This window comes from Zingiber officinale, chromosome 1B, assembly GCF_018446385.1.
Source record: "Zingiber officinale cultivar Zhangliang chromosome 1B, Zo_v1.1, whole genome shotgun sequence".
Taxonomy (NCBI): domain Eukaryota; kingdom Viridiplantae; phylum Streptophyta; class Magnoliopsida; order Zingiberales; family Zingiberaceae; genus Zingiber; species Zingiber officinale.
In genome coordinates, this window is record NC_055986.1 from 152,859,309 (window position 1) to 152,931,397 (window position 72,089).

The following is a 72,089-nucleotide window of genomic DNA, read 5'->3' on the forward strand; positions in this document are numbered from 1 at the left end:
CAAAACAAATTTTTTTACTATTTTTCCTATAATTTTTTACTTTTATCTCAATATTCTATTATTATCATACTAATATAATATTAATATACATAAAAACATCTTAATTTTTAAAATAAAATTTAATTTAATCCTAAAAAAATTACTAAACCTTATATTTGGATTAACCTGAACCTAATCCGACCAATCCAAAAATTTTCAATCTGAATATGTTCCAATCCAAATATGTTCCAATCCGAATCTGACCTAAATCTAAAAATATCGAATCCAAATATAATTTTTTTTATCAACTCTAATTAAATCGTCGGATAGAATTTAGTTTTGAGACCCCTAACCCCTTCCACCTATGACTGTGAAGCTTTTTTCCATTACGCGCGACTAGGAAGCGTCTTCTACCACGATGATCCAAACAAATTCCATCTCTTTCAATCTATTTTATTTTTAAAAGCCACTTTTGAAAATGTGAAAGTAGCTTCAATTATTATTTCTCAAAATATTGATCCAACTTTAGTAGTTTTAAACAAACCAAAAGCAGTTTCATGTAAACTATTCTTCCAAAATAAATATTTTCCAAAATATTTTGTGAACGATGCAATTTAAAATAATGGCATCCTTTTAAAGAGATCAAATCCTCTGTCCCCAAATTTTTCTGTCCCCGTATCCTCTTGCTGATCGGATGGACCAGATTACATTTCAAGGATGTCTTGCACATCATGAGGATACTGCACATATTTTAAAGATGTCATGATGCCTTAAGATGTAATTTAGTTCGTCCGATCGGTAGGGGATATGGAGACAGAGAAATTTGAGGATAGAAGATTTGATCTGCCTTTTAAAAAGTGTATGGTTCTCTTTTTTTCAATCCAACTATGAGCCCTCTACCCTCATCGAAATACTCCTTTCTACCATACACCTTTTGCCCTTTTCTCTCGTCACCCAAACCTTGACATCATTTGCTAACTCATCTACATTACTCTAAATTGATTGGATTTCCTTTCACTCTACAGGTAGAATAGCCCCAATGGATTGTCTTTCACTCAAATACATTGATAGGAAAAAATTTCTGTATTTTGCAGAAGATAGAACTTGACTGGAAACAGTTTGTACCTTAGTTAAAAGAATAGTAGTTGCCATGAATGCTGACATCTATGCCACAATACTGCACCATCTGTTATTTAGAGGCATTCCATTATTTTGTGGGTATTTATCAACCCAAAATAGAATCCAGCATCCTATTCTTAACCAGAAATACTCGAATCATAGGACCAGGAAGCAAACACTTGGACACTGCAAATTAATACCCTATCCCGATCCGGTGATCCCAACGTATCCTTCGTTTACACTCAAATCAAAACATAAGCCCCTCCATTGTCAATCCTCTCTTCCTTCCATCCATGATCTACTATGATTTCTGCTGCCAATCTAGTACTTTTCTCTTGATTTGTGGATGCCTAGACTTCTCTTTTATACGACTCCGCTGAAATGTATCTTCGTGTGATCAGCTTTCTGCTTATGCAATTGCACAGTGCAACAAACTATAACAAAAGAGTAACTTAGCCATAGAATACTCAAAAGATAGCTCAGGCATTGCATCTACATTCTACTTGACTATTTATGATGCAATTGCAAACAAAGACAATCATTCATTTAGTCGAGCAACTTGCAAGTATTCTTAGCTACTAAGGGAGCGGGAGCAGCCGCTGAGAGCGAAAACTTGCATCAGTCAATAACTGAAAGTATATTGACTACTTTTTTCTATTGGAGTGAATGTTTGAGACACAGATTTGTTTAACAATGCTTCCTTGGTAGTAACATATATCCACGATCCACCTACTCAAACATCATTTCGTTGTCCAAGTCAACCAAGGATTTCAAGAATGAGACAATTTGAATAACAAAATCTGACTCATCTAGTATCATTCTAAGGAATGATATAGACACTTAGCAGTAGACTCACTAGATAAATGCTTCGAACAAAAGAACACACAAACTTCTATGAACTGGAATCAAACAACATTTGCAAGGGGTGAAATTGCCAGGAAAAGAAAAGGTGAATTTTTCTACACACTTAGCAGCTAAACTGTTGCAGGAACTCCCCCGCAGAGAGAGTAATAATGAATTATGCATTGTGACAACCATGAACATGGCAACCATACACCCTGTCAAAGTTCATGATCAAGCTGGTTTAAACTTGCCATTGCCTCATGCTACAGCTGAAGCCACATACACTACATTCACTCCAAATTGCACTAACAAATTATAGTAAAGAATCATAGTAAAGAATCAAAGAAGGCAGAAACTCCACTGTTCTACCATTATATATATTTTTTGAAGAAAACATTATTATAATGAGAGTGAACAATACTCACGCAAAAATAGAATTTATAGATCCAATTATAATGGATTGGTGAACACATAGTCAAGATTACAACCTAGAAACCTCACGATCAAGTACCAATTTTGCCCATCCACATTACCTAAGATATAAGAAGCTATAGAGTTACTGAAACTAATTTTCTTGGGAGGGAAAATGAGCAAAAAGAATACAGATTCAATATGCAAGATTATTGCCAGCAACATCATATAGAAAATCTAGAAAGAAAGGCAAGAATTCTTATAGACTCGATAGTATTACCGTCAACCAAAGCATGGTGATCGCCGCCGATAAGATGGCAGATCTAAGCATCGGTCGTAGGTTTCACCTTTCCGTCCTTTTCCTTCTCCTCCGCCTGCTTCTCTGCGTTGAGCTCCTCCAGCTCCTTATTCCATAGGTCGGCGAATTCGCAGTCCTTGTAGCGCTCGAACCAGGGCCCGCCGCAGGTATAATGAATGGCCTTGGGCGAGGTGCGCTCGGGGTCGGCCGGATCTACCTTGTTGTGCCCGACCAGGAAGTTCCAGACGAAGGGGATCTCGCCGATCTCGGCGTCATCGAGCCACATGAAGCGGTGGAGGAAGGCACCGGTCTGGGTGCTGACGGCTTCCGGAGTGAGTGCGGCGATGTTCTTGGGGTGGCCGCAGTTGTAGAGGACGAGGGAGGACCAGTTCTTGCGCGGGTACACAGTCTGAATGGCGCCGTCCATTTTGGTGGATTCGGCGGGCGCGTACTCGTGGTGGACGCACATGACAGCGAAGCGGTCGTCGCGGAGGGCGAAGAGGTCGGCGGCGTCAGCGAGGAAGAGGAAATCGCAGTCGACGAAGAGCCCCCAACCGCGGAAGTCGGCTAGGTAGGGGGTGAGGAAGCGGGTGAAGGAGAACTCGGTGCTCTCGGTGGGGCCGCGATCGCGCCAGTAGAGGCAGGCGGCGCGGAGGTCGGACTGGCGGATGGGGTGGATTTCGAGGGGAATGGAGGAGCGGCGGAGGAGGGAGCGGCGGCATACCTGGTAGGCAGCGTCCTCGCGGGGGTCGTAGCCTATGAAAATCCGGAAGCAATCGGCGGTGGCGTCGCGGGGGTGTCCGGTCAGGGAGCCCATTGGATGGTCGATGAAATGCGCGAGAGGGAAAGGGGCCGGGAACGACGATAAGATGCGCTTTTGGACAAACAAGAAAAGAAACACAAAAAAAAGAGTGATTAAATAAAGTACAGCGAGGAAGGAAGGAAGGTGAGGAAGACACCGCCTAGATTTGCGGATGAGCCCTCGACCGACGGGAATTTATTTCGTGGCCTCGACCACTTACTCAAAACAGTCCCGAAATATTTTGATGATTTTAAACTCCCACCCATGTTCTATCCTTATTAAATCACGAACATTTAAAATCATCCTAGTTTTCTTAAATATTTTTTAAAAAAAAATTATCAATTAGAAAATTAGGGCTTTGTTAATATGATTTAGTTTTTAATATACTTTTTACAGCAAAAAATAGAGGCTTTTTTTTATTAAATTTATATTGGCAGAAAATGTAAAAATGAGCTTTTGAATTATGTGAGGAGTTGTATTGAACAGCTGTGCATGATAGTTGACGCGCTTTCTTATTATGTCAACATATGTGTGTATACTTGCAATTCAGCACCTCTAATAAAAGAAAATTTCCTCTTTTTTTTAGACTTACACACGTCAACGTCGAAAATTTATGTGTAAACAATATGACATTGATATTGCAAGTATAATAATGAAAATCTAAAGAAGTAAACAATTTAATACTTGACATATTAATATTTTAGTAGGGCAAAGAGGATAACATACTCGATAAATAAGAAAATCTAAAAAATAGCATCTCTTAGCACAAGACTTTTTGGCATATGAAGTTTCGGAGAGCCAAGTTCTTAGCAAATAAATTTTGATAAAATGCACTTATATGTAACGGCACAGCCGGTGCTCCAGTCCAGTGCAGCCAAGTAATTTTTAGGCGCCAACGCCTCCTTGTTCCCTTTTTGCCACCCTGTTCCTCCTTTTGCACTAACCACACATCGCAATATCCAAGCAAGCCCAATAATGTTTAGGCGCTAACATCGCTCTACCCCTCCTTTGGCACAAAGTAAGCGTCGAGGCGGTGACCATCGCCACCTTTAGTAGATGCATCATCTCCTTCTTTAGCTGTCAATTTTGCTCGCTCAACCTCTCACAATACATTTTCAAGCACGAGTAATCCATCTCCATCTGTTTCGTTTTCGTCCTGAAATTTAACATGTCCATCAATTTCGCCCCCATAATCTCTCTCTTTTTATTTTTCCTTTTCAAATCAATTGAAAAGGGGAGACAAGAAAATGAATTGGGCACATGCCTCTCCTGTTCTGGAATAACACCTCCACTTGCTGTGGTTCAATTCTTAGTCGGTTGGCCAAGTCTTATTTTTGCGACTGCAATCACAAACCATTTAAACACAATTAGAAACTCAAATTCAATCATAAAAAATAAAAAGAAAACATTTCTAGCACGTTTTAATTCTATGGATGAGTTTAAGATGCTAAGGTTACTTCTAAATTCCCACCGCAACAAGTTTTAAAGCTTGCTATTGTGTTTTTTTTCTTTCAATTTATATTGTTCCCTTAGCCATTAGCCCTATTAAAGAGAGCATTACATTATTCTCTTATTGAAGAATTTACCTTAAAAGAGAACATGTAAATGGGTAGGTATAGGCAGAGAAATTGATATCGACTGTATTTACATTTTCAATGCATATTCCTTTTTTTTTTTTTTTTTATTTCAAGTATTTCAAGTTTTAATCCTACACTGGGTTTTATTTTCAATGCATATTCTTTCAAGTATTTCAATATGTTTGATTCAAACAATTTCCTTGGCTAGAATATTACCTTCAAAGGACAAATCATATTGTTTTCCATGCTTTCTTTTTGAGAATATAAGTAATTCAATTATTCGTTCTGCACTTGTTTATAAAGGGTTCAACAGTTGGAATATAGTTAATGATAAAGAAAAATGTGCATTTTTATTCATGTTGGTTCATTGTGTTCATCACATAATAGATATGTGAAATGTGTTCAGGATTTGATCAAACCAAAGTAAAATGTTGACAAAGTGATGAATGTTCAATCTACAGAAGAAATTGCAAAGAATAGGTTGCGTCTAAAGACAACAATTGAAGGTTTATTATGGTTTGCAACTCAAGGATGTCCTTTTAAAGGCCATGATGAATTAGAGAGTTCCTTAAACCATGGAAATTTTATTGAATTGTTAAAATTTCAAACATATTTAAATGATGAAATTGCAAAAGTTGTATTACATAATGCCCTACAAAATTCTAAATACACTTCTCTGCAAATTCAAAAAGAAAATATTGCATATTCTTGCTAATAAAGTGAAAACAATGATTCGAGATGAATTGGGAGATGCCAAGTTTGTATTCTTGTTGATGAAGCTCAAGATGAATCTAAAAAAAGTAAATTAAATGACCCTTATTTTAAGATTTGTTAATAATTCTAGTTTTTTGGTGGAATGTTTCTTTGAGATTTTTAGTGTTGAGGACACAACACAGCAAGCATTAAGAAATCAATTTCTGACATCTTTGTTCAACATAATATTCAAATCCACAATATGAGGGGACAAGGGTATGATGGTGCAAGTAATGCATGATGAATGGAATGAGCTTTAAGTATTATTTCTTAGAGATTGCCCATATGCCTATTATGTATATTATTTTGTTCATCATTTATAGTTGACATTGGTTGCAGCTGCTAAGGATGTGCCTTCTATTTGGCAATTCTTTTCTTATTTGACTTTCATTGTAAATTTCATCACCTCATCTCCTAAATGTCTTAGTGATTTACAATATGCTTAACAAGAAGAGAATGCATATATGTTGGTTATTGGTGAGTGTGAGTATAGTACAAGAGCTAATTAAAATGGTAAGTGCATATTTGTATGGGGTGCGATTACGGAGTTAAGTTTTTTTTTGGCATAATATTTGCTCAACAGTTTTGAAACATTCACATATAGAGAAGTTAAAGAAAGACATTTCAATCATTTTGTGTAATTTAAAAAGGATATATCCACCCTCTTTTTTTTATTCCATGGAACATCTTTTAGTTCACTTGTCATACAAGACCAAAGTTCGAGGACCTATCCATTTTCGATGGATGTATCAATTTGAAAGATAAAATTTTCATTTTCTCTACTTTCACAATCTAAATGCATAAAAAATGACTATTTTTATTATATATTCATATTTAATATAATTTATTTTATTACCAACAAATGTAGGATCGATGACGTGCTAGAGGGGGGGGGGGGTGAATAGCATGCTTGGTTAATTCGTTCGTTTCAGAAAACTCAGAATAACGCAGCGAAATAACAAAGGAGAACAAGAGCAATGCTAACACAGTTTTCTTTTACTTGGTTTGGAGTCTGTGACGACTCCTACTCCAAGGCCCACAATCGTTGATCGCTTTCGGTGGGCAATCACTAATAGTTTGGAAATCTTTTACAAGTAAGCAATTACAAGTACTGGTGAGAGTTTTCTTTTACTTGGTTTGGAGCCTGTGACGACTCCTACTCCAAGGCCCACGATCGTTGATCGCTTTCGGTGGGCAATCACTAATAGTTTGGAAATCTTTTACAAGTAAGCAATTACAAGTACTGAAAAAATAAAGTGTACCGACAATAAGGAATTAGGAATTTGTTCATCGATTTGTCGGAACAACAGCTGAGCATTGTTGAGTCGTCTCGGCGTAGTGCGCAGCTTCAAAGATCGTTGCAAATTCAATTGTCCGAAGTAGCTGGTCGAGACCCCTTTTTATAGCCTCTTCAAACCTGATCCAGATCCTCTGATCTCAGGATCAGGTTTGACTCGACCCGGATCAGTTGACTGATCCCCAGATTCGGTCGACCGAACTTGCTAAATCCTCCCAGCCTTTTGTCCAGATACAGCCTCTCCGGATAGCGCCTTCGTTCGATCGACCGATCCAGTCGTTCGGTCGACCGATCAGCTGATGATCTTCGCCTCATCTGATCTGATCAACCTGGCTCAACTGAGTCTTTGTCTATCCTCGGTTCGGTTGATCGATCTCGAGGTTCAGTTGATCGATCCCTCGATCGAACCCTGTTTGATCTTTGAAAATCTAATCCTGCTGTACTAGGGTTCGATCGACCGATCCAGATGTTCGGTCGGTCGATCAAGGCTAAGTCCGGCCCTGCAAAACTTGTTAGTTTTCTACAAAATAGAGTTAGACAAATCACAATTAATATGGAAATAAATAACTTGACAGTCTTTAGACTGTCCGATTCTGACTTTAGATTTCTTCCGAAAATCCTAAGTTGAACCGACGCCTACTGTTCCCTTAGCGGGGAATGCATCCTCACCTACTCCTCTCAGGAGAAGTTACCTATTGTCAGACCGGTCCTCCAGATCGACTGGACTTTTGCTCAGCGCTCGAGGCTTCAGGACATTCTGCTGAACGCCCACTCCATGACCCGTTCAGTCTTTCACTTAGTCCGTGACCACCAGGATTTTCACCTAGAGTTCCTAACTCTAGGATTTTTCCTAAAGCGCTCGACTCGTCAAGATTTTTTGCCTAGGGTTACCACCCCCTAGGACCTAGGGTTACCCCGCTAGGGTTTTCCACCTGTCTAACCGTAGCTAGGACTTTTACCTAAGAACACTTAGGATTTTTCTATAAGCTCATTCAAACTTGTTAGACAACAAGTAATCTTAACTTTGAACTCTTTGTCATTATTAAAATATATATTCGATCGTTTGATGCTTCTCACACCAACAACAAATTCTTATATCATTTGAAGAAAAAAGTGAAAAATAAAGTATGAGTTGAAGTGTCTATTGTTAATGTATACATTGTAGAGGAAATAATAACTTTTGCAATATATTATTTTAAACCTCATGTTCATAGCAAAAGGCGGAGAGTGAGAAGAAATGATGAGGGTCCTATTAATCCAAATGTAAACTTATTTTTAATGTTTAACTACTTTGGTCGATCAAGTAGACCATGTAAGTAAAGATACTTACTGGTAAAGAATGGCGGGTGGCCCATACATATATTTTACTGAATTATCTAGAAGTATCGTCATATTATGAGTTAGTATATCTTTTTTATTTTTTATATTTTATTTTTTGTAATGTTGTAGATTGTTTGTGTTATAATATATTTTTTTAGTAGAATTTTCCAAAACTTACATTCTGAATTATTGACACAAGAGTTTGATCGATTTAGCGAAGAAGAATTTGTAGTATGGTTCAAATCATATGTAAGTAGACAATCTATATTTGGTTTACACATATGTAGACTTTTAACAATTGTTGTATTTTACCTTAGGTTCATGGTAATCAAGCTCACCTTAAGCAAGAATGGTTATTCCATCTATCATGAGGTCCAAAATCATTCGTATACACTTAGCCAACATATTTTATAAATTGATATAATTTTAATACTCAATAATATGGAATGAGGAAGAATAACCATGAATAGTGGGGGGTATGTTCAGTCATCTAATAATGGAGGTGCAAGCAATGATTTTTATAGTTTACTGAATGAATTATAGAGATAGAATACCCATGGCCAAAAATGCGAGTTATTTTATTTATGTGTCACTGGTTTGATCTTGTCAGAGGGATGAAGGTACATCCATATTATAATTTGGTTGAAATAAATCATAAGAGCTTTTATAAGAGATATGAACTATTTGTGTTGGCACAACAAGCGATTCAAGTATTTTATTCTTCGTATCCTAGTTTAAAACGTGATAAGATTGATTGGTGGATTATTTGTAAAACCAAAGCACGAAAAAAATTGAGGCACTTTGGAAAAACATTGCATATCAATAAGAGGAAGTTGTTAACACATTTCAGACTGAGGAATATATTATTCCAAATTTATGAGATCCCAGTGGTGTAGTGATAAATATGGATTCAAGTGAAATTCATGAGAATGATAATAATAATGATGAGGAGCAGGAGGAGGAGGGCAACGAGGATGAGAATGATAATGATAATGACAATGAGGACTTTGATTTTTAATGATGAGTAAGTTTTGTTAGCTTAATATAAAAAAATTGCCATATTTTTTTCTATATGTGGTATTGTTTTTTTTACAATGACATTTAATTTTAATATGCAAATTTACCAAACTCATAGCACAATTAGTTTTTTTATATATTGTCTCATTCTTAAATTTATAATTTGAAAATCCCCATTGGAGATTCATAAGTATTATAAAATATTTTATTTTTTGAACTATCTTAATTATTTAAAATTATTTGTTTGTAATTTAACACAGATTTGAAAATCATGTACAAGTTATTCATGATATTAATAGAATCATGAATAATCATTGAGGAGGTGAATCACTAATATATTCAAGCACTCCACTGGCCACAAAAGAGCTATGGTGGAACGAGTTTAAAGTATATCTCCTTTAGTTTATATAAAAAATTAAATTGAATATATAATTAATTATTTTTTTCCCATTTCAGTGGGTGAATAATTAGGACTCGAGTGACGAGATGGAGATCAAAAGAATATTTAAAAAAATATGGCGATCATATCAAGCATGTACTGAATCATGCCAAGACTCAGGGGGGAGACCAACTTCATTACCAATAAAAATTGGACGAGGATCACCAATTTTTGGGCAACGGAGGAGAGTAAACAAAAGAGTAATCAGAATAGAATGAATCAAACTTACAATTATGATGACTCATCTGCGATATATACGGGAGGCTCCGTTAACATAAATGATCATAGACAGAGATTGATAATTTTTTAATTCTCTCAATAATTTTTTATCTATATTAAATTATTTCATTATTTCTAGCAGCGTTTTTTTAGACTAAAAAGATGGGGAAGGAGCCTGCTTTTATAGATACTTTCACTCACATTTTTACAAAAAAAAAAAAAGGATAAGACTTGGAGTGGGGAAAGAGCAAAAGTAGTAAAGGTTGGGATTATTATTTATTTGACCTTAATTTATAATTTAGATTTTATTAGCTAGGTACCTACTCTCTCTTAATAATATACGTGTTTCTCTTATATCTAACCAATATGATATGCATTTTAAAAATATAGGAGAAAAATGATGAGCTCGAGCTAGCCCACAGATGCTCACAAGCTAGTGCCGATACTGAAGGGTCTGAGTCCTCTGTTAGCAATAATATGATGTCAAAAGGTAAATATGTTTGCTCTCAGCGCCCCCGCCAACCCGTTCCTGTTAGTAATAATATGAGTTTATGACTGGAGGTTAGTGGAAAACCAAAAGGAAGAAGGATATTGGGGATGAGTTCTAGAGTAGAACCCAAAGAATAACTGGTACATCTTCTTCCACCCACCAGCAGTAAAGGCACAAATCAATACCTTGACTGAAGAGGTTAGTCATCTAAAGGGAATGTTATTTCAAGGGATGAAGAAAGGGCACAATAGATCAACTAAGGTTGCAAAGGGATCAACAAATGGTGCAAAGGGAAAATTAGCGAGTTGAACCGACAACAAGATTTCATCATGCGACATCTTTAGTTGAGCTCTGCTCCAAGTCAGATTCCTACCCGTTCGGTGATGATGGTGGCTACAACGACAATGATGATGGTGGTGGTGATGATTCTTCATGATTTTAATTAAGTATGAATGTTATTTGTCTCATAATTAGTACTTTTAAACATTAATCCATGGATCATAAACCTTTCAATTTTTTATTTTTTGTTAGTGAGGTGAAACCTATATTGGAGAAAAAAGCAAGTATTAAGTTTTTAACACACATAAGAAACTTATTGCACATATATGATGATGCATCAAACTATAATGTTTTAATGTTCCAAGGATAGTAAATGGTAATGCTTTGTTCAATAGTGCTGGAATAGGAAGTTTGAGATTGTTTGGAAATTTTTTCCAATTTTCCCTTTTCCTTATGAAGAATAGATCTTTTTCATTTTCCAAATTCTTTCTATCTTGTTCTTTCATAGAAAAGGAAAATTGAAACGTTTTCAAAAAGTAACACACCCTTAAATGAATAGGTTATACTTGTAATTTTTCTTTTTCTTTTTTTTTATTAATTGCATTTGAAGTCCAAGTTTTTTTGATGTGAAGGCTTTGCTGGTTCAAAAATGAAGGAAATAAAATGATTAAATATTTAGAAGAACTTTTGTTAGGGATTTGACATATTACTTGTACTTTTCATTTTAGTAAACTGTTTCACTATTAGTAAATCATGTTGAATAATCATTTTTATTCGTATTGTTATATTCTTGTAGTATTTATAAACTTTTGAGCTTCTAGATTCTTTTAGAAGCAAAATCATTCTTATAATTATCTTTCTGGTTGAAAATGATCTATTTTATTTATTTGTTTTGATACAAGAAAATAAGATTGGATGAAGAAGAAAGTTTTTGTGAAAGAAGATGAGTTGATGTTTGTATAGTTTCTTTCGAATTAACTTGTTTAACTTTTTGGTGTAAGAAACTAGAGCGCTAAACACGCAGAAAGCACAGCGGAAAAATAAGTTCCTTTTCAGAAGATCCATGCGAAGGAAAACCACATACTAAGTTTAATGAAGGGAGTTATATCTTTGGTGTGTGAACATGAACTCTTGACAGTTAGGATCTCAGCACAATCAAATGTTCGCGTCTCTTTCAGTATCCACATGAACAAGTCTTCCGCCCATCTCATGAACTCAAGAAGTGGAGAAGAAAATCAACCAAAGGTTATGCTAGCAAGCACAACCTTTGTTGGATTTCGGCTAAGAGTGGAAGAGGGAAGAAAGAGAGCAAGAAAACACAAAATGTTAGTGTGTGCCCTAGAGTCAATCATATGATGATTGTTGTATGGACTCGATATATCATATTCCTATATATTAATAAAGGCATTTCTTTATGGTTATTATACTTACTTGTATTAGTGTCAAATAACTAAGTATAATAGCGTCCTTGAGTACAAGGTTCTTATCTATATCAATCAATTAGTTGAATTGATAGTGAGATGATATAGAGAACACTACTCTTAATCATTCCAAGTCAAGTATTAACATTCAGAGACAATGTTAATGCGATGAGACTAGCATGTAGGTCAACTCGATGACTTGATCTCACAAGTCCTGGATATAGAGATATCAAGTTGATACATGGGTATGCATTGGAGAATGTATACTGAATGACCCGCCATGAGAAAGTATCATGGATCGTTATATGAGTGTCATATACTTTCTCATGTGACTATTAGTATGACTATCAGTCTTTGGACCTGAAATCATCATAGTTCCCTACATAAGGAGTTGCATACTTTGGCTTCGTCAAACGTCACCCGTAACTGGGTGGACTATAAAGGCGATTACTGGGTATGTAACAAGTTATGCGGAGGGATGTAAGTGATGTAAATGGGATCTATCCCTCCTATATGACGGGAGTGACATCATGATTCTTGATAGAGTGAGACCACTAAGTGCATGGTCATGCCTAAATGAGTCAATATGAGAAATTGAGCTCATTTGATTAGAGCGAATCTACTTGGGGTTCAAGACATAGATTGATTAGAGGATGACACGGTCTATGCCTCAATTGATCAATCTAGATGTCAAGGATAAAATGACATTGTCACATATTGTGAGAGTCACAATTAGTAGTCACAATGGTGATGTTGGATCTCAACATTCTTGTAACTTGGGTAGTAATGATGTGTTGCTAGATACCGTTCATTACTTATGCTTCTAAATGGATTTAGGAGCATTGCCAACGTTACAAGAACCTATAGGGTCACACACAAAGGGCAATTAGATGGAGATTATGTTCATATGATGAACCAAGAGGATTAGGTTCATATGATGAACCAAATTGGATTAAGTGTAATCCAAATTAGATTAATTGAGTAAGACTCGATTAAATTAGACTTGAGTTAGACTCAAGTGAGGCTAGACTTGAGTTAGACTCAAGTGAGGCTTAATGATGATATTCATTGAATTTTGAATTCAATGATAAATGGTGACATTCATTGAATTATGAATTCAATTTTAACATTAGATTCAAATTTCGATTCAAATTATGAAGAGAAGAGGAGTTTCAAAATGGTCATTTAATGAAGAATGAATATTCATTAAATACTCATTAAGACTTATTAATGAGGATCATTAATGGAGTTAATGAGCATTAAGTATTTTCATTAGATGAAAATACTTAAGTCATTTTACTCTTATTTTTCATCATGAATGAATCATCATTATTCTTCCTCTCTTCTAACTCTCTCTCCCTCTCCTCCATTGCCGAGCCACCCAAGAGTGCTAGCACACTCTAAGTCGTTCTTCTCCACCTATTGTCCGTGTGGATACGTATAGAGGAGTGTACGCTTGACACTCTCGAGATCCGGCAACCTTTTGGACGAGCGGGATAAGCGAAGGGCTTCTCAATTTCTTATTCATGTAGATCTAGGCTAGAAACATATACATGTTTTATTTTTATATATCTTCGCACGGATCCGTGGCAAGACTTCGAGGTTTCCGCAACGCAAAAAGTAATTTTTGCGGTTCGAAAGTCCCAACAGTGGTATCAGAGCCACGTGCGAAACATGTACAAGTTTGTATTTTATTTTTATGAAAATATTTCAGATCTGTAAGTTTCTGTAAGTTTACTATTTTTATAGATTTTTGAGTATTTTTCTCGTAGAAGCGAAGCAACAAGTGCTTGGACACTTGTAGGCTTCGACTACCGAGAAAAAACCTTCCGAAATGGCAAGGTCTCGCCCAAATCATTTTGGGACAGCGGCTTAAGGCGCTGTTAGATCAAGATGGGACATCCGCGATATTCATTTCGCGAGAAGGGGCGCTGCCCCTAACCCCGCAAGGGGCATTGTCCCACGATCGCGCTCGAAAATCGCTAAACGGGACCGTCAGGAAGTTGTGACTCATAAAATTGATAAAATCAGTAGTAAAATTATAGAAATTTATATAAAATACATAATTTAGAATTATGTGTGTTTTTGTGATGGTCATGGCCCAAAAACCCCAATATGATTGGTTAAAATGTGTTATAATTCATAATATGGTTTGCGCGCCATTTTTGTGTTGTGCGTGTTGTATTGATATGCGACCTGCACGTCGTACCTTCTCTTTGATATTCTTGTTGTAAATAGAATTTAGACTCGAATGTAACTCGAGTTTCACATTTGTAATGTACAAAATGAAGCGGTGGAAGATCCACTCAAGAAGGAGTTATGAGGAGGGTGATTTCAACACATGGCGGTCAAAGGGAGGCGCTTGAAGAAGTCGTTGACCCTAGGTTGACCATCCGATCTTTTCATTGGCTTGAAAAGATCGTAGTAGGGCCATGATCTCATCACAAAATAATTAGTTATCTATCATTGCTTGTGTATGTGATGCATGATAATATAGGATAATTAGTGCCTTGATGCGTATAAGATACGAATCCACGATTAGATTAGATTAGATCTTAATCAAGTCAACTCGATATGCCTACCAAGTTTTGATACCCATCACTACCTCGAGCATATGTTGTTGTTGAATCTGCCAAAACAGAGCAACGCATATTATCTTGGTAGGGTGCGGAGGGACAACTTTGGTCCCGCCTATCAAAGCTTGGGTGAGTACAAACTCAATTAAATTGAGCATAATTAGTTAACTCAATTGGATTGGGTAAAACTATAGGCATTTTCCAACGGTTGGACGATAGGATAAAAATCACATTTATACTAAATCTTGGGCGATTTAGCCAAAGCTAACTCAAGTTTTAATATAAATGAGATTTTTGATCCTATAAACAAGAGTTGCATAGAGATGTAATTGATAATTAGTTATCTACCGATCATACTAAGTCTTGGGCGTTTTAGCCAAAGCTAACTCAAGCCATAGTATGATGTGGATCTTGTTCCATGAAAATTATAGCTAATTGGTAAGAATCTAGTAGTGTGGTTTGACCACATCCATGACTTGATTCTACAAAAGCTTAATAATTCAGTGGGAGCATCATTTAGTTAAAGGCCTAATTAAATGATTAAAGGAATATGATATTTACTTTCTGTATCATTTCTATTGTAGATTGTCATGTCGACAAATACGAACACCTTTTCCCTGCGTTCTGTCCTTGACAAGGACAAGCTCAATGGAGCTAATTTCTTGGACTGGTACAGGAATTTGAGAATCGTTCTCACACAAGAAAGAAAACTGTACGTCCTGGAGCAGCCCATTCCGGAGGCACCTCCTACCACTGCCACGCGAGCTGACCGAGATACTTATAAGAAGCATCAAGATGACGCATTAGATGTGTCATGCCTCACGCTCGCAACCATGAACTCTGAGCTTCAGAAGCAACACGAGTTGATGACTGCTTATGACATGGTTGAACATCTTCGTCACCTATATCAAGGACAAGCAGGGCACTGGAAGAGGAATTACAAAGGATATCTGGAAGATCTTAAGAAGAAGGGAAATAAGATTTCTACTTCAGGTATACATGTTATAGAAGTCAATCTCTCTATTTCTTCATCGTGGGTATTAGATATCGGATGTGCTTCTCACATTTGTACTAATGTACAGACGCTGAGAAAAAGCAGGGCATTGACGAAGGGCGAGATAGACCTATGAGTAGGCAATGGAGCACGAGTTGCTGTAGGAACTTACTTTCTATCTCCGCCCTCTAGGCTTGTACTAGAATTAGATGAATGTTGTGATGTGTCTGCTCTTACAAAGAACATCATTTCAGTCTCTTGTTTGGACAAGAAAGGCTTTTCTTTTATAATAAAGAACAAATGTTGTTCTGTTTATTTAAAAGATATGTTCTACTGTAGTGCACCTCCGATGAACGGACTCTACATTCTAGACTTAGAGAACCCCATCTATAACATAAGTACCGAAAGGTTCAAGTCAAATAAAATGAACCAAACCTATCTCTGGCATTGTCGCTTAGGTCATATAAATGAGAATCGCTTATCTCAGCTCCATAAAGATGGTTTGCTGGACTCATTTGATTTCGAATCATATGAGACATGCGAGTCATGCCTACTGGGCAAGATGACCAAGACTCCCTTTAGTGGACACAGCGAAAGAGCAACTGACTTGTTAGGACTTATACATAGTGATGTATGTGGCCCTTTCAATGTCGTTGCCAGAGGTGGTTATAGGTACTTCATCACATTTACTGATGATTTCAGTAGATATGGTTATGTGTATCTGATGACACATAAATCACAATCCTTTGAAAAGTTCAAAGAATTCAAGAATGAAGTACAAAACCAGCTAGGCAAGTGTATTAAAATACTTCGATCAGATCGAGGTGATGAATAACTTAGCCATGAGTTTCGTGACTATCTAGCTGAGTATGGGATCCTATCCCAACTCACTCCTCCTGTAACACCACAGTGGAATGATGTGTCCGAAAGGAGGAATCATACCCTATTAGATATGATACGATCTATGATGAGTCACACAGATCTTCCTATATCCTTTTGGGGATATGCTCTAGACACAGCAGCCTTCACACTTAACCGTGTTCCATCCAAGGCTGTGATAAAGACACCATATAGGATATGGACTGGGAGAGATGCCCAGGTGTCTTTTATGAGGATTTGGGGTTGTGAGGCTTACGTTCGACGTCAAGTCTTAGACAAACTGAGACCCAAATCCGATAAGTGCTATTTTATAGGATATCCCAAGAAAACAAAGGGATATTACTTCTACATTCCCGGTCAACACAAAGTGTTTGTGGCTAAGACTGGGGTATTTTTAGAAAGGAACTTTGTTTCTAGAAAAGCTAGTGGGAGTATGTTCGATCTTGAAGAAGTTTAAGATATGAACCATAGCACTGAAGCCTTGATGGAAGTTGAACTGGAACCACAAATTGTTGTGGATGATGAGATTGATCCACAAGGAGTTGAGGAACAACAACCAGTTCAAGTAGACCTACCTCTTCACAGGTCTGAAAGGGTACGTCGTCAGCCTGAGAGATACTCATTTCTCTTGTTTGACCATGATGACGTTATGCTCGTTGAGAATGAGCCTACCTCCTGTCAGGAAGTTGTGATGAGACCAGATTCTGAGTCATGGATAGAGGCCATGAGATCCGAGATGGAATCCATGTACACCAACCAAGTATGGACTTTGATTGATCCACCTGAAGGCGTCAAACCCATTGGGTGTAAGTGGGTCTTTAAGAGAAAGACTGACATGGATGGACTTATTACCTATAAGGGTCGCTTGGTAGCTAAAGGTTTCAAGCAAATTCATGGTATTGACTATGATGAAACCTTTTCTCCAGTAGTGATGTTTAAGTCCATTCGGATCATGCTTGCTATTGCAGCATACCACGATTATGAGATCTGGCAGATGGATGTCAAAATCGTATTTCTGAATGGAAACTTGCTCGAGGATATGTACATGACACAACCTGAGGGTTTTGTAGATCCACAGCATACTGGTAGAGTATGCAAGCTGCATAAGTCCATTTATGGATTAAAGCAAGCTTCTCGGAGCTGGAATCTTCGATTCGATGATGCGATCAAACAGTTTGGTTTTATCAAGAATGAAGATGAACCCTGTGTCTACAAGAAGGTTGTTGGGAATACAGTTGTCTTCCTTGTCTTGTATGTGGATGACATACTACTCATTGGGAATAACATCCCTTTGCTGCAGTCTGTAAAGACTTGGCTGGGGAATTATTTCTCAATGAAGGATTTAGGTGAAGCAACCCGTATTCTAGGCATACAGATCCATAGAGATAGATCTAAGAGATTGCTTGGCCTAAGTCAAAGTACATATATTGACACGGTATTATTACAGTTTGCCATGCAGAATTCCAAGAAAGGATTTCTGCTGATGTCACATGGTGTGAGTCTTTCGAAGACTCAAAGTCCCTCTTCTAGAGAGGAGAGAGACCGCATGGATAAGATCCCTTATGCTTCAGCCATAGGATCTATCATGTATGTCATGCTATGTACTAGTCCTGATGTTTCATATGCTTTGAGCATGACGAGCAGATACCAGTCAGATCCATGTGAGTGTCACTGGATAGCAGTAAAAAATATTCTTAAGTACTTAAGAAGGACTAAAGAATATTTCTTGATATTTGGAGGCGATGACGAGCTAGCTGTAAAGGGTTATAGTGATGCCAGCTTCTAAACTGACCAGGATGATTATAGATTACAGTCTGGGTTCGTGTTTTGCTTGAATGGTGGTGTTCTGAGCTGGAAGAGTTCGAAGCAGGACACAGTTGTTGATTCTACAACAGAGGTCGAGTATATTACTGCATCAGAAGCAGCAAAGGAGGCAGTTTGGATCCGTAAGTTCATTACTGAGCTTGGGGTGGTTCCTAGCATAGCCGATCCTATAGAGCTCTATTGTGACAACAATGGAGCAATTACACAGGCTAAGGAACCTCGCTCACACCAGCGGACCAAACACATACTATGGCGCTTCCATCTCATTCGAGAGATCATCGATAGAGGAGATGTGAAGATTTGCAGAGTACCCACAGAGGCTAACGTCGTTGATCCCTTGACCAAGGCTTTGGCACAGAGAAAGCATGATGGTCACACTAGGTCATTGGGCCTTAGAGCATACACTGATTGACACTAGTGCTAGTGGGAGATTGTTAGTTAGAGCCCTAGAGCCAATCATATGATGATTGTTGTATGGACTCGATATATCATATTCCTATATATTAATAAAGGCATTTCTTTATGGTTATTATACTTACTTGTATTGGTGTCAAATAACTAAGTATAATAGCGTCCTTGAGTACAAGGTTCTTATCTATATCAATCAATTAGTTGAATTGATAGTGAGATGATATAGAGAACACTACTCTTAATCATTCCAAGTCAAGTATTAACATTCAGAGACAATGTTAATGCGATGAGACTAGCATGTAGGTCAACTCGATGACTTGATCTCACAAGTCCTGGATATAGAGATATCAAGTTGATACATGGGTATGCATTGGAGAATGTATACTGAATAACCCGCCATGAGAAAGTATCATGGATCGTTATATGAGTGTCATATACTTTCTCATGTGACTATTAGTATGACTATCAGTCTTTGGACCTGAAATCATCATAGTTCCCTACATAAGGAGTTGCATACTTTGGCTTCGTCAAACGTCACCCGTAACTGGGTGGACTATAAAGGCGATTACTGGGTATGTAACAAGTTATGCGGAGGGATGTGAGTGATGTAGATGTGATCTATCCCTCCTATATGACGGGAGTGACATCATGATTCTTGATAGAGTGAGACCACTAAGTGCATGGTCATGCCCAAATGAGTCAATATGAGATATTGAGCTCATTTGATTAGAGTGAGTCTACTTGAGATTCAAGACATAGATTGATTAGAGGATGACACGGTCTATGCCTCAATTGATCAATCTAGATGTCAAGGATAGAAGCACATTGTCACATATTGTGAGAGTCACAATTAGTAGTCACAATGGTGATGTTGGATCTCAACATTCTTGTAACTTGGGTAGTAATGATGTGTTGCTAGATACCGTTCATTACTTATGCTTCTAAATGGATTTAGGAGCATTGCCAACGTTACAAGAACCTATAGGGTCACACACAAAGGGCAATTAGATGGAGATTATGTTCATATGATGAACCAAGAGGATTAGGTTCATATGATGAACCAAATTGGATTAAGTGTAATCCAAATTAGATTAATTGAGTAAGACTCGATTAAGTTAGACTTGAGTTAGACTCAAGTGAGGCTAGACTTGAGTTAGACTCAAGTGAGGCTTAATGATGATATTCATTGAATTTTGAATTCAATGATAAATGGTGACATTCATTGAATTATGAATTCAATTTTAACATTAGATTCAAATTTTGATTCAAATTATGAAGAGAAGAGGAGTTTCAAAATGGTCATTTAATGAAGAATGAATATTCATTAAATACTCATTAAGACTTATTAATGAGGATCATTAATGGAGTTAATGAGCATTAAGTATTTTCATTAGATGAAAATACTTAAGTCATTTTACTCTTATTTTTCATCATGAATGAATCATCATTATTCTTCCTCTCTTCTAGCTCTCTCTCCCTCTCCTCCATTGCCGAGCCACCCAAGAGTGCTAGCACACTCTAAGTGGTTCTTCTCCACCTATTGTCTGTGTGGATACGTATAGAGGAGTGTACGCTTGACACTCTCGAGATCCGACAACCTTTTGGACGAGCGGGATAAGCGAAGGGCTTCGCAACAAGGGTAACGTTTCTTATTCATGTAGATCTAAGGTAGATCTAGGTTAGAAACATGTACATGTTTTATTTTTATATATCTTCGCATGGATCCGTGGCAAGACTTCGAGGTTTCCGCAACGCAAAAAGCGGTTTTTGCGGCTCGAAAGTCTCAACACAAAACTCATCATGAAAATGAATCAAAACCTCTTTTGTACTCATTCATGAAATTACCTTAATGCCAATTGCCTTAATTGACATTAATACTTATCTTCATTCAATGAATCCAATGCATATCAAAATTGATCACTCTTCATTCAATGCATGATCAATTCTAAATTGAACACTCCTCTTCCTTCATGAATTCAAATTTATCAAATCACTCAATGAGTGTAACTCCTTAATCATCAATTCAAATTGGACTCAATCCAATAGTGAATCTAACTCAATGAGTTCAATTTAAATTAAATGTAATCCAATGATACATCATATGAACCTATCTCCAAATCAACTACTTCTTTGTGTGTGACCCAATAGGGTCTCGCAATATTGGCAATGTCTCTATAACTATTTTAGATACATAAATAATGAGTGATATCTACCAAGACATCATTGTTACCCAATTAGTGGTGAGAATGTCGAGATCCAACTTAACATTTCCATGTCCATTATCTTGTATGACTCAATCCTTCTATCCTTAATATCTAAATTGATCAATGAGGTACAGATCATGTTATCCTCTTATCAATCTTTGTATTTCTTGATCTCTAAGTAGACACACTTAATCAAATAAGTTCAATATCGCATATTGACTTATTTGAGCATAGTCATGCATTCTTGTGTCCTACTAATCAATGGGCCCACAGATATCGCTTCCATCATATGAAAGGGATAGATCTCATGTACATCACTCATATCCCTCCGTATAACTTATTGCATACCCAGTGATTAACTTTATGGTCCACAGTGTTAAAGGTGACGTTTGTCGATACCAAAGTATACAACTTCTTATGTAAAGAACCGTAGTAACTTCAGGTCTAAGGACTATTCATACCAATAGTCGCATGAGAATATTTATGACATTCATATAACGATCCATGAAACATTCTCATGGAGGGTTATTCAGTACATATTCTCTAATATACACACATGAGTCAACCTAATATCTCATATCCACGACTTGTGAGATTAAGTTATCCGTTGACTTACATGTTAGTCTCAACGCATTAATATTGTCATTGTATATTAATATTTGATTAGGAATAGTTAAGAGTAGCGTTCTATATATATCTACAATATCTTACTATCAATTCAACCAATTGATATGTTGTAGATTAAAACCTCCTATTATAGGACATTATTATACTTATTCATTCGGCACTGAACTGAAGTAAATATAATAACCAACTTTACATTTTATTAATAAGTGAATATGATACAAAAAAGTGTTATTGTCAATTATCTCATAATTAGTACTAGGGCTAATACTAACACTTGGAGTGTAGATATTTTTAGATATCATGACTTGTATGCATTTAATATATTTCTCTTGACTTTTTTGTATGGTTATATTTTGACAACTTTGGACTTGTATTATTGTAGATTTGATTTCAAATATTAATAGGGTGTGTATATATGTTAAATAGGATGTGTGATAATGTTAATTAGGATGTGTAATAAGATGTGTGATAATGTTAATTATGATGTATAATAAGATGTGATAATGTTAAATAGAATGTATTGGATGTATATAGTGTGTTATTTAAATTTGTTGTAAACATGTTTATAAATGTATCTAATTAGATTGTATTAACTTGATAAATTACATAAATGAATTGATTCTGTCTATTTTTTTATTTAGGGACGAATTTGGTGATAAAAATAATTTGTCGTCAAATTATCGTAAATTACAGTATATATAATTTTATGACAAATTATTTTTCGTCCTAAATTTTGTCCCAGAATCTGGGATGAAATTTATTCATCGTAGATAGCATATTAACGACAAATCTGTTTTCGTGGCAAATTTACTAAAGAAATTATTATTTGTTGTCAAATTTGGTCATCCCGATGAATATATTTTTGTTGCCAAATATATGATGAAAATCATTTTGGCCGCCACATTGGGACGAAATCTAAATTTCGTCATAGAGTTACCTAAGAGAATTTTGCGACGAATTTTGTTTTGCAGAAATGATGACGAAAATCTAATTCATCGCATAATTTGGTGATGAATTTGAATTTTTTTCATCACAGAAGTTGGCAACGGAAATTTTGGGACGAAAAATATTTCCTCACAAAATTTGTCCCAAAATTTTTTACGATAAAAATATTTTATAAATTCATCCCAAAATTTGACCCAGAATATAACATTTTTTTTTAGTGTAATGAATTCAGTAAGCAGTCAATTAATTAGAAGGAATGAAAAAATTACTGGAAGTGATTCTATTTGTTTTTTCTTAATTTCTTATGCTCCCACTATTTAATTTATTATTAATCTTCTTGTGATTAAATTCCATTTTATTAGATAAAAGTTTAACAAGTCTTTTTACCTTGAATGGTCTCAAGAAGGAGAAAGATAATGGATTGTTAGGAGTGATTAAGTATTAGAGTTTATGGTTTAGAACAGGTGTTTTGAACCATGAAAAATTATTATCTTAATATTATTATTTTATGTATTTTTTCCACTACATGTTACTGATAATGGTAGAGAAACGAGTATGCCTAACATGGGCTATTCACTCCCTCATCTGACTCTCCACCAACAATCTAACAATTTGATTTCTTTTTTTATCATAGAATCCTGAAACTGATCTAGCAATTTACATAAACTATTTTTTTTACCAAGTATTTATATCTTCCAATCTAATTAATTCTGAGATAGATAATTTAGTCTCATATTTTACTCATCAAATAAATTCAGAAAACATAGTGGCTCCTAACATGCCTCCAGCTTCACTAATAAGTCAATTATTATAGATGTGCATTACATAAAAATTAAACCCTAATTGTTTAGGAAATACATCCTACCTCTTACCATCACTCCAAATCTTGAGGAACAATTTATGAAACTATTAGATAGACTAAAAGTAGTCAAATTCTTCCATATATCATGTTCTTTCAAGTCAAATCTATGTAGTCCCATAATGATTTCATTTTTTGCAATAAAGTTTTAAAAGATAGTAGCTTTATCTAAAACTTTGTAATTCTACAATGATTTCATTTTTGCAATTAGAGTTCTAAAAGACCATATTTTTGTCTAAAATTTTTAAATGAACATGAAGTGGTGAAATTCCCTAAAGTAATTTATCATGTACCTGGAAGCATGTGGCGTCGTATTGTGGTTTCCTTTTCATTGTTGAAGTTCTGCAAGGTCATCTAATAGTTTATCATGGATTTTAACATTTAACATGTATATTAATGTGTTTTATGAGTTAGTTGAGTGTCTATGCTTAACTTGATTCAAGCTAGGTTGATGAACTTTTTGAATTGAGCGTGAAAAGCATGGAAAGCTTTGACTTCAAAGGGATGCCATCAAGATTGAATTATGAACCTTAAAGAATTGAATATATATTTTTTTTATCTAAATTAAGTGAGAATATAATTGAATATAAATAATGGATCTAGATAGTGATTATCTAGAGAACCACACATGACATTGACTTTATGTGAAATGTGGTCGACCAATATTCTAGTGTATTGGTCGACCAAAACATTTTTGATGAGTGTTGACTAATCTCGATCAACCAACATTTCAGAGGGTGCCCTAATTTTCAAAATTTTACTTTCTAACAATTGTTATTCATCTTTTGTGTTAACAAATCAATTTTCTTTGGCGTATTAAACTTCATAGATAATGATCCGGCGGTTAGAACAGGAGATCCTCATTTTGAGGGTTTAACGCCACGTGGAAGTCAAAGGATCAGGTGGTCGACCGGAGAAGGGCGGATCGGCCGGCCGACCGGAGAAGGATGGGCCAACCTCCCGGCCGGCCGACCGATGAATGACCGATGGCAAAAAGCGCCCCGACAAGGGTCGGGGTTCCGGCGCTCGATTGAACAGGATCGCAGGGCCGAGCGGATGTCACACTCGGCCAAAGACATAAGGTAGCATACTGCTAATAGTCTCCACAGAGCCCGTTATCAAGAATCTCCCAAGTAGACCTCTATATATGACCGGCCGGACGTAAGATGAATGCTGGCCGGTCGGACACCGACAGGGAGTAAGGTGACAAGGACAAGGATCATCTTCTAACAGCTGTCATGCTCTAGGACTAGACCGTACTCCAAACCTTATGACAGGGGGTTCCGCTGTCCCATCGGAGACGTGCTTGGACTGTAGCAGTATGGGGTCAGGTAAGCTCACTGACAGGCCTTTACTTGGGTATGGCCTGAGGGCACGTGTACACCTCGGTATGCGTGCACACACTTCTCCACAACCCTATATAAAGGCTCTCATCCTTCGACGGAGATACGCATTCTACGATTCTTGGAGCCACTTTCTTGTTGAGCTTCGCCTGACTTGAGCGTCGGAGGGTCGTCGCCGGGAACCCCTTCCCGGCCCGACTTCTGTACAGGTCCGTCTGAAGTTCGTGCGACCAACCGGAGATCTACGTCATCGACCTGGAGAGCGTCACGTGCCCAACATCCTTTGATTCAGCTTTCGGAAAGGATCAGATAACAATCAAAAGTGACTTTAAAAAACAAAAAGTGACTTAGGCATTGAGTATCCACAATACAGCGGCTACTGTAATTGTTGGTTAACCAAGCTTTAATTTAGTTGATCATGAATTCTCTTTTGATTGCCCATCCACCCCCTCATTGAGAATTCAATTATTTCGATAGATGATACAAGAGAGGCTGAAAACAATGATACATAAATAATAAAATTTCATACATTCTTTTCTCCTTTTTAATGTCTTTCATCCAAACCAAACAACCGAACGGTGCATTTCCCCGAGGCAAAAGAACCATTGGTTTTAGCCTCGACTTTGGTTCAACAGTCTATAATAAAATTTATGTCACATAATTCCTTCATAAAGGCACAATAAACAATAGTCTAGAAAAAGGAATGAATCAACCTTTAAGACAAGAATTCATGCCGGTACAATTGCTTGTATAAAGATAAACACCATGCTATGTTAATCACAAAGTCAGCATATATATGCTCACAAGCAAACAAGTTTTGTATTGATTTAATCAAATTACTTGGAGTAATTGATGGGTGTTGGGTATCATATTGATTCTTTTCAAACGCAGTTTTTGAATGAATTCTCTTTTCAAATGCGTCATTACTGCAACACAAAAGGAGTGATTGGTATACAAGGAAGTAACATAGAAACCAAATCAGATAAAAGCAAATAAGTAATGTAGTTTCCTTTTAACAATCAGAGCTGTATTATTGAAGAGAAAAAAAAAATTGTTAAGAGTGCGTTTTCTGTGACATTGCCACATCCAAAATTCAGAGAAATTTATGAACCAGTAACCAGAGTAAACTGAATTAAGCAAACAAGGTCACGGCCGGAAAGAATGGTCCTTTGGCCGATCTACACAGAGCTGCATAGTTGCACTCAGTGGTGGCCTTTGGCCTCTGCCTTTGCATGAGACTTTGCCTTTGCCTACAGAAGCAATGAGATCACAACATTAGCTACAAACATGGATCACAAAAAATTATGCGTTCCACAAAATTTATGTTTCTGCCAGCAAAAAAGGCAAAAATAAAGATATAGGATAAACTGTCATGAAAATTAATTGGCAAACACAAGTAACCAATGTATTCAACTTTATGAAAAAGTGCCCATTTCCTACCTCATCATAACCAGAAATGTTACAGGCATCAAACCTTATTCTAGTTACCCTGACAATTGCTAAGGCTTCCTATTTAAATTGTTGAAGAGTTTAAAGTTGTCTAGCTTGTTTAAATTTTTAAACTTTCTAGAAAAAGTCATATACAAACCCTATTAGAATAACATAACTAATTGTTATACAGAAAATAAGTGTTAGAATCTTATACATTAAACAATTTTTCAATTAATATTTTTTTTAGTTTGTCTTTTTTCCTATATGAGAGTTTTCCTCTGGGTGACATTCATTTTCTTTTCTTCCATTGTGCTACGATTTCACAAGCAATACAACTTAAAAACATTATGGTTCGAAAAGCAAAAAAGTCATGCTGCTGTATATAGTTAATGCTCAGAACACATGCAAACAGAAAACGATGATAATAATTGAAAAGCAAAGAAGGAACAATACAATTAATTTAAATCCAATTAAGGCAAATTCAAGAAAACTGTCTAATCACCATCAGCTTAACAAGTTCAATTATGGTGTCCAAGTCTAACTTACAATTCTAGCTGGAAGATCCTACAGTGTATAAATCAGGAAGAATTACCATTGTGACAACACTATCAACACAAGAGAACCAAATGATTGATTTTGTTAAGCCCAAAAGCTGACCCAGAAGGCATTAGTCCAGTTAATTGCATATACACTAACCTAAGTCTGCTAAATCACTTGATTAGCTCACAACTCCCCATGAAAGATTATACTAGGGAGACATAATTGTGGAGACAAAAGAAACTCCTGTCTCAGAATCACCCGCAATTAGCAGCTGTGACATCAGACACCCAGGCCCAATGATGGATGTGTCATCACAATAACATTCCTTTCCAAATATCTAATCATGGATTCCAGTAGGTCCGTTCCAAATACAAATTGTCACAACTCACTTTGACAGTGAGTCAAAACACTTACTCATGTTGTTATAGCTTCAATCAATGGACCAATCCTCGAGCCCACATTGAGAATATCACACTCAACTGATTATCCTAGAAGCCTTTTGTCCACAACTCTCTCTACGAGACTAAAGTAGGGTGTCAAAAACATAGATTCATATCAAGGTTAAAAAGGTACAAAGAAAGTACAGCCTTAACCAACTGGTTTTTGGTTGCATCTTTTGACATGCATACAAACAAAATCAGAATCAATATCATAATGGTTAACTATTTGGTAGTGTTAAGAAAGAAAATCAAGCTCAAATGGATAAGTATTTACCATCTAAAATTCATTTGATTAATTGAAATTTTGGAAACAAGACACCATTAAGACCCACTCATACAACATTCTCCATCTTGGGTTTGTCTTGATGGGATCCACTTCAAGAGAGATGGAATGTGAATTTAAGACCCCAAAAGAAGTTTAAATTCTCGTTATTGGTCAGCAAGCCCAAACAGAAGACACTTATGCCTTGTTTACCCAAAAAAAACAAGATAAGAAAAGGATGAATGAGAGTTGAAGCACTCTACTCCATTTAGTTGATGCAAAGTTAAAGGATGGATTCCAAATCTGTCTGTGGATTAATTTTTGCAATTTTTTCATCCACTCGAAATCAGGCAGAATGTTTCTTTCCTCCCAAGCCAAATTGTCCATAGAGCCGACAACGATCCAACATCCCCAACTGACTCCGATGAGCTTGTGGCTTGGTCACGAGTCAGCTGTGGATGGTCGCATATTCATGGTTGTGCTTAACTATGAGCTTGCAGCTAGGCCGCTGCAAGCTCACGATCATGCAGCAGCTAATTCCTCCTTTCCCTCTTTCTTTTTCTTTCCTATGGTTGATCCTTCTTCACTGTTGATTCTTTTCCCTCTTCTATCCACCCTCCAATATAAACAGAGCATCAAAGATTAATTGATACCAATATTTAGCCCATCAAAATAGTTACAACTTACAACTGTACATGGACCCAAATTTTACTAGAGCAAAAGGCATCAAAGCATTGACCCAAACGAGATGCAAAAAAAGGATGGCCTTTGAAAGGATACCAACTGACATTGAATTGTTTTAGAATGAGATCAAATCACAAAAAACTACTTTGAAAATAGATTTATTGGAGCAAAAGGTGATATCGCTCATCCCAAGCAGCCTAGCAGCGCCGGCCCCATGGGAAGATACACGCAGTAAATCACGAGAGGCATTTTGCCCTACCACAGCGGCTCTTTGCATGGAGGAGGTCAAGCACCCAACGAGGCATTTTACATCTTGGAATTAGCCCCAAGACCTATTTGATCAAACACTCATGCAGGTTCCAACTAGGTCAACTCATGGGGGCAAAAAAATCTTAGAAAATAGATTTATGTACCTTAGGACAGTATTTATGTTGACAAAACCTTCTATCAATTAATGGTATGATTCCATAATCACTAATACTAAATGATTATAATCAAGTTAATAGTACCTCACTAATCTAAAATATCTTTCAAAATCATCCAGGCTTAACATCCCAATTAAATCCTAAAATCCAACTCATTTCCAGAATTATCCCTGATTGGCATTATACAGAGATTAATTGAGGCTACAACATTGCGCAAACAACCATTTCCAACGCCTCACACGATTGGATGATGTCACAATCCCCTTAAAAGAGAGAATTAACCGATTAACTTACAAGACCTAACCATTGATTCAAAATGCTTAAACACAAGCCACTAGTAGCTTACGAATCAAAGCTTATAAAATTTCCTTATTAAAATTAGAGGACTTAAAATGGAAGTGTATAAACATTTTAGAGTGATTATAGCAATAAGAATTTAGTGATCTATGTCCAAAGCAATATCAAGTTAAAACCTTTATAAAATTCAGGTTTTTAATCTCAGACCAAGATAAGAAAAAGTTAAAAGTGACAAAGTTAACTAAGAATGTTTAGTACAAATAATTAGAGGCTCTCATACAAATATTTTGCAGGATTTTAAGTAAAGAATACAATTATTATGATGCAAGACCCTATCTAATATTCAGCCCATGTTTCATCTTCAGCCCAAGAGAATAGTTACAACTGAAATAGTTGATATAGATGGGCAAAACACAAACAACCATTGTCAAACTTCTACAAAATCAAAAGATACCAAAGCGTTGACTTAAAGTCACAAAAACTTAGAAAACAAATTTGTTGCACATCAGTATTGATGAATGCTCCTCTCCAAATTCTTGTACTTTTTAATGAACTTTTTCAGTTAATAATCAGCATTTCCTAATCCTTTTACATCAGAAGACTGAAGTTTTCGTACCTTAGGACTATATTTATATTCACAAAACCCTTAAATAAAAGAGTTGACTCATTAACTTTTTAGAGCCCAAACTAATAGTAGCTCACTCATCTTAGCTTATAAAGAGTATTTGTTAGCTCACAACTCAACATAAGGGACAGAATTGAGATTTCATCAACTCATCTACATAAGGCTTAGAATAATTCACAATATAAAGCACAACATTCACATGAAGACTTAAATTCTAACTCATAGCTTTAAAATCATACCTTATCAGTAGCATACAAGGACTAAAGGTGGCACACCATAATTCAAGTACCGTTTTCTAATGCCTCCCTTAACTGGGATGATTAATCCATTAATTTTCCATTGATCTAAAATGCTTAAGTCGAAGTTTATAGTAGCTAACCATCAAAGTATATAAGGTTTCTCATTTAGCTTACATCTCACGATGTGGAATTAAATTAGGCTTTTTGTTATATTGAGTTCAAATTATTACCGATCTTTGTCAACTTCAAAAATTTGTGAAAAGCAAGTAACTTAAATGACTTAATACATAAATTTTTGAGATTGCTTCTAGCAATAAGAATTTAGCGATCTAAGTTCAAAACATTTACTATCCAGGATTAAGGTTTTTAATCTCCAGCCAAGATCTATGTTAGTTTGAAGTGACTAAGTTAACCAAGAAGGTTTAATATGAGCAATTAAAGGCTATCATGCAGGTATTTTTTAGGATTTTCAGTTAAGAATACAATTATCAAGATCCAAGGACCAATAAAAGGGCCATAGAAACAAGCCCTGGCTGCAAAGACAAAAAAACTGATAGTACTATCCTCATGTTTTGTGTAAAGAAGTCTGGTGCTCATAATATAGATTTAGATCAACAATCAATGTTAAAGACAAAAAAAAACTGCAACAGATTCCACAGTTTGCCAAAAATAAACTAATCATTAGTAGGATATATACAAATGGGCATGAGATTCTGAAATCCTATGCACGAGTTCACCAAAAAAGGTGATCAAAATAAATTGTGAAATCTTGCAGTGTCTAAAACAAGCAAAAACACATCCAACGTGAAAGATAGCATTCATCAGAACATTCTAAACACTATTTGTGCCTAATCTCAACAAGGATCAGGATGAAACAATAAGTAGAAAAAAAATGTAGTAGTTTTCCAACAACTAAAAACATATGCAACACTGCAATCTGGAAAGGTGCGCTAAATAGAGTGGACATCTGTAAACTGTTACGCAGCCGAAGGTCAGACACGTCTACTATAGAGTCCAAGAATTCAGTAACTTATAGAACAACATAGCAACAAAATATAAGTAGAAAAGTCAGCAAAAGATTAGACAAGTGGCTAATTCAAGCAGCACAACGTTTCTGCACTGCTACTCAACCACAATTTTCAATTTTGTTTGCCAACAAAGATAACCAATTCGACAATTTCTACTATTCATTACAAACGAATTGAATTTGAGCCCAAAAAAAGAAAGTCAAACTTAATTCCTATAGTCTGGCAAAAAGTTCAGATTGGAAGGAAAAAAATCCAACATAGAATATTTCAGAATTCACACGCAGGACAAGTAGATCCGCAAGAACAAGAAACAAGAGCGATTGGATGTAAATGATTATGATGCTGCAATCAATTGAAATCATGGAATTCAGACCAACATGCACGACAAAATAGGCATATGACCAGTAGGAAAAAAAAAGAGAAAAAAAAATCAGATTATACACCTTAAGATAGGAGAGCTTGAAGCTTCCATAAACAACTCCAAAGGTTAAAGCCGATGCGCGAGCAACCTAGCACATTCAAACAATCAACCGAAGAAGCATAAGGAAGGAGAAGCGAAGGAACAAAAGAGAAAGTGAGATGGGAGACATACGAAGGCGAGGGTGCTGACGCCCGAGTATGGGCCTGGGACCGCCATGAAGCCGCTTGGATTGGAAGACGAAACGCCGAGGGAGAGAGAGAGGATCTGAAAGCGGAGAGGGTTGAGGCGGTCGGTGGGAAACCCTAACCAAAGCAGTTTTAACCAGTAGAAGCTGGCTAGGGTATTTATTTGGATCAATACTAAATGGCTAGTCAGATTTTTTTTTTAAAATTATTATTAAAGTGGTTAATATGGCATTTTATGATTAATTATAATTCTTTTATAAGTCAATTATATTCTATCTCATCTATTTTCATATTTAATTTTAAAAATAATATATAAATAATTTTTATTAATAATACTTATTTAATTTTTTAACTAGCTTAATTAATTTTTAAGATAGCTAAATTCAGATCGTGACCACTAGATTTACCAATTTATTTATTCTCTTCGTAAATTACGATTTGCATATCCAAATCATCATTTTTTTAAAGGCATACCTAATATTTAAGATTTAAGGCCCACATGACATTATGATTGCATCTTTCTCCTTTTACCCCTCATACAATTGATCTCTTTTCTGTCTTATTTTTCTAGATAAGATATTCTCTTCTTATTATTATTATTATTATTATTATTATTATTATTATTATTTACATAAATTTATCGATAAACAATATATACAGCTTCACACAAACAGAAAACTATCAAAGAGAAGAGCTAATTCAAATGACGTACCATACTTGATTGATAAACATTACTTAAAATTTTGAATTTATTACCATAGTTTATTTTTCTAAATAGGGCACTTAATTCAAAAAATATTGTTCATACCTTTCGGCTCTCTCTCTCTCTCTCTCTCTATATATATATATATATATATATATATATAAAATCCCCAGGACGTAACACAGACGGTGGACGTATGATATCTCTGGCATAATGGTCAGAGGTCGATTCTCAGGAACTGACGACCTGGGATTTACCCCGCCATGTGCTTATGGCCTGTGTACCTACATGAACCTTCCTCTATATCCGTGGGGCCGACACTAAGAGACCGCTAAGATAACGGATCTACCTTTATATATATATATATATATATATATAATTTTTTTATCTTTTCTAATGGTACAACATGAATAATTTACAAGATGAGATACTCCTTCACATAACTCATGCAAATATAACATATAAGATAGGGTGCTCCCCCACATAATACATATATCAAACAAATAATACAAGATGGGTCACTCCCTCATACAATTCAGGCATGTGTTAACATTTAGCAATCAAAACACATACTCACATAAGACAATAGCAACAATCAAGAATTATAAACTCACAGAATAAGCCCAAAAGATCATCATAAAATACAATAGTCATTCAATGTGACTCGCAAGATACAGTCAAAATAAGTTAGCACACAGTAGGTGCAATCTCAATACACAAAGTACTAGGTGATCATGTAGTTATACATCAATCAATTCATGTAGCACCTAGTCTAAGTTCATAGTCGGAGGCTCATCAGCATCGATTGCACCGCCGACAGGAGAAGGTGGTGAAGGAGGATGGCCCAACATCCATAAATGAGCATATGGGTGAGGGAGACAATAGAGCCCTCAATGGAATCGAGATGAACGTCGATCTCTAGATGTAGCTCCTGAATTTGAGTGTCAAGAGACTCAATTGCTACCTTCAAGTGATCATCTCGATCCTCCGTGGAGTTGTTCGGGGCTCAGCAGTCGGCTACTATCTCATGTTGCTGCTACACTATCTTTGCAGCTCGGGAATTTATTAGTATCTCTAACTCTTTTTGAGTTAACGTCACAGTGGTGAGTCGTCCAGTGTCCTTCATCTTCACGTCTTGAATGCAGGTGAAGTTCCCACAAACGGAACCAAATATGATCCTGTTCGAAAGATGAGAAGACGGCTAGCTGGGAGCATGCCTCTGGTGTTAACTGGAAGAAGACTCCGCACTGTCCTGTAAAACCAGAAGCGTTAGTGTCGGGCCAAGGAAGAGTCCTTGACGTTAACCCTCAGACACTCAAGTCAGTGATCCATGTATGAGGAGAAGAAGAATAGTAAAAAAAACTGGAGCAATGGGCGTGTTGAAATATGAAGCATCGCATACCTCCACCTATAGATGGAGATCCCCTTTAATAGTGTCATTGTAGTGTCTATGCACACATCCCAAAGCATATGCATGTTTTCCAAAGCATCCTAAGAAAAGACAAATCGAAAAATGTCTCTGACGCATTTCCTTAAATGATCGCACAAATCTCTGATGTGATAGGCTAGAAGTGTTGGGGGCCGTTGGTGGCCGGTTGTCGGAGGGTTGACCAACATTGCACAAATTAAAACAAAATACCTTTTCAAACTTTTAAAAAAACACTTGCATATAATTAAATAATGAAAGAAACTAAAAGAATAGGCTCACGAATTTGACTTGGTTACAACCGGGGAGGTTGTTAATCCAAGGAATGAATCACACACTAAAGATCTCCTTCAGGTGGAGAAGCATCTTACAGCAATGACATACAAAAAATGAGAAGCTAAACTAAACAAGAGAAGAGCATAAGTGTAGAATAAGCAATTGCATGTTGTTATTCTAGCTTCTGAACCAAAGCTGTATTTATAGCCTTGGTCGGGGCGCCTGGAGGGTTCCAGATGCCTAAAAGGGGGATAAAGTTTTATCCCCTTTAAAACATATGGCGGTCAAACGTGATTCGGTCAAAATCGGGTTCTGAGCGCCTGAAATCGCTCCGGGCGCCCGGACTACTAAAGTCAACTTAGTTGACTTTTGGTCCGGGTCCTTTGCTCCGGTGCTGCTCGCCTCGATCCGGGTCTTCCGCTCCGTCTCCGCTCGCTTGGGTGATTTCATCCAATCAAAATAAGGCTCACCCGAACTCAATTTCGGCCTTCTCGATAAACCTTCTGCTCCGGAAACGCCGTGTGCTTTCTTCTCGTCCGCCCGCGTACTCTTCCGCAGCACCTCATCCCTTGAACGCATCTAGCCCGTCGACTCTCTCCCGTGTCGTCCTTCTGGCAAGCTGCATGTTTTGCTCAACTTCTTGTGCTCCTAAGTTCCTACACACTTAGACACAAGGTTAAAACACTACAGGCCCTAATCTTACTCGGTTGATCACATCAAAACATCCTTGGGGTTCCAACAAGAAGTTCCTAAAGTACGATTTGCCTGCAGGATATTCTTTGTTGTCGGTGGCACAAACTTCCAAAAGAGTACGATAAGACTGTTAGGACCGATTATGTAGCTAGAGGGGGGTGAATAGCTCGGTGCGATCCTCGTGCTCTTCGTTGCTTGTTTCTTCAATGATATGTAGCGGAAATACAAAGAAACAACACACACAACGCTAACTCGAGGATTTACTTGGTATCCACCTCACAAGAGGTGACTAATCCAAGGATCCACACACTCAAGCACCCTCCACTAATAAAACACTCCTTTTCGGTAACTACCGAAGGCAGAGAAGTCCTACAATACTCTCAATACAACAAGAAAGCAAGGGAAGACAAATACAAGAAATATCTTACAAGATATGCAATGAAAGCCTTAACCCTAGCTTCTTCTTCTTGTTGTAGTTACGCCTCTTGACTTGGATGTCTCTCCAAGATCCTTCAAGAACTGGCGGTGGAGTGGAAGAACGCTGTGGAGAAGCTGCTGTGTCGATCGGAGCTGAATAGTGTGAGCAATGCCGAAAGAATCGCACGCCAACGGCTTTATCCAGCGCCAACGGTCGGATCCCGATCGATTAGATTGCTCCCAATCGATCGAGGAGGCTTTAGATCGATCGACCGATCGATCCAGAGCGCCTCTGTGCTCTCGGGAATTGCCTGGATCGATTAGCCGATCGATCCAGGGCTTGTCGTGTGAAATCGCACCTCCCAATCGATCGCCCCGATCGATCGGAGGCTCCCAATCGATTGGGAGGCTTTCTGTTCGCGCAACACTTCTCCCCAATCGATCCACTGATCGATTGGGAGGAGGCTTGTCGCGGGGACTCTCCCAATCGATCGCCCGATCGATTGGGCATGAGCCAATCGATCGGCTGATTGATCCAACTCTTGTTTTTGTCCAAAAACAAGTCCAAAGTCCCCTAAACCAACATCCGGTCAACCATGACCTGTTGGTACATCATGCCTAGCATCCGGTCGCCCTTGACCTGCTAGAACTCCCTCACCAAGTGTCCGGTCAATCCCTTCGACCCACTTGGACTTATCTCCACCAGGTGTCCGATCAACCTTGATCCACCTGGATTTCCCGTGCCAAGTATCCAGTCAATCCCTTTGACCTACTTGGACTTCCCAACACCAAATGTCCGATCAACCTTGATCCATCTGGATTTTCCTTGCCTGGCTTCACTCACTAGGACTTCACGTCTGCCTGGCTTCACTCACCAGGACTTCACGTCTGCCTAGCTTCACTTACCAGGACTTCTCTTCTGCCTGGCTTCACTCATTAGGACTTTCACCTGGCTTCACTCACCAGGACTTTCCCAATTGCCTGGCTTCACTCACCAGGATTTTCTTCTGCCTAGCTTCACTCACTAGGTCTTTCACCTGGCTTCACTCACCAGGATTTTCTTCTGCCTAACCTCCAAGTTAGGACTTTCACCTGGCTTCACTCACCAGGATTTTCCAATCAAGTATCGAGTCAACCTTAACCTACTTGACTCTCCTTCACAATCTCACCACATGAACAATTGCACTTGCAATTTCCATGTCTTGTCTTCATGTATTGTCAAACATTGAAACCCAAACATCAAGACTCGAGTTTGACCCAATTCAAGCTCAGTCAACCAGGTCAACCTTGACCTAGGGAATATTACACCAACAATTTCTCCCTTTTTGATGTTTGACAATACCACTTGTAAGTTAGGTTAATCCCATAGCCTCAACTCCCTTCATGCCACTAGGTAATGAAGGCGTAAGTTAAACCCTACGTTCTCCCCCTAAGAGGACAAACTCCCTCTTAGATAATGAAGGTCTAACTTAAACCCTTTCATTCTCCCCCTATTGGCACACATCACAATAAGCAAACTCTCCCCCTGAAGAGTTACCTAACGTTGTTCACAACTTCACTTGTTGCTCACAATCCGATAACGAAGGTCCCATACCCTTCACTATCATTAAATGCTCATCCTTGAGCAGAGACCCCTTGAATAACGAAGATATTCACTCTCCATTATTTTCAAATGCTCAACCTTGAGCATTTCCGTGAAAAAATGTTAACCACCTTCCAAGATGTATGAAAAGTATTTTTCATGTCCTTAAAAAGTAACTCCCCCTAAATACATGCACGAAACTTCTGTCATTGCACCAACAATGACTTAGAATCCCTAAACCTTTAGGAAACTCAAAAATTAGAAGTTTTGAGGTTCATAAATTCAATAATGAAACCAAACCTCAACCTAAACTTCGACTTAGTCTTACTTAACCAATCCATCCTTGTTTTCATCATGAAAAACTCCCCTTAAATGTGTATAAATATGTTTTGAGGGGTTAGGAATGGTTACCTAGACTAAAGATGGTCCAAAATGCTGAAATCAGACTTTACCAGCCAAAATCAGCATTCTCAATCGATTGGAGTTGGGTTCCAATCGATTGAACCTGCTTGAATCGATCCACTGATCGATTCAAGAGGGTTGGATCGATCGGTGGATCGATCCAGGAAGCTTCTGTTCGTGAGAAGCTTGCTCTCAATCGATCGCCCGATCGATTGAGACCCTTCAATCGATCGGGTGATCGATTGAAGCTCTGAAAAAGCTGAAATTCCATTTCAGTCAATTTCAGAAACCCCTAGAAAAATCTACAAAATCATAAAAATTGTTGTAGACACTATTTAGGGCATATAGTATCATGGAAAAATAGTTTTCTATGAAAATACTTCATATTTTCAAAGATTGACACAAACTTGAAAACTCGTAAGCACTTTAGTGTTTTCTTCAAGTTTGTGCTCAACTATTCAATGGTGATTACTATCAAAATATAGTCTTCACCAAGGTTTTCCAAAAAACATTTTAAAATGATTTTCAAAACCAATATCTAACCATGTTCCTTGGGCTCAATGCACATGACTTGTACATTAGCTTTCCCAATGATTGGAAAACATATAACTATATGTTTGATGAACCCAAAACTCACAAAAATGCACTAAATCAATATCTTGAGTTTTGTTCATCATCCTAACATCTCACTTGCATTTAATGTGTACTAAATCACTTACAAGTCACCTTATAGTTCTTAGTGAGATGTAAAATTTTGGTTTTGCCTTAGTCTAGGGATCATACATATCTACCTAGGCATTTTTGAGGTTATGAACATCCACCAAGGGTGTTACTTGTTAACAAATGTCATTTGGTCCTTAATTTGCATAAAATAAATTAATGCATGATAATGTTATGACATACATCAAAAAGAAATAATTTTCAAAAGAAATTTTCTTATAACTATATGATGTATGTATGACATGACATGGTATTTTTGTATTTTTCATAATAAAGTATGAATGCAAAAGCAAATATGATGTCATAACATATGATGGGCAAACAAGACATGTCAAGTTTTAGCATAAATAAAATATACTTAGATTACCTATCTAAGTATCCTTAATCCTTAGCTAACTTCTAGATTGCCCAATTTCATCAAGAAAATGTCAAACCTAATTTTGACATTTTCTTTGCCTTTTCCTACATTGTGCCAATTTAAATTAAGCATATTCCTCAAAATTTGGCACAAATTACTCTCTCAAAGAGTAACCACCTGAGTTAAGGCATAAATTGCCTTTAATTTCCTAAGAACATACCAAAATCCCAACTTGGTAGTTCTTATGATTTTCCCAATTTGTGTCACTTAAAATATCATCCAATTTATCAAATTGTGACACATTTTACTCTTACCAAGAGTAAACATATAACCCTTATCATTTTCAAAGGTTAATAATAACCTTGAAAATGCTCTCCGAATGTCAACTTCATCAAAGTTGGGTTAACTACCCTTCCAATCGGAGTTGACACTCTCTAACCCATTTATGGGGTAGAGAAAATGCTCCTAAGAACCCAAAACCTATTGGTGCTCCTTGGATGCTCTAGGTATTCACTAGGGATAACTTCCCTAGATACCTTCTTAGTGACCTTGTTAGGCTTATTAAGGGCCTTTGTCACTTTTTCTAGGTTAACCCTAGGAATAACCTCCCTTGTGACCTTCTTTGTGACTTTCTTAGACTTCTTAGAAGTCTTTATCACATCTATTGCAAAAATACTTTTAGGAATAACCTTCCTAGTATTTTTGACTTGACCCTTAGACCTAGACTCGGTTCCATAGCTATACGGAACTCTATGGTAAGAAATTACATCCTTCTTAGCCTTAGGTTTATATCCCAAACCTCTATGGCTCTTGGATGACTCTTGTGCTCCTAAACCTAGGTTTTGCTCATTTTGTCCTTTTAAGATATTTTCCATCCTTTTTAGAGTCTTTTCTAACTTATCAAGTCTTGACCTCAAGACTTGATTTTCCATCCTTAAGTCCTTAGCTTTAGGTTTTTCAATGAATTCATGAGCATTTTTATTTCTAGACCTATAACTAAAATTCTTAGTTTCCTTGTGTAGATTTTTATCTACCTTTCTAAACCTAGGTGTGGTAGTTTTAGCATGTAGAGTCACATGTTTTTCTTTAAAGCTCTCATGATTTCTATTCTTATGGTAAATAGCATTAAAATGATAAAAATTAGAACTAGCATGCTTTTTACCATTATTCAAGGGAGTAGGCTCAATAAATGATACATTTCTTTTTACCTTGGAGGCTCCCTCTTGACTTGTGCTTCCTTCTTGAGCCTTGACCGCTTTCTTCCCCCTTATGACATTGACTTCGATATTGCCCCTTTTGATTGCAAGAGAAGCACACAATGTGCTCCTTGCTCTTCTTTATTCCGGGAGCGGTCTTCTTTGGCTTTTCCTTGCCCTTTAGTGTCACTTGGCCCTTCTTCTTGGCCAATTTAGGGTATTTGCTCTTGTAGTGCCAAAGTTCCCTACACTCAAAATATATAATGTGATTTTTTTTTTAATTGAACATAATTATACATTCACGTGTAGGGATGACATCTTCTCCTTTGGATACGGAGGTAGAGGCTTCCTCTTGATCCGAAAGTGATACTCCTTCAGTAGATTTGACTTGTCTTGTGGAGGTGGAAGCTTCTTCATCCTCTTCTCCTCTTGACCCGGATGTGGAGACTTCTCCTTCTTCTTGATCTGGTGTCAATGAAAGTTGCTCCCCCTCAATCCTAGAGGTGGAGGCTTCTTCATCTTCATCTTGTATATAAAACAAAGAGTATGTTCTGTTGGAACCCCAAGGTGTTTTGATGTGATCAAACAAGCTAAGTTAGGTCCTGCGTTTGTTTAACCCTTGTGTCTAAGTGTGCAGGAGCTTAGGAACACAGGAAGTCGAGCGGAAGACGCGGCTAGCGAGAAGGACGGCACGGGAGAGAGCCGACGGGCTCGGTGCGTCTGAGGGACGAGGTGTCCGCGGAAGAGTACACCGGTGGACGAGAAGAGCGTGCGCGGCGCTCGAGGGACGAGAAACCGGGAAGGAAGGCTGCTCGAGGAGAAGGCCGGAACATGGGTTCGGGTGAGCCCTATTCCGGAAGGCCGAGATCACCCAAGCTAGCGGAGCCGGAGCGAACAGACCCGGACCGAGACTGGGACTTGACGGAGAAGTGATCCCGGACAAAAAGTCAACCGCAGTTGACTTTTTGCTCCGGGGCGCCCGGAACCATTCCGGGCGCCCGGAGCTGTCCGGGGCGCCCGGAATGCTTCCGGGCGCCCGGAGCATGATTTTGACCAGGATCGCGATTTTCGCAATCTGACCGTTGGGGGATAAAGTTTATCCCCCCGGGGGCGCCCGGAACCCTTCCAGGCGCCCGGACCAAGACTATAAATATAGCCTTGGTCCAGAAGCAATGATCAATCAAGAAAAACTACTTGTAATCCAGTGCTTTCATTTGTGTTATTTATTTCTGTGCTTTCAACGCTATAAGAGGCTACTCCGCCCAGAGGAGAATCAATTAGTGCGCCGTCTTTGCCTTGGATTAGCAATCCTCTGATTGCAAATCAAGTAATTCCTTTGTGCCTATTTTCTGTTTTAATTAGTCTCTGCCTTTTTAATTACAAGTTCTTTTAAGTTAGTTGAATATCCGAGAAGGGTTTTTGGTTTTATTTTGTAGGGCAATTCACCCCTCCCCTCTTGCCAGCCTCCAAAGGGACCTACAAGTGGTATCAGAGCCGAGTACGCTTCAGGAGGACTAACCGCCGATCGAAGCAACAAGATGGCCGGACCAAGCATCGTCCCACCAAAATTCGAGGGGAACTTCGCAAACTGGAAGCGTCGTATGGAGGTATTCCTAAAAACAGATTTTGAAATTCGATTTATTATGAAATATGATTTTGTAGCTCCAATAGATAAAGATGGAAAAGAAAAAGAAGAGAGCGATTGGACAAAGAAGGAGCAGAATGAGTCGGTAGCAAACAGCCGTGCGGAACATCATCTGTTGAGCGTGTTACCGCCTCAAGAGGTCAACCGCATCGGAAACTATTTATCTGCTAAAGAACTTTGGGAGAAGTTCTTGGAACTCCACGAAGGCACGTCCGAAGCAAAGCTCGCTAGAAGGGACATCCTCCGCAACAAACTGATGAACATCCGTATGGAGAAAGGTGAGAAAGTAGCCGGTTTACACGCAAAGGTAAAAGAACTAGTTACTGGTCTCGAGAACCTCGGTGAAACGATAACAAACCGGGACACTATACGCTACGCGCTCAACGTGTTTCCAAGAACTCCGGAATGGACATCAATCGTCGACGCCTACTACATCTCAAAAGACCTGGAGGTAAGCACTTTAGAAGAGTTGTTTTCTACTCTTGAATTGCATGAAACCAGGTATGCAGGAACGACAAAGGATACAACCCAGACTATGGCGCTGAACGTAACCCAGAAGGATGAACTCGAGTCAGATTCCAAAGACGATCAAGAAGCATACATGGTAAGAAATTTTAAAAAGTTTTTTAGATCTAATAAATTTAAAATGCAGAATAAAAGGAATCAAAAAGGTGGAAGAAAGGTGCGGTGCTACCAGTGTCAGAAGGAGGGACACCTAAGAGAAGACTGTCCAGAACTCAAAAAGGCCAAAAGGAAGTCTCCCAAGAAACACAACCTAAAAGCAACTTGGGACGACACTTCTTCATCCGAATCAGAAGCTCAAGAATATGCCGGAATAGCACTAATGGCAAGCTACGATAGACAAAGTATATCAGAACCTAGCATCGATGAAGGGGGAGCGACCTCGGATGAAAGCAGTGAAACAGGGGGAGATTCAGGCTTCAAATCCGACATGGTAAGTGAGGTATGCCTCTTACCCCCTGATCAGCTTTACTCTGGTATCAAAGCTATGACTAAATCCATGTATAAATTAGAAAATAAAAATGCCAAATTAGAAAATGAAATTTTAGAAACAAAGAGAATTTTGGCAAAATCATGTCTTATAGAGGATTTTGAAAAATTAAAAATTGAAAATGAAAAACTAAAAGAAGAAATAGAAAGATTGAAAAAATCTAATGGTTCAAATATTCCTACTTTTAGAAATTTAAATTGGTATTATAGATTTCATCAAAGTCAAATTAGAAATATATCAAAAATCTATATACCTAGGAAATACTTGGTTAATCCTGTAGGTAGGAACCTTTACTGGATTCCAAAAACCTGTTTAACTTAAAATTAAAGTCAGACTTAGCATTTTCAGCAAGGAAATTAAACAACTAATTTCTTTATGAGGCTTTGTCTAAGGAAGTGGTTGTTGCTCCAATAACCAAGAAGGCCTAGTGCCTCGCCACGACCTGGAAGCCAACTATCGAAATAAAAAGTTTAATTGACTAACTGAAAAAGTATTAATTTAAATTACTCAATGCTTTAAAAGAGTTATTCAATTTGTGTTAGAAAATAGTTAAAAACTTTCTAACTTAACTTAGAAATTTTTTATTATCTTAGAAATTTTCATGAAAATTGACTTAGAATTTTTTTTAAAGTTAACTTATTTTTTTAAAATTGCCTTATCATTTCTTTTTTTTTAAAAAAAAAAATTGACTTAGAATTGTTTCTTATGAATATTCACTTATGACTGTTCTTATCTGAAAAATATTTTTTTTTCAAACGAAAAAATCTGAAGAGTGTCTTTACTAAATATTTTACACTTAAAAGTTCTTGTTTGAATTTACCTTAGACTTTTTTATAACCCCAATTTTTATGTGATCAAAGGGGGAGAAGTATGTTAAGTCTAGGGGGAGGTACTATATAATTTTTCAATTGAAAAATATTTGGACTTATTTTAATATAAATTGTTTTTATTGCATATTGTTACCCTAACTTAACTTGGGTTGCTCACATCAAAAAGGGGGAGATTGTTGGAACCCCAAGGTGTTTTGATGTGATCAAACAAGCTAAGTTAGGTCCTGCGTTTGTTTAACCCTTGTGTCTAAGTGTGCAGGAGCTTAGGAACACAGGAAGTCGAGCGGAAGACGCGGCTAGCGAGAAGGACGGCACGGGAGAGAGCCGACGGGCTCGGTGCGTCTGAGGGACGAGGTGTCCGCGGAAGAGTACACCGGTGGACGAGAAGAGCGTGCGCGGCGCTCGAGGGACGAGAAACCGGGAAGGAAGGCTGCTCGAGGAGAAGGCCGGAACATGGGTTCGGGTGAGCCCTATTCCGGAAGGCCGAGATCACCCAAGCTAGCGGAGCCGGAGCGAACAGACCCGGACCGAGACTGGGACTTGACGGAGAACTGATCCCGGACAAAAAGTCAACCGCAGTTGACTTTTTGCTTCCTGGCGCCCGGAGCATGATTTTGACCAGGATCGCGATTTTCGCAATCTGACCGTTGGGGGATAAAGTTTATCCCCCGGGGGCGCCCGGAACCCTTCCAGGCGCCCGGACCAAGACTATAAATATATAGCCTTGGTCCAGAAGCAATCATCAATCAAGAAAAACTACTTGTAATCCAGTGCTTTCATTTGTGTTATTTATTTCTGTGCTTTCAACGCTGTAAGAGGCTACTCCGCCTAGAGGAGAATCAATTAGTGCGCTGTCTTTGCCTTGGATTAGCAATCCTCTGATTGCAAACCAAGTAATTCCTTTGTGTCTATTTTCTGTTTTAACTAGTCTCTGCCTTTTTAATTACAAGTTCTTTTAAGTTAGTTGAATATCCGAGAAGGGTTTTTGGTTTTATTTTGTAGGGCAATTTACCCATCCCCTCTTGCCGGCCTCCAAAGGGACCTACATGTTCCCTCTTTGCCCTTTTCATTGAATTCCTTTGAAGATGAAGCTTCTTGGACTTCTTCTTCGGAAGTTGAGCATCTCTCAACCTCGGAGTCCTCTTCCTCTTTATCTTGATCTAATGAGTTACCCTCTTTGGATTCTTCTTGATTTGGTACAGTGGAGGGGATCTCATGAATCTTTGCCAATTTGGCCCATAGCTCTTTGGCATCTTCAAAATCTCCAATTTGCTCCAAGATGTTGCTTGGCAATAAATTGACCAAAAGCTTGGTCACTTTGTCATTGGCCTCACATCTTTGGATTTGTTCTTGGCTCCACTTGCTCCTCTTGAGAACTTTGCCCTTGGAATTTGTTGGAGCTTCAAATCCTTCCATTAGAGCAAACCATTGCTCTATCTCCATCATTAAGAAATTCTCGATCCTTGATTTCCAAAGATCGAAGCTTGTTGAAATAAATGATGGAGGCACCCTTGCATCGAATCCAAGTTCGTCTTGGAATTTCATTGAAGTTGAGCTTGATAAAATTTTTGACTTGAAGAATTTTGCTCCAACTTCTTCACCCTCTAGCTTTTTTCCCTTTCCGGCGATGATTCCGGTGAAGAGCAACCTTGCTCTGATACCACTTGTTGGGACCGATTATGTAGCTAGAGGGGGGTGAATAGCTCGGCGCGATCCTCGTGCTCTTCGTTGCTTGTTTCTTCAATGATATGCAGCGGAAATACAAAGAAACAACACACACAACGCTAACTCGAGGATTTACTTGGTATCCACCTCACAAGAGGTGACTAATCCAAGGATTCACACACTCACACACCCTCCACTAACAAAACACTCATTTTCGGTAACTACCGAAGGCGGAGAAGCCCTACAATACTTTCAAAACAACAAGAAAGTAAGGGAAGACAAATACAAGAAATATCTTACAAGATATGCAATGAAAGTCCTAACTCTAGCTTCTTCTTCTTGTTGTAGTCACGCCTCTTGACTTGGATGTCTCTCCAAGATCCTTCAAGAACTGGCGGTGAGAGTGGAAGAACGCTGTGGAGAAGTTGCTGTATCCATCGGAGCTGAATAGTGCGAGCAATGCCGAAGGAATCGCACGTCAACGGTCGAATCTCGATCGATTGGATTTCTCCTAATCGATCAAGGAGGCTTTGGATCGATCGACTGATCGATCCAGAGCGCCTCTGTGCTCTCGGGAATTGCATGGATCGATCAGCTGATCGATCCAGGGCTTATCGTGCGAAATCGCACCTCCCAATCGATTGTCCGATCGATCGGAGGCTCCCAATCGATCGACTGATCGATTGGGAGGCTTTCTGTTCGCGCAACACTTCTCCCCAATCGATCCATTGATCGATTGGGAGGAGGCTTGTCGTGGGGACTCTCCCAATCGATCGGTCGATCGATTGGGCATGAGCCAATCGATCGGCTGATCGATCCAGCTCTTGTTTTTGTCCAAAAACAAGTCCAAAGTCCCCCAAACCAACATCCGGTCAACCATGACCTGTTGGTACATCATGCCTAGCATCCGGTCGCCCTTGATATACTAGAACTCCCTCACCAAGTGTCCGGTCAATCCCTTCGACCCACTTGGACCTATCTCCACCAGGTGTCCGATCAACCTTGATCCACCTGGATTTCCCGTGCCAAGTATCCAGTTAATCCATTTGACCTACTTGGACTTCCCAACACCAGATGTTCGATCAACGTTGATCCATCTGGATTTTCCTTGCCTGACTTCACTCACTAGGACTTCACGTCTGCCTGGCTTCACTCACCAGGACTTCACGTCTGCCTGACTTCACTCTCTAGGACTTCTCTTCTGCTTGGCTTCACTCACTAGGACTTTCACCTGGCTTCACTCACCAGGACTTTCCCAATTGCCTGACTTCACTCACCAGGTCTTTTACCTGACTTCACTCACTAGGATTTTCTTCTGCCTAGCTTCACTCATTAGGTCTTTCACCTGGCTTCACTCACCATGATTTTCTTATGCCTAGCTTCACTCACTAGGTCTTTCACCTGGCTTCACTCACCAGGATTTCCTTTCTGCCTAACCTCCCAGTTAGGACTTTCACCTGGCTTCACTCACCAGGATTTTCCAGTCAAGTATCCAGTCAACCTTGACCTACTTGACTCTCCTTCACAATCTCACCACATGAACAATTGCACATGCAATCTCCATGTCTTGTCTTCATATATTGTCAAACATTGAAACCCAAACATCAAGACTTGAGTTTAACTCAATTCAAGCTCAGTCAATCAGGTCAACCTTGACATAGGGAATATTGCACCAACAAAGACGTGTATATGGGTTCCCCTTGGGCCGACCAGGTGCCACTCGGCTAGAACGTCACTAGCTTGGCCATACAGACGTACAGAATGAAACTATCAACCTGTTTTTCACTCTGTTTTACTGTTATCGGAGAGGCGTATTACGTCCAATCAGGTCTAAGATCTGATCGGCAATGGTGGTGAACCAGATAACTTAGTATTGTACTCTTAACCTCGGCTATAAGTGCGGAGGATGGCTGTTTGGATGATCTAGTCGGGCCTTCATGTTTGATCGGCTCTCAGGGCCCGCTCGGTCAACTTTGCCTGATCCACGATTCATGGTCTAGTAGTCCATTCGACCCTGCGATTTTGATCGTTTGACTTTGACTTCCACGTCAGCTGGTTTTCACTGCTTTGACTCACCTTTTTGGGATCCATCTTCATTACCGTATTAGATACGCTAATCGTTATGGCAGGAAATGCTCTTCCGTGGAACGGACATGACTGCACTGCTAACGGAATTGGCCATGGAATTGGTGTTGCACCGGAGACGCAGGCCAAGCTCCGCCGAGAGATCGACGTCATCATGGGGTGCGCTGATCGCACACAACAGACGTTGACGTGGTGCGGATGCCTTTCCTGCAAGCCGTGTTCAAGGAGACCCTCTGCGCCAACCCGCCAGACTCGCTCCTCTCCTGGGTCTACCTCTCCACAAGCGACATCCACCTCAGCAATGGCATGGTCATCCCCTCGGGAACCGCCACCGTGGTGAACATGTGGGACATCACCCAAGAATAAGCGGTTTGAGATCAGCCCAAGTCCTTCCAACCCGAGCGCTTCGTGGAGGTGAAGCGCGGTGTCGACGTGGACGTGCACGGTGGCGACTTGTGCCTTGCGCCTTTCCGCGTCGGCCGCCATGTCTACCCCGGAGGAACCTGGGCCTCTTGGCCATTGCGATGTGAGTGGAACGGTTGGTGCAGGCATTCGAGTGGAGCCCAATGGCAGGTGCTCCCGTCGACCTGGAGGAGGTGTTGAAGCTGTCCATGGAGATGAAGACTACCCGCCGCCCTTTGGAGGCAGTCACTTGCCTCGATGGCACTGACAAGCTCGCCAGGGAGGCCTAATGTCCCAACCAAGGCAAGGAGACCATCACTCGAAGGCAAGGCTTTCCTAAATCGTATGACATTTCAATTGAGGTAGTTAATGAAATGAATAAGGAAGGCAAGGCATGCATTCAAGCTCCCATTTTGTAGCTTGGATCCTGTCCCCAAAATCTCTCATCCCCGTATCCCACTCGGCGCCCTTGCTCATCGTTGGCGGCCTCTAGCCGTCGACCCGATCAACACTATATCCAGAGGGGAAGATGAACTCAGGGGGATCACTGTCATCGCGATTGGTACCGGACTTCGGTCAGATTTGAGTAGGAGCTCAGATCGATAGTGGAGGAAAGTCTGCTCAGATCCGGCTGGATTCCAGCGCCAATCACACCGGCGACGATCCCCTGAGTTCACATTCCCCTAAGGGTATAGTACTAATCAGGCTTGGCCACCGACGGTAGGCTGAGTCGACGAACACCAAAATGATGTAAATTTTAATGTTGCGTTGGAGAGTATTTGGGATTCTTTTTACACTAAAATTGTGTAAAAGGGTATGCGTTAGAGTTGGTCTTATCTCCTCTATTGCAAAGTTAGGACTACAAATAACTAGACTTTTAGTAGCCAACCAATAAAAGCACATACCTAGCTCAAAGAGTCTACTACGACGAGCTCACCAATCAAACCACATGAGCCTGAAAGTAAAGACAGAAGAAGAAGAAGAAGAAGATGTACTTATACCAAAATGGTGCAAGTGCCTTTTTTTTTTAATATAATGTATTATAATATTAAATTTATATTTAAAATATTTTCAAATATTATAAATTAATATTATTTAATTTAAATTTATTATGTAAATTTTTTATATTATAAATTTATATTAGTTTATTAACTTAAATAAGTAATATTTAAAAATATTAGTAATTATTATAGTAATCAAAATATTTAATAAATTAATATGTATATTGAATAATAAATTATAAGATGGAAAAATAAAATATTCTAAGGTATATTTCTTTTAGTGTAGGAAATAATATGTATTGATTGGAGTTGGAAAATTATTTGATGTTGAAATACACTAAATTAGTGTTAAAATGGTACCAAAATGGATTTGAGATGGTCTAAGTCCTTGTCTCTTCGTTGTCCGACTCCTAGATATTTTTCTTTGAATTGAACACATGCTCTGTATTTGATGGAACAAATGAGCAGAAATGAGCCACCTTCAAAGCAGCAAGGAACAAAGAAAGGCTCATCCGATCCTTAAGACCCCTTTAGTAAATATTCTTATATTATGAAGTAAAAAAAAAGAGAGAGGAGAATTTGATAAGTGATTTTCAACTCGCCTAATTAATAAATTAGTAATTTGCCTTTATATTCTCTTATATCTTTGATCCATGTATTGATAATCAAGAAGCAATCATTCTAGATCATCTAAAACTAATAAACAAAATTGGAACATAAATTTATCACTACAACTTCTAAATTAACAACGATCGGATCACACATGATATATATATAATTCATTAGCATCTATGAATTATTTTTCGTATTTTAATCCAACAACACTTAAAACATAATTCGACAACACTTATAATAGCACCTATAATACAATAATCTCGATAAATATAATATTTATTTTATATATTTTGATTCGGATCATAACTTTATTTTTAAAATTTATCCAGCAGTTTGAGGCCACGAGAGAAGTGAGCCACAAACGGATCCATCTCGGACTTGGACGCCACCGATCCAATCTCAACTCCGCCGCTCTCCTCTCTGCTCTCCGCCACAGAGATGGCGCCCATCCACGTGATCGACGGCATGTCCACCTTCACCGGCCTTCCCCACCCGAAGTCCACGTCGTAGACTTTGAACCCCGGAGACCCCGCGACGGTCAGCGGCCGCTGCATCGCGATCGCGCGGTACTTCTCCGACCACTGGTCGGCGTCCCTAAGTGGCTCTGCCTTGAACTGCTCGATGACTTCGCCGATGATTCTAGCTGCCACCGCCACACCATCTTCTCCCGCAAAGTCGCCGGCCTTCGCCTCCACGAAAATGCCGGCGAGGCAGTTGCCGAAGTACTCCGCCGGCAGCGCCGGCTGCAGCCTTCCCCTGCAGTTTCCGGGGAACGCGAGGTGCACGGTGCTCTCCGCGCTCGGCGCTCGCGCCTTGACGAGGGAAACCCAGGCGTAAGCGTACGCCGCCACGATGTTGGAGCAGCGGAAAGAAGCGTTCTTCGCTTCGGAGGAAATCGTCGCCTTCAGCTTCCCGAGGTCGTCGGCGGTGAGGGTCACCGTGCCGATGACGGCATCCGGCGGAGCAAATTGGACCATCATGGATTCGACGATTCGTTCGCCGGCCGAAAACCCGCTGAAGAACTTGGAGTAGACGTCATTCGGATCTGTAACAGAGCTCCGGTCGAAGGAGGGCGGCGCCGGAGCCGCCTTTTCGAGTCCGGAAGCTCTGCAAGCCCACGACGACATGAACCGCGTGGAACTCGAGCCGTCGCAGGCCGAGTGGTGCACGGTGACGGCCAAGGCCAAGCCTTTGTTCGGGAACAGAGTTACCTGCAGGGCCATCACCGGACGCTGGCCGTCGTCTGTGGGCTCCGGAATCTGGGGAGCCAGTGACCGCACCGTGGCGTATTCTCGTGGGTGGTACCCCAAAAGGTCGTCGAAATCGCCGTCGTGCTCGGCGACGACAAGGGGGACGCCGTCTCCCTCGGCGTAGTGGAGCTCGTACTGACTCTGGCTGCCAGGTGAGGGGCGGACCTTTCCGGCGAGGGGGTAGAAGTCGCGGAGAGTGAGAGAAAGGGCGGACTTGAGGGTGGGGAAGAGGGACTCCATGAAGTGGGAGGCGGAGTGGGGGAAACGGTAGAAGAAGACACGTTGCACCGGGCCGCCGTAGAGCCACGCTATGTCGAAGAAGGTGAAGGGAAGGGAAGATTCCGGCACCGAACCCGGCGGAGGGCCCACTCGAGAGGTCTCGAGGACTCTGAATTCCGATGGTGGTGACATCATCTTGGAGATAAAAGCGCAGTGAAAGATTATGATCTGCCAGAGATTCGAACAGTATTAATATACGTGAAATCAAAAATAAAACGACAAAAATAATAGAGAATTCTATTCTTCTTTCTTTGTTTTTCTAAATATAAATATATATATTTTTTTGTAATTCACAAATTAAACAAAAATAAATATCAAGAGAATAGTCTTCTTTTTTTCTTTTTAGTTGGCATGTTTCACGGGAGTGTTAGATAACGATTTAATTTTTATCACATTCGACCAATTAAATTGAAAACTTTTAATTCCGATATGAATAATTTAATAAACGAATTTTAATTCTAATATGGCAAAATTTATCAGTTCTGATCATGCGATCGAGGATATTTCGATTTAACATTTTATTTTAATTTAAATAAAATTTATTCAAAAGAAAAAAATAATATTTAATATAGAAAACAAAACAGTCGAGTCGTGAATTATTTTATTCAACTAGTAATAAGAAAAGGAAGATACCAAAGAGGGCGACGTAGAAATTTTTTTTGACTAAGGACGCATAATGAGCTTAAAGAATGTAAATATCTAAAGCTGTCCAAATCGATATATACCTTCTTTAATTTTGCTAGAATGTAAATATCTAAAGGTGTCCAAATCGATAGACAAGGTCTCAGGAACAAGGCAAATAGATACATTGACTTTTTTTAAGGTAAAAATAAAAAAAAGACAACTTAATGCGGTGGTGGAGTCGAAGATGGATAACAAGTTGTAAAACTCTTACTTGTTAATTTTTCATTGAACTAGAATTTATCAAGATATCTTCTTGTGGCATTTATAGACTTATCAATCTCAATCTCAAAATTGTAACATCTTCCATCTCATATACCAAAGTTCATACTTTCTTAATAATTGGATTAAGATATTTGGTACCAAAATTTCAATTTTGACAATTTCAGACTATATTTTTTTTTACAAAAATAAACTTGTAATGTAACGCTAGATATTTAGAAATTTTTAAAATGTAAGTTTACACTATTTTCATAATTTCGATATGATTTAATGAAGAATAATTTGCATGATACAATCTTTTTTATAGTATGGAAGGAGGAGAAACGGTTTAAGCTCAGATATCTCACCTTGCTAACAAAATTGAAATTTTATAACTAGGTTCTAAAATTTCATTTGTATTTTACCTACCTTAAACCTATTGTCATACATAAACAAAAGATTGTTAGTACGATTGATTTCTTTAATAGTCAGGAACGATCATAGATTTTAAACAAGGATTGTTGGTACAATCGATTTTAACGCGTAGGCAAATGTTTAAATTAGATTTGTCTTTAGTGTTGGTGTCTGTATTAATGTTTACAAGACTTGGTGAAATACACGCAACGATGGCTTGACGGACTAAAATTGTTGGATATCCACTGATTCTATACCGAGGACCACAGGAAAAGAAGCACTGGGAAGGAACCAAGGGAAGTGTACTTCGAAAGCATATGCGTGAAAGATGACAAAAAAAGGAGCTATGGGCTCAGATACAGACTACTGCAAGATAACTTCGAGGCGAGTAAAACTCTATGAGAGTTGTATGTACTCGGACAAGAATGTACCCAAGCAAAGTCGATCTTTAAATGGTCAAAGTCAATATACCAATTGACTAATGATCGAATCATGGACACAATGATCGACTAGAAGTGCAGATTATTATGCAATTCCTGAGCTCATTGTAATCTTTTATTTAGCTTTTCTTGTGCTTCATTATAAATCTCCCAAGAGAAGATGTTTGTCGACCTCCAGAAGAGTTCCACGAAGGATAAATAGTAATAATTATTATTGAAGAGTGATTCGCCCCTTCTGGCCAGCAATACGATCCCAACAACCTCTCCCTCAAGGCAATGTCCAGTGTGGCTCTACCTCAGGAACTAAGGGTACAAAGTGGCCTAAACACACCCCCATTGTACTTCTGACGGGCCACTTTGACATAAACATTGACAAAACCCGGAAGTCGCCACCTCAGACAATTCCCTCACAAGGATAGGCACGAAAAATAATAATGTAGAAAAGGAATTATCCAACTTGGGGAAAATAATTTATAAAGGAACAATTGCGTGCTACAAGAGCATTTCCAGCTTAGCCTAGATCAGCATATAATTTGGTACAAGCATGTAACACAAAAACAAAAACTGATAAAATGGAAAAAGAAATGCAGTTTCCTTTAGCAACGAAAGCTGGATTATTGCAGAACAAAATCAATAAAGGGCCAGGGATGCTATGATCTCCAGGATTAGGAAAAGCACGAATCAGCAACCAAAGTAGAATTACGCTAACAAATGATGTCACGGCCATAAGATCATTTTGCTCTTTATACAAAGAGCTACATAATTGTACTCAGTGATGACCTTTGGCCTCTGCCTTTTGGTGGGACTTTGCCTTAGCCTACAGACAAAATGAGAAGTACACAATTAGCTACAAACATAGATCACAAAGGATAATGCATGCATATAGTTCATGTTCTGCCAGAAAATAAGGGTGATGAACATTGAATACCATGCATCTACCCCATGACGTCCCTGTCCTTGTCCTAGTATAAATTCAAACATATGTACATTATATTGGAAAATTTTGTTCAGGTGATAGATAGCAAACACATGAGCAAATGGATTCATCTTCATGAAAGATTCCTCATCATCAAACAATGTTGGACATGTGAAGCCATAATGCACTAACTCAACAATTAACGTTTGGCTTGCTTAAAAAAAGAGGGCCTTTGCAATTCTCTGAATAGGCTTTTGCAGGCAACACAACTTAAAGTGTTATTTGAAAAGCATAAAAATCATGATGCCGCGTATAGTTGATTCTCAAGAAACATGCTACCAAAAATTAAAAAGGGGCAAGGAATAGTTAAAATAAAATGGATAAATTGAACATAAAAAACAACTAAATAGGTCAAATTTAATAATGTGCAATGTAAAGGATTAACTATATATATATATAGCGTACTCCTTTTATTTCAAATATAGCACATATTAAATTTATCTGTTAAAATGATGATGTCGCTAGGAACATAAATTTCCTTTCTTAATCTGATTTCCTCCCAAATCCAATTACTCGAAAATTCACTTTTAAATTTTCAAATCTCATTTTTTTTAACATGCATGCTGATGTGACATAACTCCACATCAATGCCACATCATCATTTTACCATTTAAAAGATGGATACTTGTGCTATATTAGAGACAACATGAATACAATGTGCTAAATGAAACGTTTTGAGCATTATTCTATGTTTAAAACAAGATATAAACTTATGTTAGATTAATTAACTAACCCCAATATCAAATAAGCATACTGGGTTTCTGGTTTGTAACTGACTGACTAGTGTCAGCTGAACAAGTTAAATTATGGTATCTAAACTGCAAAGTTAGCTGGAAGATCCTACAGTGTATAAATCAGAATGTGTTATCGTTATCATTATCACAACACTGTCAACATTCAACATGAGAGAACAAAATTGATTAATTTTGTCAAGCCCAAAAGCAAACCTAAAATGCATTACTCCAATTAGTTGGTTAAGCACACAACTAATTCTACTAATTACCTTGATTAGCTCACAACTCTGTCAGATTAAACTAGGGTGTGAGGCACGATGGTGGACCAGCTCGTCTCAGAATCACATAATCAGCAGCCTTTTGCAAGACCCCAAGCCCAATGATGGATTCATCATCAGAATGAAATCCCTTTCCAAATATCTCTCTTTGTGGCTATGATTATGTCCAATTCCAAATGTCATTTGTCAGAGCTTACTTGAGCAGTCAGAGAAAGATCTAGCTCATTAGCTTTGTTTGGCTCAATCAATGAGCCAATGCTTAAGCCCAAATTATAGTAGCAGACTAACCTAATACTTTAGCCCAAACTAATACTAGCAGACTAACAAAAGACTAAAAAGTTCATTGATTAGTTAACAATTTTCTCAGTCAGACTAAAGTAGGGTGTCAGATCAGTAGATTCAGATCAAGGTTAACAAGGAAGAAAAAAACAGTGTTAACCAATAGAATTTTGGTTGCAACTTTTGACATGTATACATACAAAGTGAGAGTCAATATCAGTATGGTCAACTATTTGGTGGCTTAAGAAAGAAAATCAAGCTTACAAAGAATTGATTCAAATCTTAGAGACAAGACACATCAATATCAGAACCATTGATACGACATTTTCCATCTTGGGCTTGTAAAAACAACTACTCTCGTTTTGTCTGTCACAATATGGAGGCACCTTGATACACTTCGAAAGAGATGGATTGTTCATTTGAGAATCAAAATGAAGCTTAACTTCTCAGTGTTGGTTATCCATACTCATCCCATGTTTCATATCGAGCCCAACAGAATAGTTATAACTGGAATAGTTGATGTAGATGGACAATGCACAAACCACCAAGCCCAAATTTTCACTAAAACAAACGAAATCAATTAAATCATTGATCTAAACAATGTGGAAAAAATAGGATGACCGTTGGAAGGATACCGACTAGCCTCCAATTACTTATACAATGAGATCAAGTCACAAAAATTACTTAGAAAAAGGATTTGTCACACGACATCAGAATCAATGAAGATTCCTCTCGCCTTCAAATTTCTTCACACTCCTAACAAACTTGTTCACTAAAACAAAAGAAATCAATTAAATCATTGGTCTAAACAATGTGGAAAATAATAGGATGACCCTTGGAAGGATACCGACTAGCCTCCAATTACTTATACAATGAGATCAAGTCACAAAAATTACTTAGAAAAAGGATTTGTCACATGACATCAGAATCGATGAAGATTCCTCTTGCCTTCAAATTTCCTCATACTCCTAACAAACTTTTGCAGTTACCAATCATCATTTTCTTACAAGTTTTTTACATCAGAGGGTTGAAGTTTCAATACCTCAAGTCAATATTTGTTTTCAGAGAACCCTCTACTTATTAGGATGATAACACAACCCACTTAAATGAGAAAATTGGCCTTTGACTTGTTAGACCAAAGAACATAGATCCAAAATGTTTAAGTTAATAAGTGCTCACCTATCTAAGCTTTAAAAAAAAAACTATCTGATAACTAACCAAGTGATACTAAATTGAACTGTCATGATCTTCCCAACTTAAAGCTTGACATTCCTGTTCAGAGCTGAAGCCCAACTCATGGCCCATAATCATCCCCTGCTTAAGGCTTGATGACCCAAGCAACACCTGAAGTCCTAATGGTGGCTACAACATTTCACAAAGACAACCCTTTCCAACACTTTACCATACCTAGAATTAGGCAATTATCACAGCCTGCTTAAATGAAAAAAATGGCACATTAACTTTGAGAACTGACCAAAATGCCTACACCGAAATTAATAGTAGTTCCCTCATCTAAACTAATGAATTTTTTTTTAGCGCATAACTCAATATATGGTATTGAATTGAAATCTCACAATCACCTCTACTTAAATCTTGCATCTTGATAAAATCCAAATCCGAGTCATAGACCAGGAGCATCCCAGCTCAAACACTTGATGTCCCCACCAACACCTAAACCCCAACTCATAATCATCAATAATCTGCTACATATGAGGCTTAATGATGGCTACATCTTAATGCATGCAGCTTTTTCAAACAATTTACAACCCACTTAGATAAGAGAATTGATCCATTAAGTTGTCAAGATCAACCATTGACTCAAACCTCGTAAGCCCAAGTTAGTATTACTTAAATCATTTTAGCTTATAACGTTTCTTTAATACCTCACGATAAACCATGTAGAACTACATAGGGTCACATATTGAGTTTAATTGTTACCCGTCTTTGTCAACTTCATAATTGCAAAAAGCAAGTGGAAGACTTAAATGACTAAAATATAACAAATTCTAAACAATTCCAGCACTATGAATTTAGCGCTCTCAAATTGAACCTTTTTTTAAAACCAAGATATCATGGTTCTTAATCTCCCACAGGAATCTAAGAAATTTAAGAGTGACAAAGTGAACTGAGAAGGTTATAAGCAATTAAAGGCTCTCATGAAGATAGTTTCAGGATTTTCAGTTATGTATGCAAGGACCGACTTAAAAAATCATAGAAGCAAATTCAGGCTGCAAAAGCAAAAGCATACTAACAATACTATGCTTATGTACCTGCTGCAAAGAAGTTTGGTACTCACAACATAGATTTGGATCAACAATAGATACTAAATACAACAAAATAATTACAATCATTTCCATAATTTGTTAAACTTAAACTAACCATTAGTAGGATATACACAAAAGGAGATAAGCTTATGAAATCCTAGGCATCACAGTTAACTACCAAATAACTGAAATATAGATCACCAAATAAAGTGAAAAAAATATGAACTGTGAAATCTTCTAATGTCATATAGAAGCAAAAGCACATTGAAGAAAGATAGCATTAAGCATTCATAAGAACTTCTTTCTGAATATAATTCGAGCATAAATTCATCAAGGATCACGAAGAAACAAAAAGTTAAAAAAAATTGAGGCCATGTTTGGTAATTGAATTTTTTTGCACATTTCAGAAAATAAAATAAATTACTAAAAATTTTGAAAAGAAAAATAATATTTATCACATCATCTCTAATAATTTACATCAGTCACCTATACTAAATTTAAATGCGTCAAACGAATCTAAGTATTTTCTTTATTTGTGTTTTCAACTTTTAAATTCTATTTTTTTTCTAAAACGCAGAAAAGCTTTTGGTATACCAAACCAGGGCCTAGTAGTTCTCAATAACTAAAAACATATGCAGAACCGTCCTCTGGAAGGGTGGTCTGCAGAGAAGGGACATTTATGTATTGTTATGCAGATAAATGCCAGACGCATCTACTATTAAGTCCAACAATTCGTAACTTAATAATAAAACTCCATTCCCATGTTCTGGAAAAAAAGTTCTTTTCAGAATTTGCGCACAGGACAAGTAGATCCGCAAGAATAAGAAACAAGAGTCATGGAAGTATAAATATATAAATGATTATATTGCCATAATCAATCGAAATCATGGAATCCAGATCGAAATAGACAACAAAAGCGGCATCAGATGGGAGAAAAAATTATATACTTTGAGATAGGAGAGCTTCAAGCTTCCATAAACAACTCCGAAGGCAACAGCCGATGTGCGAGCCACCTACCACATTCGAACAAACAAGTAAATAAGCACGAAAAAGGACAAGTAGAGGAACAACAAGAGAGGATGAGATGGAGATATACGAAGGCAAGGGAGCTGACGCCGGAGTAAGGGCCGGGAATCGCCATGAAGAATCTTGGACTTGGAAATGAAGCGACGAGAGAGGAATAGAGAGAGGCAGTCGCACGAAAACCCTAACCCAACGAGTTCCACTCCGGGGCAATTAAAAAATTTGTAGTTTCAATTTATTTCTAAAATTATTTATGCTTATTTATTATAATTTATATAAAAAAAATAAAATTTTATTAACTAATAAATTTTCAATGTGATCCCTTAAATTTATTTTAATTGTTAAAATAACACTAATTCTCTCGATAATTTAATTAAATAAATAATTTTTAATTTATTCAAATTAATTTTAGCTTGCATTAATAAATTCATTAGAATTAGCTTTCTTGTATGAGTAGATATAAATTTATTGATCAAAAAGTAATATACATCCTAAAAGATTTAGTCAATATAATTTCTGGGATGTCCATCACGCGCTTCCCAATTTATTCTGATGGCCGGTAGAAAAATTTTATAGGATCAGACCGATCACCCCAGGACTAGTCAATGAGACTAACTAGATTTATCGTTGGTTTATCATCACCACGTCAATTAGTTATATTTTTTCACATCATCTCCTACTCTCCTTTGTTCAAATATTATCTCAAGTCCCCATAAATGTCCAATCAATATTATCTCAAGTCCCCATAAATGTCCAATTGATTAGACGACGTCAAACTTACTACAAGAGAAAAAAGGATTAATTCTCAACGGACATATGTTTTTGGGAAAAAAAAATCCCTCCCACCCCTAGCCAACTTAACGGTCAATTATAAGTTAACCTTGTGATTTACCTACTTTCACATAACCCAGGAATGAACTGTGAGGGATGTCTACGGTGAGTGTATTCATCTTTTGCTACAATAGTAAGTACATCTCAGGGCTCCTTATGCATCCAAGGTTCAAACCCTAAGGAGCACAAGAAGTTCGCCTCCTGTGTATAAACCAGTAGAATTGCTAGGTCATTGTGTGAACTATTACTTGCGTTTCCAAATTTACCCTGATAATCAATGAAAAATTTATGTGAAACTGAACGAGTCACCTCTAGGATTAGTCAGATCGTAAGACTTAGATAACTGAATTAGACCTAACCATGTGGTTCGGAACTGATGGTTCTACGGCTCGGAATCGCCTACTCGACGATTCTTGGCAGGTCGACATTTAACCTTAACCATCCAAGACAGTTAAAATTCACGGTTCAAAACCATTGATTCATGGTTCGTCGCGGTTCAAAATTATTATATTAAATAATATTATTATTATTATAAATTCATAAAATTATTTGTCGAGCACGGTTGAACCATGATTATTAAGAATAATCATATAGCAAAAGAAAGTTATTAATTTGTTATTAAATAATTAACTAACACATGAAATCATTTGTTAGCATGCAACAACAACCAAGTCTTATCCCGTTATGTGGGGTCGGCTATATGGACCCTTTTACGCCATTGGACTCTATCCTTTACTATATCATCATCTATACTTAAATAAATTTTATCTTATTTTATTGTTACTAATCAAGTCTTTTTTTATCACCCTCTTCCTTGTTTGATGTGCGTGTTTATCATAGTTTCACATTGTCTAACTAAAGCATTTATTAGTCATCTAAGTACATACACATACTATCTTAAATGTGTCTCTCAGAGTTTTTCCTCAATAGATGCAACTCTGACTTTTTTACTAATACTCTCATTTTTTATTCTATTTATCCTTATATGTCCACACATCTATTTTAACATCTTTATTTCTGCAACTCTCATCTTTTACTCATGTGCTCGAGTCATAACTCAACATCCAACTTTATATAACATAGCAAGTCTAAGTGTAGTTTTGTAGAACTTTCTTTTAAGTTTTAGAGACACTTTATGATCACATAAAATACCTAATTCTCTCCTTCATTTCAACCATCCTGCTTATATTTTATGTAAGACATCTCTCGCAATCCCTCTATCATTTTACAAAAATGATCCTAAATATCTAGAACTCTCAATTCTAGATAACTCATTATCTCCTATCTTAACAATTATCTCATTACGTCTAATATTATTAAACTTAAATTTTGATATATTATTTCTTTGTTATACTAAGTCTAAAATCTTTCCCTTATAGTGTTTCCCACCAAAAATCTAGTTTAGCATTTACTCATTCACATATTTCATCTAGCAAAATAGTATCATTTGTATATAACATGCACCACGGTATTGTGTCTTGAATGTGTACAGTGAGTTCGACCATAATTAATATAAAAAGATAGGAACTTAGAGCTGATCTTTGATGTAGCTCTATCTTTATTTGAAATTGTAGAATCGAATGAGCATGATAGGGGGGATGAATATTGCGCTCTTTTAAAAAACTTTTCTTTTCGTATTTTAAAGATAATCAGAATATGCAGCGAAAAGTAAAAGACTCAGTTCGGTTACTTGATTCAAAGCCTAGGTCGACTCCTACTCCAAGGCCCGCAATCCTTGACCGCACCGATGGGCAATCCACTAAAACCCTTATTTCCAAAATCCTCGGAAAGAAGCATATCGTACGGAGCAAATAGAAGATAGTAATAGACTGATAGGACCTTTGTGTTTAGCTAGAGGGGGGGTGAATAGCCTTTCTCGATTTTTCACCTATAACTTGTTAGCGGAAGCAAATAGAAAGAAATGAAAAGCAAGAAAACAAGAGAGCAATGCTAACTCCTTGATTTACTTGGTCTCCACCTCCTTAAGGTGACTAATCCAAGTCACGCACCCACACGATCAAGCTCCAATATGAACTTCTCCTTCTCGTTATCACAAACGAAGGTGGAGAAACCTTTACAAGGGTCGCCTCTTCCTCTTACAAGATGAGATCTAGGTTTAGGAGGAAGAAACTCAAATCTTTTTTTTTTAAAATCACTTGGAGAGCTCTCTTTTTGCTTAACACAATGAGTATACAAGAGTTACATTGCTACAGTACTTCCCATTTTTATTCATCTTCAAAACTAGTCGTTTCTCACGAGATCGTCGCCTTTGATCGATTGAGGACATCTCCAATCAATTCAAATCTAGCCGTTGAGTGTCGTCCCGATCGATCGAATCAACACTGAATTGATTCAGTCGCATATTTCATGGGCACAGAAGTCAATTCAATCGATCGGCCGATCGATTCAAAATCGCACTGCTCCTTCATGCAGAACCCTTGTGAATCGATCGACCGATCAATTGGATATCTCCGACCGATCGGTTGATCGATCCAGGTTCGCACTGTGCTCTTGCGCAAAGCATGTGAATCGATCGCCCGATCGATTGGATTACTCCAATCGATCGGCTGATCGATCCAAGTTCACTCTGTGCTCTCACGCAGAGGCTATCAATCGATCGGCTGATCGATTCAGCAGTATTCTGTTCCAGTTATGCGCCTCAATCGATTGGTACCAATCGATTGCTTGCTAGTTTTCCAAATAATACCTCGTGCCAGATGATCATATCTCTGGACTTTCTTGCCAAGGCTCCGATCCTCGACCTCCTTGGACTTCTCTTGCCTTACATCCTGTCTTCTGACCTGCAAGGACTTTCTCCTGTCAAGGCTCCGGTACTCGATCTTCTTGGACTTCTTCCTGCAAAACTTGCAGCACATGTTAGATCCGAACGTATTAACCTAAACTTAAATAGTTGTCAACACATTGAAAACATCCGGGACATGATTACACCAATAATCTCCCCCTTTTTTGATGTTTGACAATCTATTTGAGTTTAGGCTAATTTCCAATATACCATAATAATAAGATGACAAGCAGTAAATAACAATAATCATGAGCTAATAGTAAATGGCAATCTTGTATAAAATTCATCTTACTTAATCACACACAATAATAGCAAATAAGAGATAATATATGACGAAGAGATAATATATGACTAAGCATGAATTTCCTTCTTAATTAAGCATAAACGTCAATTTACATCTCCCCCTTTGTCAAATATCAAAAAAAAAAAAAACTCCCCCCTCAATTTGTGCACTAAGCAAACACGATAAATCCGAAGGATACTCCCCCTAAACCACACAGATATCAACATAAGAAAATAACTTGGATTTTAGACACACAATAAAATATAGAAAAGCAGTATATCATATACCCAAAATAAAGTGAAGTTCACAGAGGAACTCCACAACAAATATCCACATAACGTACAATAACACGTGTCATAGAGTTACATAGAACTCAACTGTATCGTCTCCCGAAGGAGTAGGAACAAGAACATCGAGAGGATTAGAAGGAGGGTCAGAGGTAGTAACAGGAGCAGGAGCATCAGCAGACGCAACAACATCCTCAGGAACATCTACAGTAGGAGGAATGAACGGAGACGGGTGACTCGGCACCCAAGAGCGCACCAAACCCACCGGAGTATCCAGAGTCGCCTGCATCATGTCAACCTTGGTGGTCAGGGCAACCATCCCCATATGTAGCTCCTCAAGACGAGTATCCACAGACTCCTCAAATGTCGGAGAAGCAGGCTCTGCAATATCCTCCTCGGCATCAAGTTCCATAAGAACTAGTGCCTGCGCGGTCTCCCTTTGGGGAGCCCTAGGGCCCTCACCAAGAGCACGCCCATCGCACCATCGGACTCCCCCTAGATCGGCCGCTAAGCCCGTCTTCGTGAAAGAGCGGGAAGAAATTCAAGAGTAGGCAACGGTCATGGTCTCCAGCCGTCCCCGAGAGACATCTATCTTCATGAACTCCAGCCAGTCAGTGATGAGATGACCGAAAGGCATGTGAACCGTCTACTGCACTGGCTGAGTAAAATGAATGATGCAATGAAATATGTTCAGAGCAATGTTGATGTCAAGGGAATGCCAAATGGCATATAGGGCAAACATGTGAGGGGGTTGAAGAGCAGCTAAGGCACGTGAGACAATGGAAAAAAGACAGTTAATGATCACCTTAAACAGGGCGGCGTTCTCAACCGATAACTCAAGAGAAGAAAAAGTAGTGATCTGTGCATTCGACCCGTCCAGACATGAACGACCAAAAAGGGACTGATGCATAGATGCAATGCTGAGATACTCAAATGGTGGAGGCAACTCATCAGGAAGTGTGGGATAAAAAATAAAATCATTTTCGGATGGTAGACACCTAGAAATGACTGAAGGATCTCATAGGAAAAGTCCAAACACCGTTTCGCAATGCGAGTGTGATAGTTGACACTATCAGAAGTGTGCAAATTGTTATAGAATTCAGAGACAAGGCTCACATTGATACTCCTCTTACAGGATAACAGCGACTCAAGTTTATAGTGTCTGAAACGGGAATAGACATCAAAGCAAGAGTCCCTGTAGAATTGAAGATCAACAGACCTAGGGGTTATTAGTTTGAAGGTATGTTTGCTAAAGGTCTGCTGCATAGCAGCATTAGGGAATCTCTGATCAGTGGGAGGAAGAGGGCGAGAAGGTGGCTGAGATGGACTCTCACCTGACTCATGGACCTTCTGTTTCTTCCTAAGGGTAACCAAAGGAAAGAAACAAGCAATGGCAAGACAATTGGCAGTGCAACAGAAAATGTAGGGAAGAAGATGCAAGAAAAATGCAATATCGAAGCAGAGAATGCAATGCAAGAGAGAAATGCAATGCGCCACACACAAAACACACAAGACACATGGAGATTAGCAAACCAAGTATATGAGCAAGAGCCAAAGAGTAAATGAGAAAAGAGGGAAGAAATTACCTAGGGTTTGGAGTCCTCATTGTGCGACGCAGAAATGAGGAAGAAGAGTCGGCCCCGTGCGTCGAGAGAGGAAGAAGGGAAGCGGGAGAGAGATGGAAGAGCGTTCTTCGCCGGAGAGAACCGTAGGAGAGGACGGCCGATGTAGGCGGGAGAGTCGCCGGGAGAATCGCCCAGATTAGGGCACGCAACAAGTCGAAGGAGAGAAAGGAAGGAAGTGAGAGTGGACTTAGGTCAACAGTGATTTAAGTTAGATTTCGAGTTCCCCAATCGATCGATTGAGAGGAAGTGAATCGATCGGTCGATCGATTCACGAAGCCTCTGTGCAAAAATCGGAAATGCATCGTAATCGATCCATCGATCGATTGAAACATGCTGAATCGATCCACTGTTCTGTGCATTTCGAAAAGGTACTTCAATCGATCCATTGATCGATCGAAGTACTTCGAATTGATCCATTAATCGATTCAAACGCCTCTGTGGGGAAGTGCGAACTCCCCAATCGATCGACTGATCGATTGGGGATTCTGATATTACTGCGTTTCTGAAAATTTTCAGATCCAAGTTTTGAAAATGCATAACTAAATGTATACTACCCCAAAAATCATGAAATTCGTTTAGACACTATATATGGCTCATATTCTCAAGGAAACATAAGATTAAAAAAATAATTATTCTTATTTTTGAAGATTGATACAAAATTTGACAATCGTCGAAAACTTCAATATTTTTGTAGGTTCGTATCTAACTATTTAATGGTAACTCCCATCCAAACACAAACTTCAACCAAGATTTCAAAAATAAGTTTTATACATATTGTAAAGTTAAAATTTTCAATCATAATCGTAGGGCTAAGTGCACATGATTTGTACACTTGCTTTCCCTATGATTGGACCAAGGTAATGTAGGATTAATGTTACTAGATGTCATATTGGCTCAAATGATGTATCATGACTAACATGTTGAACCAAAAACATCATCCTAACCACCTCACATAATATCTAATTGAAGAGATACACAAGCAAGACTTCTTAGGTCTATTGTGAGATGCAATGAGGTAAATTCTTAATGTGATATGGGATCATGTAATGCTATACTCACTATTCTACAAAACACATACCAAGTTCTCTCCTAAGGGAGGTAAATTCCGCTTCGGGTAGTGGTTTGGTAAATATGTCAGCAAGATTTGATTTAGAATCAACATAATTGAGTACAATGTCTCCTCTTGCCACATGATCTCTAATGAAATGATGTTTCACTTCAATGTGCTTTGTCCTAGAATGGTGCACCGGATTTTTGGTTAAATTGATGGTGCTAACATTATCACACAACACCTTAACTTTAGAATAGTGAAGCTCATAATCTTCTAAAGTATGCATCATCCAAAGTAATTGAGCTACACAACTACCCATGACCACATACTCGGCCTCGGTTGTGGAAAAGGCCACACAAGGTTGTTTTCTATTACTCCAACTTACAAGGGAAGATCCAAGAAATTGACATCCACCGCTAGTACTCTTTCTATCTAGTTTGCAACCCACATAATCGGAATCAGTGTACCCAATCAACTCAAAATTTCGAGTCCTAGGATACCAAAGGCCTACATTAAGGGTACTCTTGATATATCTCAAAATTCTCTTTACCGCTACTAAATGCAACTCTTTGGCACATGATTGGTATCTTGCACAAATTCCTACCGCGAATAATATGTCCAGTCTACTAGCGGCTAGGTATAGCAAACTACCAATCATGCTCCTATATTGCTTTGAATTAACTAGGTTGCCCTCTTGATCACCATCTATCTTGGTATTGGTCCCCATAGGAGTAGTGTTAGAATGTATACTAAAAGCCTAGCTTTTGGTATAAACATTTATCTAGAAATAAGAATCACATTGGTCAAATGTCTACATTTATGATAAATGTAGTTGTTCAATTAATTTATATTGTAGATAACATGGTGTGTGGTGTCACACACAGAAGATCATGTTATCAGTACCTTATAAATTATAAACAGTAGCTCACGACCAAGATGGAAAGGAACAAACCATTGGAAGGTCATAGTGTAATTAGGTATTAGTTTATCTTAACTATATAATTACACTAGTATACTTAGAGTGTATTGAGTAGGACCATTAGAGGTCGTTTCTTTTATACTGACTTTATAAAGAAACAAAGACCTCAGTTATTATGGAAGTGTGTGCTCTTAATCCTAATATAATAACAAGCACATATATTTGATATTTATTTCTTTAATTTATCAATGGGTGAGATTTAGTTCGATAAATCAATAAGCCCGATAAGTTGGGAAATGATATCACTTATAGTGTGTGTTGTTGATTATAGAAGGAAACTGTGTCCTAGTGATCTAGGTTGAGAATGTCCCCAAGAGGAGCTCATAAGGATTGTCATGTTAAAACCCTGCAGGTGGACTTAGTCCGACATGACGATGAAGTTGAGTGGTACTACTCTTGGAGCTAAATATTAATTAAGTGAGTTGTCAGTAACTTACTTAATTAGTGAACATTTGTTATCTTAAACACAGGGAGACTAACATACTCATAATAAGAAGGAGTCCAAAATGTAATTTGGGATTGGTGTGGTAGTTCAATAATAGTTCTCTAGTGGAATGAATTATTATTGATAAAATTAAGTTGTGTGTTCGGGGGCGAACACGGGATGCTTAATTTTATCGGGAGACCAAAACCAATTCCTCCTCTCGGTCCCTATCGTAGCCTCTTAATTATAGAATACTATACCCAACTATACCCATCTTCTTACCCATCCCATAAGGGCCGACCAAGCTAGCTTGAAGACCAAGCTAGGGCCGACCAAAGTTTGGTTCATGGGTGCTTCAAGGTGGCCGGCCCTAGCTTGGGTTCAAGCTTGGTGTGGCCGGCCCAAATTAAAATAAAAGGATTTTTATTTTTTAAAATTTTTCTTATGTGGATAACATAATTTAAAAGAGAGTTTAAAATTTTAAATCTTTCCTTTTATAAGATTCTACAAAAGATTAAGAGAAGAGCTAAATCTCTTTCCTTATTTGTAGATTAAAAGGTTGATTTTAATTTTGGTAAAAACTTTCCTTTTAATTATGTTCATGATTTTAAAGAAAGTTTAAAAATTAAAAATTCTCTTTTATTAGTTTCTACAAAAGATTAAGAAAAGATTTAATATCTTTCCTTATTTGTAGATTGAAAGGAGATTTTAATTTTTAGAGATAACTTTCCTTTTTGGAAATTATCCACATATTTAAAAGAAAGATTTTAATTTATAAAATTTCTTTTTATTAACCAATTATGAAGGGATTAAAATTATTGGAGAAATTTTTATAAATTTCTAGAAACAAATTAGGAAGTTTTAATTTTTGTTTTAATTAAAACTCTCCTTGTTTTGGGGAAAGAGGTGGCCGGCCAAATAAATTGGAGAAGAGAAAATTATTTTTAATTAAATAAATTTTCCTTTTCATGGCAAAATAATTAAGGAAGTTTTTATTTAAATTTCCTTATTTGCCAAGACCAAGGATTATAAAAGAGGGGGTAGAGGAGGCTTCATGAAAAATGACTCTATTCTTTTTCTTCCTCTCTTTTCTTCCTTGGTGTGGCCGGCCCCTAGAGGTTCCCCTTCTCCTTCTCTCTTCTCCTTCTTGTGGCCGAGACTTCATCATCTCTTGGAGGCATAGAAGTGGCCGGATCTAGCTTGGAGAAAAGGAGAGAAAGGAGTCTTGTTTCATGCATCCCTTGGAGCTTGGTTGGTGGAAAAAGATCTTCATCTTTTGGAAGCATTGTGCTTGGCCGAAACTTGAAGAAAGGAGAAGAAGGTGCTTTGGTGGTTTCTCATCTCGGAAGATCGTTGCCCACACAACGTCCGAGGTTAGAAGAGGAATACGGTAGAAGATCAAGAGGTCTTTCTAAAAGGTATAACTAGTATTTTTTCCTTTCCGCATCATACTAGTTATTTTTGGAAATAATACCAAATACAAGAGGCATGCGATTCTAGTATTTCGAATTTGTTTTCGATGTTGTGTTCTTTTGTTTATTTTTTTCCTTGTGATTTGATTATTCTTTTCGGTTAACCTACAGTTATTTAAGGAAATTAAATATTAACTTTCCTTAAAAGGCTTTGTCTAGTCGGTGGTGGTTGTTCCCATATCCAAGAAGGTCATGTGCCTCGCCACGTCAGTACTGGAAGCCAATTTTGGAAATTAATATTTAATGAAATTAATATTTAATGAAATTAATAACCTAGGTGATTTGGATCGAACGTGTTAAGTTCCGCAGGAGATCCGAGTCTAAACCTAAAAGAACAAATAGATTAAACTTTGGATCAAACGTGTTAAGTTCCGCAGGCGATTCAAGTTTAATTTAAAAGAACACATGGTAGCTAGGAAAATGTTCAGACCTTTGTACAAAATTTTTGTACAGTGGAACCATTAGGTTTTCCGAGTAGCAACCAACAATTGGTATCAGAGCTAGGGTTTTGCCTCTGTGTATTTGGTATTAGTTTAATTATGCACATGTCATACATAATTTAGGCAGGTTAATAGTAGGATGTGCTAACTTTGTGGATGCAGGATCTAACTATTATGTGTGTGATTGGACCCTTGGACATGTCAAGGGCATTTTATTGTGTGTACATGATTGTATTATAAAATACAGCAGGAGCTGTATTTAGTTTTATTAGGATTTTATTTTTTGATTTAGTTACATGTACATTCCTTCGAGGAATATAGGATCGAAAAATGTAAAATTCTATTTATGTCGCGGATCGAATCTTGCAAGGCGTGGAACCTTTTGAGGATCAGAGGCGCAGCGGAACAAGGAGCAAGATGGATGTGACAACTAGACCAGGTGGCGGTGGCCAAAGATGGCAGCAGCTAGGGTTGGCGACACACGGAGGACAGCAATAGATAAAAGCCATAATAGTTGAAAATTATTTTTTCTATTTATTTCTTTTTATGTTGTGTTGTGTGTGCTTGTTAGTATGCATGCTAAGTAGGCTAGCATAGTCAAAATTCCTCACTTTAAATAACTAAGTGGGAGAGGGATTTATTTTTAAATAAATTCCACGATCTCCATTACTGGTTTATAAGTGATGCAACAAGCTTGCACGTTGGCTCTGAGTGCCTTCCTCTATATCGGATGAGCTTGTTTGTGGATCACTAGCTTAAACTTCCCTTTTGGATGACTATAGGAAGTTAATTAAGAGCGTGTGATCTTCCCTATCGGAAGGGACACAATCTTATTAACGGACTTAGTGTCAAGTAATGGTATACACTTAGGCATGTCTAATAGTATCCTCCCCATCGGAGTCACTGCTATTATTTGTGTGACCGAAGAAAACCAACTATTGATTTGTCAAATAAATAAGTTGACAAGATAATAAAATTAAAAACCCCTCTTACAAATATTTGATTTTGTATACGTCCACACTTTCGTGGCATACAAAATTCACGGTGTTTGAAGTAATTTTATTTGTCATAAAGATTTATCGACAAGATAATTAATGGGTAAACCCCTCCTCTTACAAATGTTTAATTTTGTATACGTCCACACTATCGTGGCATGCAAAATTCACGGTGTTTGAGGTGTTGATGAATTTAAATAATATTATTTGAGGAATCAATGTTATTTTAAATTCAAAAGTTTTGACCAAATATTTGATCAAAGAAAGATCAACTATTAATTTTATTCGTCATAAAGTAAAGTTGACGAGATAATTAATGGATAAAATCTCTTCTTTGTTTTTGTCTACGTCCACACTATCGTGACATACAAAATTCATGGGGATTTTAAGGAATTGATCTTGACCAAATATTTTTGTGATTCTTAGGATTTAAAATGTTTGTCAATCCCCTAGTTGTTATACTATAGAAAAGACTTAGTAGTCTCAATTATAATGATTGGAAATAGGACTTGGACATTAAGGTAGACTGTCTTCTTAAAACTAAGAACAATTTAGGTGTATTTAATTCATTAGTTGAAACATGTCTAGTGGTGTTATCTACCAGAACCTGGAGTGTAGATACAGATGCCATTAATCATGTCTGCAATTCATTGTAGGGTTCTAGGAAACCCGACAACTAAATGAAAATAAAAACACCGTCCGCATGGGCATTACTGCAAAAGTAGCAGCTGTTGCAGTGGGAGAGGTTTATTCTCTAATAGGAATAAAATATGGATTATTAGAAATTATCTTTACATACTAAGTTTAGAAAGAACCTGATTTCAGTTTCTAAACTATTATAGAATAGATATTGTGTCTATTTTGATAACAAAGTTGTTATCAAGAAAAATAGGGAAGTTATCTATTCTGGTATGTTAGTTGACAATTTATAATCCAATAACTCCCACGATGCAACAAATGGAAACCCATATAAGCGGCATATCCTAATAGTATCTGAATGGACTCTAATCGAGCAACCGAGGCATAGGTTTCATCATATTCAAGTCCTTCAACTTGATTGAAGCCTCTAGCTACTAACCTAGCCTTATTTCTAGTGACTTTTCCTTGATCATCCAATTTGTTCCTAAACACCCATTTTGTTGTAACAATTGTACTATCATTGGGTCTTGGAACTAAGTTCCATACTTCACTTCTCTCAAATTGGTTCAACTCTTCTTGCATTGTTAGAATCCAATCTATATCAACTAAAGCTTCATCAATTGATTTTGGTTCAAATTGTGATATTAGAGCAATTTGACTAGTATGATCTCTAAAGTAGGATCTAGTCCTTACCCCTTGTCGCACATCTCCAACTATTTGATCAATAGGATGATCTTGATGATACCTTACGGTCCTCAAAGTTATGGAATCATCATTTTTAGGAGGATCATTGTCTACATTATTTCTTTCATCATCTGAACCATCTCTTCCTCCCCCTTGATCCATACCCCCTAAATGTAGGTTTTGTATTTCTTGAGTGATGGATTGATTTTGTTCGATTATATCCTTATCAATAGATGATTTCCTAGGATAAGTACTAGTTGACTCATCAAACTCAACCGTTTAAGTCCTTTTGTTGTATACTCTATATCCTCTACTAGTAGATGAGTATCCAACTAGAATTCCCTCATTTGACTTGGCCTCAAATTTTCCTAAGTCATCTTTAGTATTAAGAATATAGATCTTACAACCAAAGACTTTAAAATAGTGAATTGTAGGGATTGTGTCATTCCATAGTTCAAAAGGTTTTTTTCCTAAAAACTTATGAATCAAGACATGATTTTGAATGTAACAAGCGGTAATAATCGCTTCGGCCCACAAATAGCTTGGTAAGGAATATGCATTGAGCATGGTTCTAGCCGCCTCTTGTAAAGCTCGATTCTTCCTCTCCACTACACCATTTTGTTGAGGTGTTCTTGGACAAGAGAATTCATGCTTATAGCCATTTTCTAGACAAAACTTAGAAAAGTTCAAATTCTCAAACTCTCCACCATGATCACTCCTAATTCTATCAATTTTGAGGTTCTTTTCATTTTCTACCCTCTTGGTAAACCCTATAATTGTTTCTAAAGTTTCCCTCTTATGTTTCAAGAAATAAACCCAAGTATATCCAGAGTAATCATCTACTATCACCAAATAATATTGGTTACCTACCAAGGAAGGTGTTCTATGACAATCAAAAAGATCCAATTGCAATAATTCTAACGGTAATGAAGTGCTAGTTAAGGTTTTACTTTTGTGTGATGACCTTGATTGCTTACCTTCTTGGCATGCATCACACAATTTGTCCTTGATATACTTGATCTTTGGTAGTCCCTTTACTAGCTCCATCTTGGCTACCTTGGGTATGTTCCTTATATTGATATGTCCAAGTCTTCTATGTCATAGTCATCCTTCCTCTTCTTTTAATATCAAACACTTAATAGGAGGGTTAAAAGCATATGAAAGATCAACATAATAAAGATTTGCTTTTCTAAATCCTTTTAGCACAATATTTTCAAGATTTTTGTGTTTAACTATACACTTATCGAGGTGAAAGTCTACATTATATCCGGCATCACATAATTGGCTAACACTAAGCAAATTGAACCCCATATTTTTAACTAATAGGACTTTATGAATGGTGATTGTAGATGATACCTCAATTGTACATTTACCTATAATCTTGAACTTTCCACTATTCCCAAATGATATCGTTCCCTTCTTTATATAATTTATTATGGAGAACTTGCTCACATCACCGGTCATATGTATTGAGCAACCGCTATCCACAATCCACATACTTGCATCCTTCTTCTCCTCTACCTAAGAAACATAAAGCACATAACTCTTTGGTACCCATGCACTTGATTCGAAAATATCATTCAAATATTTCTTAGGCACCCAAGCTTGTTTTACCTTCCCTTTAAGATTTTTCTTAACTTTGTTCCTAAGCGCATCATTTCTAGTACCATTGATTAGAGACATATATGCAACTTCCTTTTCCTTATGTTTATATCCTATTCTGACTTTATTGTAAACTGCTCTTTGATCTCTAATGATCATATCTAGATACTTGGATCCATTTGTGAATTTTTCTAGACATGCTCTTAATTCAACCACGTCATATTCTTTAATTTTTCATTTTCCTCCTTGAGCATATTTGACTCACTAGACATGCATGCATCAATTTTAATGGTCCTAAGCTTTCCCTTCAAGGTCTTCACCTTAGATTGTGACTTGACAGAAGCATTTTTGAGGTGAGCAATAGTTTTATAAAGAAATTCTATTTTGGGAGATTCTTTTACCTCATCATCATTACTTGATGATGATTCATCACTTGATTCCTCTTCATTTGATGAATCCTCTTCACTTGACACTTCTTTGTCATCTTCAAAAGCCATAAACGTCATATGTCGAGTAACATGGCATAGCTCATCTTCATCCGATGAGTCAATGCTTGGTGTATCACATGTAGCTTGGGCCACCATGACTTCCTTCTTCTTTTTCTCCGTCTTCTTCTTCTCCTTT

General features: G+C 37.8%; 2 protein-coding genes and 2 long non-coding RNA genes across 5 annotated transcripts; all 4 read right to left on the bottom strand.

The window, feature by feature from the left end:
- Window positions 1-1,236: 1,236 nt before the first annotated feature.
- On the bottom strand, window positions 1,237-3,621 carry LOC121985344 (protein CDI-like). 2 transcript variants are annotated; one of them, XM_042538734.1, is made up of 2 exons: window positions 2,633-3,621; window positions 1,237-1,474 (listed from the first exon to the last, which is right to left on the bottom strand). In XM_042538734.1, exon 1 carries the CDS (start codon window positions 3,465-3,467, stop codon window positions 2,676-2,678), a length of 792 nt encoding a protein of 263 aa, XP_042394668.1. In that variant the 5' UTR covers window positions 3,468-3,621; the 3' UTR covers window positions 1,237-1,474; window positions 2,633-2,675. The 2 variants fall into 2 exon arrangements, with proteins under 2 accessions (XP_042394668.1, XP_042394677.1); XM_042538743.1 differs by lacking the exon at window positions 1,237-1,474 and adding an exon at window positions 1,518-1,532.
- Window positions 3,622-25,888: 22,267 nt separating this feature from the next.
- On the bottom strand, window positions 25,889-31,638 carry LOC121985352. Its single transcript, XR_006113132.1, has 3 exons — window positions 31,490-31,638; window positions 31,341-31,406; window positions 25,889-26,176 (listed from the first exon to the last, which is right to left on the bottom strand). It is a non-coding gene; the product is annotated as an uncharacterized LOC121985352 (long non-coding RNA).
- A 17,207-nt stretch (window positions 31,639-48,845) lies between these two features.
- LOC122043458 (phenolic glucoside malonyltransferase 1-like) lies at window positions 48,846-50,195 on the bottom strand. The gene has a single exon (XM_042604066.1). It carries the CDS (start codon window positions 50,193-50,195, stop codon window positions 48,846-48,848), a length of 1,350 nt encoding a protein of 449 aa, XP_042460000.1.
- A 2,049-nt stretch (window positions 50,196-52,244) lies between these two features.
- LOC121985357 lies at window positions 52,245-57,576 on the bottom strand. Its single transcript, XR_006113134.1, has 3 exons — window positions 57,424-57,576; window positions 57,275-57,340; window positions 52,245-52,613 (listed from the first exon to the last, which is right to left on the bottom strand). It is a non-coding gene; the product is annotated as an uncharacterized LOC121985357 (long non-coding RNA).
- Window positions 57,577-72,089: the final 14,513 nt, after the last annotated feature.

What these genes read in the sequence shown, in the direction of transcription:
- LOC122043458 (XM_042604066.1), bottom strand. Translation starts at nt 50,195, where the DNA reads ATGATGTCACCACCATCGGAATTCAGAGTCCTCGAGACCTCTCGAGTG.
- LOC121985344 (XM_042538734.1), bottom strand. Translation starts at nt 3,467, where the DNA reads ATGGGCTCCCTGACCGGACACCCCCGCGACGCCACCGCCGATTGCTTC.